Source organism: Natrix helvetica, assembly GCF_964273705.1.
Source record: "Natrix helvetica genome assembly, chromosome: 7".
NCBI lineage: Eukaryota > Metazoa > Chordata > Lepidosauria > Squamata > Natricidae > Natrix > Natrix helvetica.
Window position 1 is genome coordinate 66,675,765 of NC_138558.1, and position 63,314 is coordinate 66,739,078.

General features: G+C 42.7%; 1 protein-coding gene across 2 annotated transcripts; it reads left to right on the top strand.

Annotated features, from left to right (window-relative positions):
* Positions 1 to 6,268: 6,268 nt before the first annotated feature.
* On the top strand, positions 6,269 to 53,333 carry RBPJ (recombination signal binding protein for immunoglobulin kappa J region). Of its 2 annotated transcripts, none has more exons than XM_081958919.1 (11): positions 6,269 to 6,287; positions 28,675 to 28,713; positions 30,408 to 30,503; positions 37,960 to 38,125; positions 40,937 to 41,111; positions 42,400 to 42,537; positions 42,669 to 42,781; positions 44,501 to 44,641; positions 45,719 to 45,874; positions 47,520 to 47,623; positions 48,288 to 53,333. In XM_081958919.1, the coding sequence occupies exons 3-11, from the start codon at positions 30,415 to 30,417 to the stop codon at positions 48,601 to 48,603; spliced, it is 1,398 nt and encodes a 465-aa protein (XP_081815045.1). In that variant the 5' UTR covers positions 6,269 to 6,287; positions 28,675 to 28,713; positions 30,408 to 30,414; the 3' UTR covers positions 48,604 to 53,333. The 2 variants fall into 2 exon arrangements, with proteins under 2 accessions (XP_081815045.1, XP_081815044.1); XM_081958918.1 differs by lacking the exon at positions 6,269 to 6,287 and adding an exon at positions 6,413 to 6,580.
* The last annotated feature ends 9,981 nt before the right edge of the window (positions 53,334 to 63,314 follow it).

The window sequence follows — 63,314 nt, forward strand, 5'->3', positions numbered from 1 at the left end:
GCACAGGCCAACACTTTTCTGATTATATCAAGCTCTGATGGTGTATTTTCTTTTTTCCAATACCGTGCATAGGTTATGCGCACTGCAGTTAGTATATGTATAATTAGATAAAGTGTATCTTTCTTAAACCCCTCCGGTATTATGCCTAGGAGAAAAGTTTCTGGTTTAAACATAATTTGTTCTCCCACCATTTGTTCTAACCATGATTGAATCATTTTCCAATATTTTTTTGCCTCATTGCATGTCCACCACATATGATAGAAAGTGCCTGGTGTTTTTTTTACACTTCCAACAGTTTGGGGCCAGATTTTTGAACATTTTGGAAAGCCGTGCTGGGGGGAGATGCCATCTGTAGAACATCTTATAAAGATTTTCTTTATATGCCGTAGCCAATGTTAGTTTCTGATTAAGTATGCAAAGTTTTTCCCACTTAGCCAATTCCACATTGTAACCGAAATTTTTCGCCCAGGTGACCATGGTTTCTTTGACATGTTCCTCCTCTAGTTTATATTCCAACAAGAATCTGTACAGCACTTTGATCAGTCTGTTTTCTGTCTATATCAAAAGTTTATCTAATATTGTGTAGTCTTTGGTAATACCTTCGTTCTTCCTATCCTGTGCATACCTTGATTGTATCTGTAAGTAGGACCACCATTCTACTTGTACCCCTTGTGATGCCAATTCTAACCTGGTTTTGATCTCCCCCGTCTGTTCAATAACTATTTATATGTGACTATATTTTCCATGTTGATTAAATTTGGGTGTATGTATGCTTCCATCGTAGATAGCCAAATAGGTATTTTGGTATAGTGGTCATGTTTAATTTTGTTCAATATTAGTAACAGAGATTGTCTGATGTAATGTCTACTAAAATATTTGTGTGCAGATCCTTTTTCATACCAGAGGAAGGCATGCCAGCCTGCTTGGAGGTCATGGCCTTCCAATTTGAGTAATCTTTTATTTCTCAGCAGCAAAAATGCCAAATTGAAGAGAGGCGGCTCATTTTGCTAAGTTGGCTGATTTTTTTTTTTACCTTCCACTCTGCACTTTCCCTTCATTTTTAATTATTTTTCTGACTTTGTGTTGCTATTTTTAAAAATGTTGCTCTGCTTTCACTTTTATATTGTTTATTCATTCTGTTTTTCCTTTCTGCTCTCAGACGTTTGAACAGATTTGTTCATTCTGTTATTTTTGTCTTGATATTATTATTTTTATTATTATACTTTTATTCATTAAACATGAAATTCAGTCAACTGCATATTTAAAAATTTATTATATACTTCATTCGTTATACATGAAACTCAATCAACTGAACATTTAAAAATGCAGTTATTAATATAATAACAACAACAATAATATCGGACTAGGACGTTATGACTCCAAGATCCCTCTCAGTCACCACTAATTGTTCTGATATCCCAGCAAGTCAGGACTTACATAAATTATTATTATTATTATTGCATCAACAGAATTGTATCACAGCGGCCAGTTGTTTCGCTGGATTTGGCATTAATTACTAGTCGGGCCTGTTAGATCTGTAGTGAGGAGACTGAGGCAGCTGTCAGTTCAACAGATTTATTGTTTGAACAGGCTGACAGGAACGAACAGAACGCGAGCCGTCTGACAGCTATTTATACTTTCAGCTGTCAGACGGCGAACCAATAAGAACTTGTTAATTCTCCCGCCGGCTGGAGCGCGCGCCTGGACCAATCAGAGGGCTTCCTTGAACGCCCTCTGCTGGCCAGGCTCCACAGTATTCAACAGGGCCCCACCCAGTGGCCTAGGACATCGTAACGTATTTTCGTAATATACGTGCAGATCCAAGTAGTGCAGCTTTTTGCATTTGACTGATGGTGGTTTTGTTAAGTTTTAACTGTTTTAAATGTAATTCCAGTGCTTTTGGAATAGCACCCAGTGTGCCGATTACCACTGGAATTACCACTGCTGGTTTGTGCCATAATTGTTGGATTTCAATTTTTAAGTCCTGGTATTTCACGACTTTTTCATGTTCCTTCTCCTCAACCCTGCTATCACCTGGTATTGCAATGTCTATGATTGTAACCTTCTTTTTCTCAACCAGTGTGATGTCTGGTGTGTTATGCGCTAGTATTTTGTCTGTTTGTATACGAAAATCCCACAGGATCTTGACCATCTGATTTTCGGTGACTTTTTCAGGCTTATGTTCCCACCAGTTTGTTGTTGTTTTAATATTATAATTTTTGCACAAATTCCAGTGGATCATTTGTGCTACTGAATTGTGCCGCAATTTATAATCAGTCTGCGCGATTTTTTTTACAGCAGCTGAGTATGTGGTCAACAGTTTCATCAACTTCTTTGCAGAGTCTGCATTTGGCATCATCAGAGGATTTTTCGATTTTGGCCTTAATGGCATTTGTTCGGATAGCTTGTTCTTGCGCAGCCAGGATTAGTGACTCTGTTTCTTTCTTTAAGGTTCCTGTTGTTAACCATAACCAAGTTTTTTCACTGTCCACTTTATCTTTTATTTTTTCCAGAAATTGACCATGCAATGCTTTGTTCTGCCAACTCTCCATTCTTGATTTTATCACATCTTTTCTGTATTCTTGTTTCGTCTGTTGGGCCTTTAGTAGATTTTTGTTCTTTACTTCGATTAATAGATGTTCTTCACTTTCTTTTAAATAATCAGCCAGTGCATGTTTTTCTTCTTCAACTATTTGCTTCACTTGTAATAATCCTCTGCCACCTGATTTTCGGGGCAGGTATAGTCTATCAGTGTCACCGCGTGGATGTAAACTGTAGTGCATTGTCCTGGTTTTTCGGTCCACTAATGACAATGCACTACAGTTTACATCCACTAATGACAATGCACTACAGTTTACATCCACTAATGACAATGCACTACAGTTTACATCCATTATTATTATTATTATTATTATTATTATTATTATTATTATTATTATTATTATTATTATTATTATTATACGATTGTATCACAGCGGCCAGTTGATTCGCCGGATTTGGCATTGATTACTAGTCGGGCCCCACCCAGGGGCCTAGGACGTCGTAACGTATTTTCGTAATATACGTGCAGATCCAAGCAGTGCAGCTTTTTGCATTTGACTGATGGTGATTTTGTCAAGTTTTAACTGTTTTAAATGTAATTCCAGTGCTTTTGGAATAGCACCCAGTGTGCCGATTACCACTGGAATTACCACTGCTGGTTTGTGCCATAATCGTTGGATTTCAATTTTTAAGTCCTGGTATTTCGCGACTTTTTCATGTTCCTTCTCCTCAACCCTGCTATCACCTGGTATTGCGATGTCTATGATTGTAACCTTCTTTTTCTCAACCAGTGTGATGTCTGGTGTATTATGCGCCAGTATTTTATCCGTTTGTATGCAAAAATCCCACAGGATCTTGACCATCTGATTTTCGGTGACTTTTTCAGGCTTATGTTCCCACCAGTTTGTTGTTGTTTTAATATTATAATTTTTGCACAAATTCCAGTGGATCATTTGTGCCACTGAATTGTGCCGCAATTTATAATCAGTCGGCGCGATTTTTTTACAGCAGCTGAGTATGTGGTCAACAGTTTCATCAACTTCTTTGCAGAGTCTGCATTTGGCATCATCAGAGGATTTTTCGATTTTGGCCTTAATGGCATTTGTTCGGATAGCTTGTTCTTGCGCAGCCAGGATTAGTGACTCTGTTTCTTTCTTTAATGTACCTGTTGTTAACCATAACCAAGTTTTTTCACTGTCCACTTTATCTTTTATTTTTTCCAGAAATTGACCATGTAAGGCTTTGTTCTGCCAACTCTCCATTCTTGATTTTATCACATCTTTTCTGTATTCTTGTTTCGTCTGTTGGGCCTTCAGTAGATTTTTGTTCTTTACTTCGATTAATAGATCTTCTTGACTTTCTTTTAAATAATCAGCTAGTGCATGTTTTTCTTCTTCAACTATTTGCTTCACTTGTAATAATCCTCTGCCACCTGATTTTCGGGGCAGGTATAGTCTATCAGTGTCACCACGTGGATGTAAACTGTACTGCATTGTCATTAGTTTCCTGGTTTTTCGGTCCAAAATGTTCAAATCAGCTTGTGTCCAGTTAACTATACCAGCTGTGTATCTTATAACTGGTATTGCCTAGGTATTTATGGCCTTGATTGTATTTCCACCATTTAATTTAGATTTCAAAATTTTCCTAACTCTGTTGGTGTACTCTCTCCTGACAATATTTTTTACTTGTCCATGTTTGATGTTATCCAACTGCAAAATGCCTAAGTATTTGTAGGCTTCATTTTCGTTGCATTTAATTAGTTGGCCATTGGGCATTTCAATTCCCTCACATGTAGTGATTTTGCCCCTTTTTATGGATACAGTGGCACATTTTTCCATGCCAAACTGCATTGAAATATCGGTGCTGAATACTTGGACTGTGTTTGTCAGTGATTGGATTTCTATTTCTGACTTTCCATAGAGTTTCAAATCATCCATATATAATAAATGTGAAAGTTTTTCAGCTTCTTTGGCTGTTTGGTAGCCTAATTTCATTTTTTTTTAAGATTACTGATAGTGGGATCATCGCGATGATGAAGAGAAGAGGTGAAAGTGAATCACCCTGGAAAATTCCTCGCTTGATATTAACCATTCCATAGTTCTCATTCCCTACTGCCAACTCAGTTCTCCATTGTTTCATCGCCTTTTCAGTGAAGGATGTAATATTTTTACTAATGCCAGTTGTTTCTAAGCATTTTATGATCCAACTATGTGGCAATGAGTCGAATGCTTTTTTATAATCAATCCAGACCATATTCAAGTTCGTTTTTCTTTTCTTACAATTTTCTAATATCATTTTATCAATTAGGAGCTGATCTTTTGTGCCCCTACTCCTTCTTTTGTTGCCTTTTTGCTCTACTGGCAAGATGTTGTTTGTTTCCAAATAATCCATAATGTTATCTGCAATAATGCCTGTGAGTAATTTAAAGGTTGTTGGCAAGCATGTTATTGGTCTGTAGTTTTCAGGTATTGTTCCTTTAGTTGCATCTTTCTGAATCAAGTATGTTTTTCCAGTTGTCAACCATTCATCAATTTGACCATTTTGTAAAATTTCATTCAGTTGCCTGGCCAACATTGCATGTAAACTGGTCAGATATTTGAGCCAGAAACCATGTAATTGGTCATTTCCAGGTGATGTCCAATTCTTTACTTTTTTTACTCGATTTTTGACCATCTCAGTTGTTATTTCTAATACTTGCATTTGTTTGTTACCAATGCTTTCCTCAAAGTCATGTATCCACTTTGCTTCCTTATTGTAGTCCTTTGCATTTCCCCACAATTCTTTCCAGAATTCAGCTGTGGCCTGCTTTTCTGGTTTTTGACTTTTGGTGCCACCATTCACATTATTATTATTATTATTATTATTATTATTATTATTATTATTATTATTATTATTATTATTATTATTATTATTATTATTATTATTATTATTATTATTATTATTATTATTATTTATATGATTGTATCACAGCGGCCAGTTGATTCGTCGGATTTGGCATTGATTACTAGTCGGGCCCCACCCAGGGGCCTAGGACGTCGTAACGTATTTTCGTAATATATGTGCAGATCCAAGCAGTGCAGCTTTTTGCATTGAATTCGTGCTTTTGGAATAGCACCCAGTGTGCAGATTACCATTGGAATTACCACTGCTGGTTTGTGCCATAATAGTTGAATTTCAATTTTTAAGTCCTGGTATTTCGCGATTTTTTCATGTTCTTTCTCGTTGACCCTGCTATCACCTGGTATTATTATTATTGATCAGTAAAAAAAATTGATAGTTTATTCTTGTTTGTGGAAACTTTTCATTGTTGTTGTTTTTATTTTATATATTCTTCTCATTTTGATTGTCCTCAAGTGGTTATTCTTCTATTTTTATTTTTCAACGTCTTTATTTTTTATTTCAAATCACAGTCAGGAGCCTAACCCACCCCTCTCTCTCCGAAATGGTTCCGTCCCGCAGCGCTCCGGTTTTTTTCGGCACAAATTCCTCCAGAGCACATAGCGCAGGCCTTCCCCCCTTCCAATCGCGGGAGAATGGTTCGTCCCACTCCCCCCCCCTCCGTACCTCCCCCCCCCCTCTAACTACGCCGGGTCGGCGACCAGGGGAATCCCTTTGGCTCTCTCGCTCGGCTAGTGCTTTCGTCTCGCGAGACATGGGAGCCCAATTCCCACGCCTGTTGCGCCTCAGCTTGAAGGGGAAACAGAGGGAGAGAGAGAGAAAGAGAGACAGCCGGGGAGCAAAGCCCTGTAAGTAAAGGAGTGGGTGGGACCGAACGCTGCGTTCTCCTTGGTTTCCCCCCCCCTTTAGCCCCGCCCTTCTTTAAAAAAAATAATAAAGCTCGCGCGCGTGCGCATTGCCTCCCGGTCACTTTTTTGTGGAAGCGCGGGAGGGGAAAGGGAAGGATGCACCCGCTCGCGCGGCAGCTCGCGCACTCGTATGCCCTCACGCAGGCGCGCGCGCGGCAGGCCCCCTGGGCCGCCTCTCGCGAGAGTAGGAGTTTTGGCGAGAGTTTGTGGAAGATGGCGCCTGTTGTGACAGGGTAAGTACGGGGGGGGGGGGCGAGTGGTGGCTGCGCGGGACGGTCCCTCCGGAGTCGCCTCGCCCTTGCCCTCACGCGAGACCCCCGGGAGCTTTGAGTCTCCCGCCGGCCTCTCCTCGGCGTGGTACGCGCGAGGCCTTCCCTGTTTCGGGGACACCCCACCTTCCTCCTCTTTCCCCGTGTGGAGGTTTCTTCCCTCAGAGGACCGGCCGGGCGCGGAGGCCGCGTCTCGGGCTCGTGGAAGCTGAGGAGTTCGGGGGTGGCTCGTTTCCTCGGGCCCGCGGAGGTTTGGGGTGAGGAGGGCAGAGCTGCTCCTCGCGCGTCCGTGGGAACGTGTGAAGGCATAGACACGTGAAACCGCCTTTTTCTTGTATGTTTCTATGAGGGGTTCCTCCCTGGGCTTTAGAGGCAGCCTTTTCCTCCTGAAAAACGCCAACCCTGTGAGGGAGGCCGGCTTTCCAGAGAGACTAGGGGGGCGGCTGTCCCGCCCGTCCGTCCCCTCAGTGAGGCTTAGACTGGGAGCATCCCTTGCACCGTGTAAGGCTTTGGGGTCCTCGGTTTTTTTCGGAGTACCGCCTTGTGCCGCCTATTATTTATTATTATTATTTTTATTTCTATATTATTATTATATATACTCTATTCATTAAACATGAAACTCAGTCAAATGAACATTCAAAAATGCATCACCAATACCATTGACTGGTGCTAATGGTTGATACCCGTTGCTGCCAGCGTCCTAGGTATCAACCTCTTAAGATGTACGATGCTCCGAGTAGTGTGGTTTTTTTGCAGTTCTGCCGGTGTTATTGCAGGAAGCTGCAATTCGTTGATGTAGCTTATAAAATTCTTCTATTATTGTTGTTGTTGTTATTGTTATTGTTAATAATAATAATAATAATAATAATAATAATAATAATAATAATAATAATAATAATAAATTTGTTTTTGCACCCCTCAAAAAGTGTGGTTTGTTCTACACCGTTTCTTTTCCCCTTTGGGAGTTGGTTTGGCTTCTTCTCTGCTTGTGTCTCCTCATTTTTTGTGTTTGGACTGTTGGGGGTGCCTCAATTTCTCTGCTGCACTGGAAGTTTTTCAAGAAGAGACTAGACTGGCATCTGTCAGAAATGGTGTAGGCACTTGGGGGTGGGGTTGGACTAGATGACCTACAAGGTCCCTTCCCAACACTACTCTGTTCTGTTCTATAATGAGCATGCATACCATGGTAAACTTTATTAACCAATAATGACAGTTTAGGGAAGGTGTGACTCACTTCGGATGGTGTAGTGCAGTAGTTCAGGCCGGGGCAATTTGATTTTTTAATGGGGGCAATTAACCTTGTTTAAACCAAGTTAATGGCCTTTTAGGCTCTGCTTGAGTAAAGTTCACCTTTTGACTAAAATAAGAATTATATTGGGGGGGGGATCAGTATTTTAGAGATGCTTAGGTGGGGCATGGCCAAAAAAAGGTTGGGAACCACTGGTATAGGGTCTCCTGCTTGGGCGGGTGGAGCTAGACTAGATGACCTACAATGTTCCTTCTCAACTATTTTACTCTGTTTTGTTCTATAATGAGCATGTGGACCATGGTAAACTTTATTAACTTTATTATCACTAATGAAAGTTTAAGAGAAGCCTGACTCACTTCGGATGGTGTGAGTTTCTATAGGAAGACTGGATTTTTCTGAAGGGAGAGCTGTCATTTCAGCCCCATAATTATCTGGCTGTAATGGGTCACATCGGTTGCGTAACATGGTTAGTTTCCCCATCTTTCCTGCAGCAGGTTGGTAACCTGTTTAAGGGCTGAGCTGCTTCCCTGAAATTGGTTTTCAAACAAATTTGACAGATGTAGTAATAATGGTGGATTACTCCTCATGGACAGTTTGGGGTCACATACATGTTCCACTGTGAAATGTAGGGGTTCTCCTATATTAAGCAGAAATGGCTGTCTCCTCTTGTTTTATGTTTCTTCCCCAATTTGTTTTCTGAATACTATTGCTTCTGCAAATACCAGTAGTATACAATGTTTGGAGCCTTAAAATATATTGAGATGAGGGCTGGGGATTGGGCCTCTATTTTTGGTTTTCTATTTAGAAAACTTGTTATAAATAAAGGGTGGGTCAATCAGTATCTATCACCTGAAAGTACTTAAATTTCAGTGATGGAGAGCATGGTTTGCTGCTTATATAGTAGTTGTCTTCCTCACAAACCTTTTCGAAATATGTGGAGGTGTCTCTGTGATATAAATATTATTCTGTAAAAAATTAGTATGCTGTGGTTGCTTATTAGAACTGTCATCACTTGCTGATTCTGCGTTATCCACTTTAGTAATAATTACTTGCTCAGTTTTGTTACTTGTAACACTTTTGTTAAAAGGAATTCATATCTCTCTTATTTATGGTTTTCCATTGGTCTTGTACTTTTTTCCTCTTTAAAAAAAAGTCAGGATTTATTTTTTCTATTTTGAAATCATGTTCTTGGGTACCAAAAGTTAAGATAACCAAATAAAACGGACTTTGAAGTTATATCTCAACTTTTCTGGGATGTACATATAATAAAATAAACTATTTGCTGTTTTGTTAATTACTGATATCACAACTAATGGATAATTATCACAGTTTAAATAGATTATATGTGGAAGTTGGGAAAATCCCATATTTGTTGCCATAAATATGACAGTTAAATTAAACCTATTGCTGGCGAAGTATTGATTTAAAAAAAACCTTGTTTTTTATTCTAGTGCTTTCTAAGGTTCTTATGAAATGGTGTTTGGATGTTATTGCTGAACATTTGCAGGGATTGTGGAGAAAAGCTTAGCTTTGCAGAAAAGTAGTTTAGAATACTGCCTGATGGTAGGATAAAGCAACTCATAATGCTTTCCAAATTAAGCACATTAAGATAAATTTACAGAATTTGCCCAGTGCAAAAAGTTATCTTTGCAAATACATTTATATTAGATTAATAATTGTTCCTTTTCTTGTTTTTTCAGTTATGGGTTGGACTTCATTAGCTTTCAAAACACAATGCTTTTGGCATCTTTTAATTCTTTAAGTATATTTTTTATTTTGCAAATGAGATATTAGGATGCATATTGCCAATATGTCATAGAAAATCTACATATTGCCAATCTCATAGAGAATCTGTGTTTTTATTAAACAGTCAATTGAAAAAAACATTTAAAAATGAAAAATAGACTAGCAGTTAGAGCTTATGAAATATCAGCATTTGAGGAACGATGATAGCATGAACATTACAAATATTGTCAGTCTGATATTTAGGAAGGCAGATTAAGATAAAAATCATTTGATGACTTCTGATCTTTGAATGTTGCTACTTCTGAACATTTGCAGGGATCATAGTGAAAAGCTTAGAGTAGAGAATTTAGAAAACTTCCTCATAGTACATAAAGCAGCTCAGAGTGTTTCTGTGGCAATTTCCTACACTGATCTTTAAAATACTTGGAACATATCTTGAACATATCTTGAACCATGAAGCCTATCATGATATATTTATGTAATTTTTTTCTTATACGCTTTTCAAAATGGCAATCTTTTATAAGAGTACTTTATACCCTGTTTTCCCCAAAATAAGACCTCCCCAGATAATAAACCCAATTGGGCTTTTGAGCGCATGTGCTAAAATAAGCCCTCCCCCGAAAATAAGCCCTTGCTGAAAATATTGCAACACAACAGCAGCAGCTATGAAGTGACTACGCTCACCACCTCCTGCACCTCAAAAATAATAAGACCTCTCCAAAAATAAGGCCAAGCGGTTATTTTGGGGGTCAAAAGAAAATAAGACCCTGCCTTATTTTGGGGGGGAAACACGGTAATGAAAAATATCCTATATCACTACAATTTTTTGGCTTTCTGAAATCTTTCAGTTAAAAGTCTAAGAAATATATTCCTAAATAACTTACATAGCCACATCTCTTTCATAATTCCATAGCGCATGAACTATCATTGAAGGCACCCTTTAACTATTCAGAAATGGCAATGTTCTTAACAGATGGCCAACAAGTAGTCTGTCCCATTGTTTCTTATCCTTAGCCTCTTTAAGCTGTGTGGACTTCAACTCCCAGAATTTCTCAGCCTGGCTAACTGGAGAATTCTGGGAGTTGAAGTCCATGCAGTTTAAAGTGACCAAGATTGACAAATCCGTTTCTTAATAGCACAGACATTCTTTCATGTTTCCTGAATCCAAATAATTTAAGAGCATCTGGTTTTATTGCCAGTGATTTGAATTACTGTAGACCCAGACTGTACAATAGATATAAATGGATGTATTATGTCCATTTGCAAAACAAATCGGGCAGTTCGCTAAATAACTCGTGTGATTTGAAATGCCTATATTTGAGAGATTTTTTAAGGGAAGAAACACCAAACATCAGCTCATGCCTATGAAACTTAACCTTGCCACACACACCACATCACTTTCAGAAACTTCTATGTGATAAGAAACGAGTTGTTTTTCCTAATTATAAAGTTATGTTTTTATTTTAAAAAATAACCTCAGAATCTTCAGGATTCCGATTGAAAGCCATATCCTACAGGCTTATAACATTTCACGATTAGTTTAGTGACGTTGCAAAACTTGTAATAAGTTGTTGAATTTGCTGTGTATTGTGTGACAGCATTAAACACCTGCACCCATTTTATTAGATATTATCTTTCTATCTAACCTTTCTACAAAACAATTCAGAATCATGGCAGCCTTATGACGTGAGCCGAGTTTGCTCAGAGCCTTTAGCTGAACTGAGATTTCAATGTGAGGTTTCTCTCTATCTAGCATTCAAAGCGTTATGGTACAGTGACATGGGGGTGGAGCTGCAAGTGTTTACATCCTCTTTAGTGTTATTAGTAAGTTTCAAGGAAAACAAAAAGGATGCTTATTTTCTGCTACGTTCCCTTATGTTGAAATGCAAAGCTAACTATTAATTACTCTCTGCCAGTGCATTGTAATTTAACATTTGTAAACAAAAAGGTATGTGCCTGTCAGATTAAATCTGAAAAATATTTTTTCTTCTCCAGATAGAGATTCCTTGCACTTTTCTAAGAAACAATTGCAGCAGGTTTCATTAAATGTAACATTTTAAAAAACTGCACTCTTTATAACATTTTAGTCTCTTAAGAAGCCGTAGATGTAATTGCTTACATGAGCCTTATATCAGTTTCCCTCAGGTGAACAGCCAAGAAAGCTTTTTTAAAAATACATAGATAAGCTAATTTCTGTAGTTATTCTAGATACTACGTAAACACGGTTGTACAAGCAAAAGACAAATGTGTCTGAATTTTTTTTTTGCGATATTTTATTGCACGGGTAGGCAGCTTTGCTGTTTTCAAGGCCGTAGCAGCAAAGAAATGAGGTAATTTTGTTAACAACTGGGGTCTGTGTTTTTAAGAGAGGAGGTTGCACTTAAAAAAGAAAATCTAGGGTTTATCAGGCAGCATATTTTTCATTTCTAAAAAAAAAAAAAACACCAATTGACAAGAATTTATGCCATAACATGGCAAGTTAACATGAAGTGATGTTAGAGATGATTTTGTAAATTAATTCCTCCAAAGGGAATTTCATGAGAGTTGGAATTGCCTATGATTGTGTAGCCTTGTATTCTTAAATCAAAAACTTACCTTACTTTAGAGCCTTCACTTGCTCAAAAAATTGAGATTCATTCTTGTCTTGGGTATCAAGAATTGATTATCCTGATAACTGGATAATGTTAATAAGATCAATGTAGCTATGCACGATAAGTAGAAATTGTATTTGTTGCTATGTTAAAATATGTATGGAAATGACAAAGCCAGAAAGGTTGCTCTATGTCCAATGTTTTTAAAGTTTATTTAATTTTAAAAAAGAGAGTAGATATCCTGATTGTCACTGTGCATGTCTTTCTAGAAACTAGGTAAAGGTAAAGGTTCTCCTCGCATATATGTGCTAGTCATTCCCGACTCTAAGAGACGGTTTCAAAGCCGAAGAGCCAGCACTGTCCGAAGACGTCTCCATGGTCATGTGGCCGGCATGACTAAATGCCTAAGGCGCATGGAACACTGTTACTTTCCCACCAAAGGTGGTTTTCTACTTGCATTTTTACCTGGTTTCAAACTGCTAGGTTGACAGAAGCTGAGACAAGTACCAGGAGCTCACTCTGTTACGCAGCGCTAGGAATTCGAACTTCCGACCTTTCTGATCGACAAGCTCAGCGTCTTAGCCACTGAGCCACCGCATCCTTTACTAGAAACTACTAGCATTCAAGCTGAGCTTTCTTACAAATATTTTAAGTCACCCTCATTATTTGTAGTATTTGCATGCCAGTAACAATTGTATGTGAATCACATTGGTTACTCATTGACATTTTGATGGGATAAACCAAAGATCTAAATAAAAGTATTAGCAATGGTTAGCAAATTGATTATATTTAAAATTTGGCATTACAAATAGACTTACTCAGAAGGACTGGAATGAACTTTTTGGGGGTAAAATGTTCTCCAAAGCAAGCATTCAGCTTAAAGAAAAAAATACTCAATGCTATTTTTGTAATGTTCTTTAAACTTGTAATGGTGTGATATGGCTTCACTTTAAAGATCATTGCAGATTAATCTTGGACGAAAACCTTTAGTAACCCTTAAATATGTTTTCTTCCATGAATTTTCAGTATATTGTTGATACTGAATGCTGCAAAGACCTTCAAGAACTTTTTTTGTCAATGGCTTTCTTAAAAGGATAGGATAACTTCCTAGATCAAGGGTCTTCAACCTTGGCAACTTTAAGCCTGATGGACTTCAACTCCCAGAATTCCCCAGCTAGCAAAGCTGGGTGGGGAATTCTGGGGGTTGAAGTCTGCCAGGCTTAAAGTTGTCAAGGTTGGAGACCCCTGTCCTAGATAATCTCACTGAAGAAAGCAGGATGAAAAGAACAAGGAAATTTATTTAAGACTTATTTTGATTTTTGATGAGTATGGGCTTTGATACTTCAGTGACATTTTGTCAGGGAAATGTTGCGCTTTGTATTATATTGGACACTTTGACAGGAGTGTAGTATTCCCTAAATGTGATTTCTTTATTTACAATTCAGGGCTCCCCACTCCGGTTCCAATAATAACCCTGTGAAGTAAGTGGGGCTAAGAAAGTGAAAGTGATCAAAAACCAGCTCTATCACTTTGTCAATTTTACTATAATGTTTCAGTGGGCGCATTGATTTGTGGATATTTTAGTGCTGCCATGTTTCCCTGAAAATACGACCTACATAGAAAGTAAGTCCTAGCTTGATTTTTATATGTGCACCCAAATATCACTACCCCCCAAAATAAGCCCTAATTACCCTGTTTCCCTGAAAATAAGACCTCCCCGGATAAAAAGCCCAATTGGGCTTTTGAGCGCATGTGCTAAAATAAGCACTCCCTGAAAATATTGCAACAGAGCAGCAGCCATGAGGTGACCACGCTTGCCACCTCCTGCACCTCAAAAATAATAAGACCTCCCTGAAAATAAGACCAAGTGCTTATTTTTGGTGTTAAAAGAAAATAAGATCCTGACTTATTTTCAGGGAAACATGGTAAGACCCCGCCCACTCCATGGTGCATGGGTAAAAATTAAACTATGGTGGGGTAGAGTTGCCCTATTACTTATGTTCGGATAGTTGCACCCAGGCCTTGCAAACCTTGGCCCATTTCTTCTGCAGCGATAAAGGCTTTCCTGAAGGCCTCTGCAGCTGATAACAGAGCTCGGGATCGAACAGGGGCTCTGTTATCAGGTACAGCGGCCTTCAATAAAGCCTTGCTGGCTGCAGAAGAAATGGGTCGAGGTATGCAAGGCCTGGCTGCAACTATCTGAAGCCGAAGAAGTTCCTGAAGGCCTCTTGACAGCGAAAAGGAGGCTGGGTAACGCACACGTGAGGTGAATCAGTGGATGACCCCCCCTCAAAAATAAGACCTGGTGCCATTTTTGGTGGCAAAAAAGTATAAGACAGGGTCTTATTTTCAGGGAAACATGGATAGATAGTTCAAGAGGTTAGAGGGAATAGAATAGAATGGAATAATAGAATAGAATTTCTTTATTGGCCAAGTGTGATTGGACACACAAAGAATTTGTCTCTGGTGCATATGCTCTAAGTGTACATAGAATACATTCATCAAGAATCATAAGATACAACACTTAGTGATAGTCATAGGTTACTAATAAGCAATAATAATCCAAAACAAGAAATATATTATCTTCAAAGTTTGAAAATATATAGTTGTTTCTGTGTATCATTCATTACGCGTGATAAAGCCTTATTCTAGTAGCTCTCATTAAATCATTAAAAATCTCTCTGATTGGCTACCAGGATTTAAGCGGTGGAGACGTCTTGAAGACCTGGTCTGAATCTCTGAAGCTAAGCAGGGTCCATTATGATTAGGACTTGAATGGTTTTTATTCCCAGGCTGAAAAGCTAGACTGACAAGTGGGGAAAAAATATCTTAGAAGAAGGCAACTAAAAATCAATGCTGAGAAAAGAAAGTTAAGTAAATGCAAAGTATAGTTCAATATTTAAGATATTATTTATATTGGACAGTCAGTTTGTTCTAATGGTTAATGCTAGAAACCAAGAGATGATGAGTTCTAGTCCTGCCAGAGGCATAAAAGTCGGCTGGGGGACTTTGGTCGAGTCTCCCAGCCCAATGCACCTCACAGGATTGTTGTGAGAAAAATAGAACGAAGTACTATTAGGTATGATTGCCACCTTGAGTTATTTACCTTTCCCCGAAAATAAGACAGGTCTTATTTTCTTTTCACCCCCGAAATAAGTGCTTGGCCTTATTTTCGGGGTGGTCTTATTATTTTTGAGGTGCAGGAAGCAGAGAGTGTGGTCACCTCATGGCTGCTGCTGCATTGCAATATTTTCGAGGAGGGCTTATTTTGGAGGAGGGCTTATTTTAGCGCATGCACTCAAAAGCCTGATTGGGCTTATTATCCAGAGAGGTCTTATTTTCAGGGAAACAGGGTATTAAGAAAATAAATGGTACTATAAGGTTATTTATTTACCATATTTTTTGGAGTATAAGTCACACCTTTTTACCTCAAAAAAGAGACTGAAAATCTGGGTGCATCTTATACATCGAATACAGCATTTTTTGCCTCCTGAAGCCGTTTTGCAAAAAACGGGCTGTTTTTTGGAGGTTTGCAGAGTGCAAAAACTTTTTTTTTCTCTTTCGGAAAGCTCTTTAAAGTGATTAATGAGAATTGATCATGTGCTGTTCAAGCAGAAACAAAGTCTTACGTGCTGCAGATTGTCAGCAATTTCCTTCTCCAGCCCATGGATAAATACACCTGGAAAATCTACCTACCTACCTACCTACCTACCTTCTCTCTCCCTCTCTCTCTCTCCCCCCTCCCTCCCTACCTGTTGTGACCCAGTTGCAGTTGGAGCTGCAACCAGACTCCGACGACGAGGGGTCTGATGAGTCAGCTCTGGAAGATGTGGGGGACCCTGGACAGGGTTCCGACTCCGAGCAGGGATCAGAGACGCTGGTTGGCCACCAGGAGGCGCCTGAGACATGGAGCAGTGGTGAAAGCCAAAGGGAGTGTGCTCCTGACGTCATGCCTTGGAGCAGTGGGGAGGAGACAAGGGAGTTGGTTTTGGATGCTCGGCAATGGAGGGCTGATAGACGTAGAACATCGAACCAGATTTCTCCCAAGCATTACAGATGCGCTCGATGGATCCGCCAGTGGTGGCCTTGGCTGCCCCAGCATCGCTGGTACCCAAAGATGTGGCAGGCAACCTGAAGGCAGAGGACAGGAAGGCAGAGATGATCCTCAGGAAGACCTTCCAGTCGTCGGCATGGGCCATTAAGGCGGCGGCCTCCGCCTCATTTTTCAACCGTATGACCATCCTTTGGATGGAGCAGATCCAGGCGCGTATTCCACCAGAGGACATCCGCCTACACCAGGACATCAACAAGTGAGTGGCGATTACTCAGTTCTCAGCTGATGCTACCTTAAACGCCATGAAGTTTGCTTCCAGGGCTATGGCATCATCTGTCGCGTCCTTCGCAGATACAGAAGATAATTGGACCCAGGTGGTTGTAATTAGGCTCCTCTCAAGATTGTATAAAAGGAATAACTTTCCGGAGGCTGGTTGCAGAGTTCAACTTATCTACCAATGCTGGACAGGCGTTCATGTGCCTGTGTCTTATCTTGGAAGTCTGGATTGCTGCCAAGGTCTAGTCAGTGTGTTAATTTACTGTGACTAAATAGAGAGGGGTCAAAACACCTACCTACTGTATTTCTCTCTATATCTCTCTTCCCCCTCTATCTACCTATGTACCTACCTAGTCTCTCTCTCTATTTCTCTTTCTCTCCCTACCTATCTACTGTGTTTCTCTCTCTCTATTTCTCTATTTCTCTCTATCCCTCTACCTACCTACCTACACACTCTCTCTCCCTACCTACCTATTGTATTTCTCTATGTCTCTATTTCTCTATCTATCCCTTTACCTACCTACCTAACTGACTAACTAACTACTCTCTTTCTCTACCTACCTACTTTTTTAAAAAAATTGCCTCATCAAAAACCTTGTATATTGTAATGATTAGTATATTAGTAGAAACTCAGGACAGCATATCTAACACCTTTTCTCCCACTATAATCTTTGTGGTGAAGGGTTACACTGGGGGAGAATGATTGCCCAAAGTAACTCTCAAATTCCCAGGGCTGAAAGAAGTTTCACCTTTCTTTATGTATTAAAGTGGATATTTGGAGTCTGTTGAATTTGTGAATATGATGAAACATTAGGTCGGCATCTGTTTTTAAGTTTCCTAATATTGTACTCTACTTCATACAATGTTATATTTATGTACAAAAAGTCCTATAATAGGAACAGTCATATTTCTTCTCATAAGTACATTATAACACTCGGGTAGAATCCATTTCAATGTACAGGTAGTCCTCACCTTAGGACCACAGTTGAGCCCAAAATTTCTGGTAGTTAAGCAAGACGTTTGTTAAGTGAATTTTGCCCCATTTTACGACTTTTCTCTCCACCGTTATTAAGTGAATCATGCAGTTAAGTTAGTAACATGTTTGTTAAGTGAATCTGACTTCCCTCTTGACTTTGCTTGTCAGATGGTCACAAAAGGTGGATCGCATGACACTGGGACACTGCCCCGTCATAAATATGAACCAGTTGTCAAGTATCCGAATGTGACCATGGGGATGCCGCAATGGTCATAAGTGTAAAAAACGGTCATAAGTCACTTTTTTCAGTGCTGATGTAACTTTGATCACTAAAGGACAGGTGACTTGTTCTGTATCTTGTAGGTTTTAAATTTCTGTAAACTGTTTTAGGATGGTGAGGTAGCAATGTAACAAATAACCCTTAAAGTTGAAAAACGATACGTAATTTCCGACTATTGGACTGCAGATTAAATAATTGCACGTTGGTAATATGCCAGTAAAAGGGACACGGTGGCTCAGTGGCTAAGACGCTGAGTTTGTTAATCAGAAAGGTAGGCAGGTTGGCGCGTCGAATCCCTAGCACTGTGTAACGGAGTGAGCTCCCATTACTTGTCCCAGCTTCTGTCAAGCTAGCACTTCGAAAACATGTAAAAAATGCAAGTAGAAAAATAGAGACCACCTTTGGTGGGAAGGTAACAGCGTTCCATGCACCTTCGGCATTTAGTCATGCTGGCTACATGACCACAGAGACGTCTTCGGACTGCACTGGCTCTTTGGCTTTGAAACGGAGATGAGCACTGTCCTTTAGAGTCGGGAACGACTAGCACATATGTGCAAGGGGAACCCTTTACCTTTAATGAATCACATATCATTTTGAAGAACTTGTTGCTAGATATATGCAACAGGAAGCTCTCAAAAGCAACCAGCCTACTGGAAGATACCACCAAAACGCACATTCAAAATCATTGGGAAAATAATATTTTTATCATTCCTATCCTGAGTGCACTGTACAACTAGTTGACGGTAGTGAGATTTTCTGCAGTTAAGAACATATTTGCATTTCTGTTTTATATATCGAAAGAGTTGGCTTTGTTGGCATGCTCTTTTCCTTTGGTGTGTAAGCTCCCCCGTGTGGCAATACACTGCATTTTGCCTTGTGTGCTGAAGATGTTACCTACCGTAGTCCAGCAACAAAACCCATGTCTGCAAACAGCCAAACTCAGCCCCAAGAACTCCGTGCTGCATTTTTCCTGGTTTTCCTAGTCTCAGACAACATTCCATGGGATGATCTCATTTGATACCTTTGCCAGAGACATTATTCATCTGTCCAGTACGTATTTTTGAGTTGTTTTGAGAATGGGAGTGAGAGACCTGTGTGGATGGGGGAAATAAACGAAGGCAGAAATTTGTGTGTGAAATGCTCGATGGGATTTATATGGTCTGAGCCTTGGGGAATGTATCTTTTGTTTTATGTTTCCAAGCTAATGACTTTGTAATTCAGTTTTTAAAGGTAAGCTTTCTACAATAAGTAAGTTAATATTTTGCACATCAGTCATCTTGGGGGAATGCTATCTTTGAGTCAGTTGTAGAGATTATGGTTACTATACAGCAGGGGTGGGATTCTACCGGTTCGGACCAGTTCAGGCAAACTGGTTCGCCCCAGCAATCAGATGGGCCCTCCCGCCCACCAGCGTTATATTCCTACCTTTTTCTTCTCAGTTGATTTGTGTGGCAGAGAAGACTGCCGTGTGAATCAGCTGCATTACTCTTCCGAAGAAAACCAGAAGTGAAGATTTCTTCAAATTTTGCACGTGTGTGCAAATCGCATGATCACCAAGCTGGTTGTTAATTGAGAGGATCCCACCACTGTTGTACAGCAATATGAAGAGGAACTGTGTTGCACAGTGCAATTTCTAGTTCATGTTTTGCATTCAACCATGCTGGCTATTATGATATCATTATTACACTTGATCTTAGCTAAGTCTTTGATAAGTGATTGTGTTTAATATTATTCAAAGCATGCAAAATACGATCAAACCAGGCTAATTGTTCCATTGAAGTTTTCAAAAGAAATCTGTTTTAGTAAGAACTAAAAAGATGAATGTGAATATGCATACTGCAGTACTATGGAGAGAAAAAAAATGGCATCTTTACAAGGCCAGATCCTGAAGATGAAACTCAAATAGTTTGTCCATCTCATGAGAAGGAAGGACTCACTGGAGAAGAGCCTAATGTTGGTAAAGATGGAGGGCAAAAGAAGAAGGGGATGACAGAGAATGAGGTGGCTGGATGGAGTTATCAAAGCAGTAGGCGTGAGCTTAAATGGACTCCAGAAGATTGTAGAGGACAGGAAGGCCTGGAAGAACATTGTCCATGGGATCGCGATGGATCGGACACAACTTCACAACTAACAACATCTTTCGACTTACAGATTTTTAAGCTACAAAAATGAGGGGAGACAATTTGAAAGAATGTCAGTAAGAATTTAATCTAAAGTATTACAACTGAAGCAGTTTCCCCAATTCCTGTAACCCAGTTTTGCTTAGGGAGACCAAGAAAAGACCAAGGCAAGACCTTTATTGCCACTTTTTTTCTGTTGAACACACTGACATGTGTTTGAGGATGGTAGAGGACAGGAAGGCCTGGAGGAACATTGTCCATGGAGTCACGATGGGTCAGACATGACTTTGCAACTAATAACAACAAATCTTAGCGTTTCTTAACCTTGGCCACTTTAAGAGGTCTCGACTTCAACTCTCAAAATTCCCCAGCCACCCATTCCCCAGGATAGTTGAGAAACAGTGGTCTATTCAATAGCCTAGCATAGCTGAGAAAGTATAGTCTTGGATTCTAACTGATTTACAGGCAATTCTTCTTTTTCAGCCTCTGTTTTTGTCAAAGCAAAGGTGTAGATGGGTTGAATCAGTGATTGATTTTGTGTGGCTTATGTTGGGTCTTGCTAGTTGTTTTTAAACCATGCTAATGGCAAGTTCTTGAAGGTGTTCCAAATCAATGAAAAATAATAAAAATAAAAATAAAAAAGAAGTATGGCTGTACAGGTATTTCTTTGAATTGGAAATACTATTTTTATTTCCTAACTAGTGGTCAAGGGAAAAATATCCCCTGGCCACTTAACTATAATAGAAGCGTATACTTTTTATTTCATAAATTGGGAGAGGATGATGAAGAGGATGAATGTGAAATATTACCAGTGACAGGGAAAAGGAGAAGAAAGATTTTGTCTGGAGTCTTTTTCTGGAAGAGCAGTTCAGTCTGTACAAAGGAGAATAAAGAAGTAGCCCAGAGAAAAGAACATGTAGGAGAGCATCTAGCTCAGAGGTCAGCAACCCATGGCTCTGGAGCTGCACGTGGCTCTTTTATCCCTCTGCTGCGGCTCCCTGTCACCGGTCAGCTCCACAATTGATAGGGCTTTTGGTTAGGATAGGTAGAGGAAAAAGGACGCCGCGCTAGAGGAGACTCTATGGTGGGGAACCGGACTTCCAGGCAGCAGAGAAAAAAGGATACTGTGCTAGGAGGAGACTCTATGTTGGGGAAACCGGACTTTTGGTTGGCTCCAAAATTAAATGGGGGATTTCCAGTTAGAACCTTTCTGGCTCTTTGAGAGCTTAAGGTTGCCAACCCCTGATCTAGCTGAAATTGTTTGAGTCTTGATGACCGACCCAAAATATTAAAAGAGCTTGCAAATTAAATCCAGAGCTGTTTTCTTCATTTAGGATTTTTGGAATATGGGTCAAACTCCATATGTTGTATGTTTTCAGACTTCTGTCTTAAACAGTGCAGAAAAGTGGCTTTAGAAACTTGCAGATTTTACATCAATATATTGGACATTTTAAACAGTCTGAGTGTTTTTGAAAATGAACTGATTTGTTAAGTAATTAATAGATATTCAGATGTGAGCTATAGATCACATTTAACTGTAGATTTGCTTACTTTGAAGTTCCCTAGACCAGTGGTGGGCAACCTTTTTTTTCAACTGAGCCAAATCTCGCCAAAACCACGATTGAAATTTATTTTGAGAGCCACATTTTTAAAACCGAAAATACATAGGATGGTACACTGTTTTTAGTTTCAATAAACTCTGGCATTTGAAGCACGCAAGTCTTAAAGCTGTCAAGTTACAAGATCCTTGCACCCCTAACCCTTTAGAAAAAAAGAACCCCAGGGGTCTTCAAACCTGACAGCTTTAAGACTTGTGGACTTCAACTCCCAGAATTCCTCCTCCAGTCATATTGGCTCAGGAACTCTGGCATTGAAGTGTGCAAGTCTTAAAGCTGTCAAGTTGCAAGACCCTTGCACCCCTAACCCTTTAGAAAAAACCCCCCAGGGGTCTTCAAACCTGACAGCTTGAAGACTTATGGACTTCAACTCCCAGAATTCTGAGAATTGAAGTCCACCAGTCTTAAAACAGCCAACTTTGCAGACCCCTGTGTTAGCCCAAAGCCTGGTGCTGGACCTTGCTCCCCCATTGGTGGAGCCCCAAGAAGCGAGGAGGGAGAAAAAGAGACGGAGGCCAAGGAGCTTCCCCCCCCCCCAGCAAAAATCTAACCGGGGAGCCGGGCAGTAGCAAATTAGCCAATAATGCCGGGAAAGCGAGGTCTGACCGGGTGGGCAGCGAAACTCCAGGGCTCTCTGTTCTAATTCCCCGTGAAAACTGTTGCCTCTGAAGCGTTTGCTCTACTGTTTGAACCTTTAAGCGCCCCTTTCCCTTTTTTCTTTTCGACCCACAATGATTAGGGAGGATCCTGAAGTCGGGCGGGGACGAGAAGCGAGGAGGCAGAAAAAGAAACGGAGGCCAAGGAGCTTCCCCCCCGCCCCCTCCCAGCAAAAATCTAACCGGGGAGCCGGGCGGGCAGTAGCAAATTAGCCGATCACGCCGCGTGGGCAGTAGCAAATTAACCAATCACGCGGCGTGATCGGCTAATTTGCTACTGCCCGCCCGGCTCCCCGGTTAGATTTTTGCTGGGAGGGGGCAGGGGGAAAGCTCCTTAGCCTCCGTTTCTTTTTCTGCCTCCTCGCTTCTCGTCCCCGCCCGACTTCAGGATCCTCCCTAATCATTGTGGGTCGAAAAGAAAAAAGGGAAAGGGGCACTTGTTTTGAAGTGCCCGAGAGGAGGGAGGGGAGCGGGCGCCCAGCACACAGAAGAGCCGCATTAAAATGTGTAAAGAGCCGCATGTGGCTCGCGGGCCGCGGCTTGCCGACCACTGCCCTAGACCACCAGCTAGCGGTCACCAGCTGGTGGTCTGTGGACCAGTGGTGGTACACAGAAAAATTATTTGCATTTTTTATATTGCACTAAATCAGGGGTCCTCAAACTACATCCCTTGGGCCGGATACATGCAATGAACATTTGTGTTGCTGCAGAGAGTCTCCCCCTTCAGGGTCTTTTTGTGCAGGTTGGAGGGGCGCAGAAATTCCGACTTGGGGTTTGCTTCAGCCTCCTGGTACAGGGTTTGGGCGAAGGCTGGAGGGAAGAGTCGCTGGTGGCGAAGAGCTGGAAGGGACTTTGGAGGTCTTCTAGTCCAACCCGCTGCCTAGGCAGGAAACCCTATGCCTTTCCAGACAAATGGCTATCCAACATCTTCTTAAAGACTTCCAGTGTTGGGGCATTCACAACTTCTGGAGGCAAGCTGTTCCACTGATTAATTGTTCTGTCAGGAAATTTCTCCTCAGTTCTTAGTTGCTTCCCTCCTTGATTAGTTTCCACCCATTGCTTCTTGTTCTACCCTCAGGTGCCTTGGAGAATAATTTGACTCTCTCTTCTTTGTGGCAGCCCCTGAGATATTGGAACACTGCTATCATGTCTCCCCTAGTCCTTCTTTTCATTAAACTAGACATACCCAGTTCCTGCAACTGTTCTTCATATGTTTTAGTCTCCACTCCCCTAATCCTCTTTGTTGCTCTTCTCTGCACTCTTTCTAGAGTCTCCACATCTTTTCTACATCGTGGTGACCAAAACTGAATGGGCTACTTTTAATAGCATAACACTGGAAATTATTGGACTTTGGGTGGGGGAGAGGAGAGACTGAAAGCTTTTTTTAAAAAATCAGCTAAAGTTAGTAATATTGTATGAGTGTTCTGAAGCCATTGTTGTAAAGGGAACCTTGAACTTCTTAAGTTGTTTGTAGTAAAAAGGGGGGAAATCCTTTCCTTTAAAAGTTCTGTGAAGGGCAGTTTTGCCTGTCCTTGAACTTAAATGGAATGATTGAGTTGACATGATCTGTTGTGGCCCAGCAGAGCTGGCAGGAGATACGGACAGTGAGGAGGTTGGGGAGGAACATAGGCCACTCCTGGAGTCTGGGGAAGGCTCTGATGAGGGCTCTGTGTCAGAGGCAGAGAGGGGGCCAGAGCCGTCTGACAGCTATCAGGTGCCTTCAGAGTCAGACATCAGTGAAGCAGACAAACAGCTGGAGCCTGTTCCCAGTGTGCACATGCACAGAGTTGCCAGACGAAGGGAACAGCTAAAGAACGGGGGTCGACTTGGGAGTAAGGCCACAGGTGGATGATGAATGGCCTTTCCCAGAGGAAATAAAAGAGGAGCGAAAGGGGAGTGGAGTTTGCAGGAGACAATTAGTTCACTTAATTGGTTCATGCCTCTCTGAGACTCCTTGCCAAGTTTGCAGATATTGGCCTGGCAGCTCTCCAAGCCAGATAAAGTCTGTGACTGTAAATCCTCCCTCGAAAGACATTGTTGGATGTGAAAGAGAAGAATTCACAGCAAATTAATAAAGGGTTTTTTTGAAAAATTGAAGGAATTTTTGCTACATTTATATCAGATGTATGCTCATAGAAAAATGATGCAAGGACATCTTTCCTTTAATTGCTAAACATCCTAAAGACTTCAGGGCAGAATGTATTAGATTCATATGTTTTTCCCCACCTACAAGAATAATGTTAATGTGATGTCTTTTCATCTGAAAATGAGTTACTGATCTCAGACCACTAAGTTTCCTTGTGATTTAAGAGAAACTGAAACCTGATCTTCCCACTACAATGTTAAGTATTCTGTCTGCTGTCCTTCAGTGGTTTTATGTCCAGGAGTAACTTCCATTAAAGACAGAGGCCAACTTAGACATGATTGTCACATGCTCTTTGAGCAGGAATCTTTTTTTTTCTACATTGCTCAAAGCCCCACTTTAAGGAAGGTTAGCAGTTTTTAAATTTGAAAAAGAAAGAAAGAGAAAGAGAAAAGAGAGAGAAAGAGAAAGAAGGAAAGAAAGAAAAGGGGAGGAAGAGAGGAAAAAGAAAGGAATGAAGAAAGAAAGAAGGAAAGAAAGAAAAGGGGAGGGAGAAAGGAAAAAGGAAAGGAATGGAGAAAGAAAGAAGAAAGAAAGAAAGAAAGAAAGAAAGAAAGAAAGAAAGAAAGAAAAAGAAAGGGGGAGGGAGAGGGAAAAAAAGGAATGAAGAAAGAGAAAGAAAGAGAGAAAGAGAAAGAAAGAAAAGGAGGGAGAGAAGAAAAAGAAAGGAAGAAAGAAGAAAGAAAGAAAGAAAGAAAGAAAGAAAGAAAGAAAGAAAGAAGGGGGGAAAGGAAAGGAGAAAGGAAACCCATGTAAATGGAATGGATATTCTGCAGTGATTCACTTAACAGTTGTGGCAAAAAAGTTTGCAAAATGTGGCAAAACTCACTTAACAAATGTCTCACTTGCTAACAGAAATTTTGGGCTCAACTGTGGTCATAAATCAAGGACTACCTATACACATTTGAATTGTTAAATAGTACCATTTTGCTCTGCTGCATACCCAGATGCCTCAATTTATACCTGGCTGGGCATCCAAGATGCCTCTCTGAAATATAGCAACCTAAAAGTCACTTGCATTCTGTCCTACCATAGAATGAAGAGGATAAACAATTCCTTTGGTTTCTCTAGGTAACCAGACTTTTTTTTTTTAACTGGCTGGCTGGTACATTAAAAGTAATAGAATTGTGAAATCTCTGCTGGTTTTTAGATATCTACTATTCTTTGGACGCAGTGTCTAAGACGCTGAGCTTTTCAGTCAGAAAGGTTGGCAGTTTAACAATTTGAATCCCTAGCGCCACGTAACGGAGTGAGCTCCTGTTACTTGTCCCAGCTTCTGCCAACCTAGCAGTTCGAAAGCATGTAAAAATGCAAGTAGAAAAATAGGAACCACCTTTGGTGGGAAGGTAACAACATTCCGTGTGCCTTTGGCATTTAGTCATGCTGGCCACATGACCACGGAGACGTCTCCTTAAAGACCACCTTAAGCACTTGCTCTTTGGCTTTGAAACAGAGATGAGCACTGTCCCCTAGAGTCGGGAACGACTAGCACATATACATGAGGGGAACCTTTACCTTAAACCTAGATGCTAAGTAGAGCTAATCTTAATCCTGATTAATTTTTAAATGAGATAATGCCTGACACATTCCAGATTGTTACTTAGAATGCTAAGCCGGAGGGGTGGGAGACAATTTCTATAAGACTAGACACTGAATAAATGAAGTCACCAGATGAACTTGCACCAAAGTGTTTTTACCTTTTAATCTTCAATTAGGATTAGTAATAGTTATGTGCTACTTTCTCAGAAGTTGATTTTGTGGGGAGATTGATTTTCTTCTTTAATCATCTGTCATTTATGCATGATAAATGGATTGTGTTTCCTTGCAAGCTATCTTTAGCAATAGCATCTACGTAATATCCTACTCTTCATAGCCATAATAATGTATTTCAGACGTCGGCAGAAGGTTGTATTTTATGCCGAGCTCTAATGTGCTTTGGCTGAACTTTTGGTGTGAAACTACCTGATATGGTTTGAGTTCTAACAGGGATGGGCAGCTGGCAACCCCCATTTCTTTTAATCTGTACCCATTTTAAAAATGATAATTAAGTCCAATTGTGATTTAATTAAGTTAATTTTTTTAAAAAAAGATTATTTTAATCCCCCTTTTTTTTCATAAAGGTTTCTTTCTCCCTAGTGGTGGAGGCAGCATCCAGGCTGGGTCAATGACAAGAAGTGGCCCCCCTCTGAGCCCGCAGTGCGAAAGCGAGGCAATAAGAGGTTGTTCTCAAAGTTATGGCCACCCTTGCCTCAATACCAGCCTACGTGCCCTGACAGGGCTTAGAGGCTTCGACCACCAATGCCTGGTCCCTGCAAGGACCTTAGTGCTGTAGGGGCGCTGATGTTAACGTTTTTCTCCCTGAAACCAGCCAAGTACTCACAATCCACAATTTACAGATTAATCACAATTTGTTTAAAACAACCGGAGATAAGCGATGATGCAGCCGTCCTAATCAAGGGATTGAGTCAAAAGCTGGGTCTGCCTAGCAAAAGGGGCATGGCTTAACAACTTTACCAGACTCAGTCCTCAAGATGAGTGGATGAAGGTTAACCCAGCCTGGATGCTGCCTCCACCCTAGGAGAAGAGGCGTCTCAGGTAAGTACCAACACCCTTTTTCATAATCCTTCCTCCTCCTGTTTTTCCCACAACAACAACCCTGTGAGGTGGGTTGGACTGGCCCAACCCAAAGTCACCCAACTGGTTTTTCATGCCTAAAATGAGACTATAACTTACACTCTCTAGTTTCTAGGCCAACACATTCACCTCTATACCATAGGTAAAGGTAAAAGTTCCCCTGCACATGCGTCTTAGCCGTACCCAACTCTAGGGGGCGGTGCTCATCTCTGTTTCAAAGCCAAAGAGCCAGCGCTCTCCGAAGATGTCTCTGTGGTCATGTGGCCGGCATGACTCAATGGCAAAAGCGAACAGAGCGCTGTTACCTTCCCACCAGAGTGGTGCCTATTTTTCTATTTGCATGTTTTACACGCTTTCAAATTGCTAGGTTGGCAGAAGCTGGGACAAGTAATGGGAGCTCACTCCGTTACACGGCACTAGGGATTCGAACTGCTGAACTGCTGACCTTCTGATCGACAAGCTCACTGTCTTAGCCACTGAGCCATCGCGTCCCTCTATACCAGTGATGGCTCACATGCTTACGCAACTCCCACCCTCCTCCTGCTTTTGGCGCGCAATGGACCCGTTTTTCGCCCTCCCCAGGCTCCCCAGGCTTTCTAGGAGCCTGGGGAGGGCGAAAACTGCCTCCCCCCACCCCCCAGGCACTCTGGAGGCTTCAGGAGGCTTCCCTGAAACCTCCGGAGGGCAAAAAATGGGCAAAAATGAAGGCTGAAGTCAGTTGGCCAGCCTGTGCATGCGCACTGGAGCTGACAGGGTAACGTCTTGCATTCCCTAACAAATGGCTCCGCATGCCATAGGTTCACCATCACTGCTCTATACCATAGGAGTTTTTTATTATGGTTGCTCACACAATCATCCAGATGTTTAGATTTGGCATTTAGTCGAGTTCTTCCTATAGATCTGGGATAGGCAGATGATGGTGCTTAATAATATTAAATGTTGTAGGATGGAAGCTATGCGGGTGGAGAAGGAGTATGTGTGTGTGTGTGTTGGGGGCTGTTTAATGTCAACCATAGCTCTGTGGCTTCCAAGGGAGGAAGCAGCACATACCAAGGGAGCGCCCAAAAGATGTTACTACACAGTCCTGAACTGGATGAGGAAATGTGGGAAAGATTCAGGATAGCCTCACACTAGGATCTCCCAGGGTATATCTATTAAGTTAGTTGTTATAGTTATAGTCTGTCAAGATTCTGTCTGTGAGGTGTAAGCAAATAAAGAACTCGACTTGATTGGATCTCATTGTGTCGTCTTTGGGCTTCGGCTGGACATAAGCCATTCCAAGTAAAGCTGACTTTTGTAATTGAGGATTTGTTCAATGGTAACTGGTGTTTGAATGGTGCTCAAGATCAGGGGTCTCCAACCTTGGCAACTTTACTGGCTGAGGAACTCTGGGAGTTGAAGTCCACAAGTCTTAAAGTCGCCAGGGTTGGAGACCCTTGATCTAGATACTTTGTGATATTTTGTCCCCCAAGGGTGCCTATTCTTATTGCTATTATCTTTGCTTTTATTATTATCAGGTAAATTGGTCACTGAGAAAGAACAGTTTTTGAAAAATATTTTAGCTTCTATCCTCCTGGCTTGGTCTTAGGCAAAACAGGTCAGGAATGGAGAAAAGAGAGAGTCCACAGTCAAGTTGGCATACGCTGGCACCATTTTGCTTGTATCTCATGACCATTTTGTAATTCATGACTTGTTTTTTTTTTCTTTTTTCCTACAGGAAATTTGGTGAGCGACCTCCACCTAAGCGGCTCACCAGGTAAGGTTCAGGCCTTGTGTTCAGACCTAGAGTGGGCCTCTTCCCCAGTGTTGTGTGTTATAATATCCGCTGCCTCTCTGGAAACGCAAGAGGGATCATTGAAGCCCTCATTGCTATGACAGCAGGCAATCTGTTCTGTTGGCTTTTAAACTCAGTTCTGTCGTTCTCCCTACAGGAGTAGGCAGCTTCACCTGCACCCTCAGAAAGCTGCTAATATTACTCCTTACTTTGATCCTTTATGGAAAACGTGGAGACCAGGATCGTCATATGTGTTACTACAAAGATTATAGGTTAACAGAGTTGGAAGGGACCTGGTAGGTCATCTAGTCCAACCCTCTGCCCAAGCAGGAGACCCTATACCCTATTTCAGTCCAGTCTCTTCTTGAAAGCTTCCAGTGATGAAGCTCCCCACAACTTCTGAAGACAACTTCTGTTCCATCATTGATTGTTCTCACTGTCAGAAAATTTCTCCTTATTTCTAGGTTGAATCTCTCCTTGATCAGTTTCCATCCATTATTCTTCATCTAGCCTTAAGGTGCTTTGGAAAATAGCTTCACCCCGTCCTCTTTGGCAGCCCCTCAAATATTGGAAAACTGCTATCATGTCTCCCCTGGTCCTTCTCTTCACTAGACTAGCCATGCCCAGTTCCTGTAACCGTTTTTCATATGTTTTAGTCTCCAGTCCCCTAATCATCCTGGTTGCTCTTTTCTGTATTTTTCTAGAGTTTCAACATCTTTTTAATAGTGTGGTGACCAAAACTGGATGCAGTACTCTAGGTGTGGTCTTACTAAGGCTTTATAGAGGAGTATTAGTATCTCACTTAATCTTGCTATTATCCCTCTGTTAATGCAATTTAGGATTGCATTGGCTTTTTTGGCTGCTGCCACACACACTGTTGGCTCATATTTAATGGTTGTTCACTAAGACTCCAAGATCCCTCTCACAGTTACTGTTATTAAGAAGTCTGGTTTCACCATGTCTATATGGGCAATTTTGTTTTTTCTTGCCTAAGTGTAAGACTTTACTTTTCTCTACATTGAATTGTGGGGCACCCCTTAATATTACATCTCTCAACTGTAGCCAGTCCATTGACACTGGTGGGAATCAACCTGATCGCTACAGGTAGTCCTTGACTTGTTGACAACTGTAATTGAGCCCAAAATTATGGTCATAAGGGGCTGGGTGGGGTGGAATGACAAGGTGGCCGTGAGAATTTGGAGCAAAGAGAGCCCCAATAGCTTTGTCAGGACTGATGAGAGAGATACAGCTGCACCAGTGGTGGGTTGCAGGCTGTATGCTCCAATACGGCCGTACCAGTGCCTGCTGGGAGCAATGGGTACCATTCTGGTACACTGCTGCTCCAGAGGGCCCACCCGCCCTCCTTACCTGTATTTGTGCTCTTTGGGGCTTCCGTGCACGGAGCGTACGGCACCTGTGCGACGATCCGCTGAGCAGCTGGCGCGTCGAGGTGTCGCGTAGCGTCACAGGAGGTAAGGATGCATGCGCGCTCTGCTCGCGTTCATGTGGACGCCGGCCCCCGTTGCACTGTACCGTTCACACCGGGTTCTGGAACCCACCACTGAGCTGTACGTAGTTCAGACACATGGCAATGTCAGCCTTTTGGGGTGCTTTAAAAGATACCTGTATAAATTGTTTTTTTATGAACTTGATGGCCTTTATTTTTCCATTCTTAGGGAAGCTATGAGGAACTATTTAAAGGAGCGCGGTGATCAAACAGTCCTAATACTTCATGCAAAAGTGGCTCAGAAATCCTATGGAAACGAAAAAAGGTAACGACGGGTATCTTGAATTATGCACTGGGCTATTTTGCAATTGAAAATTAAAATTAAAAAAAGTTATGAAGGGAGCAGCTTTCAACAATCCTTTTCTATTTGGATGTCATAGATTGTAACTCCTAGAATTCCTGGCTCGGAAGCCTGCAGGGCAAGTTTTATATAAGAAGGTAATGAGATTATAAGGCACGCGATGGCTCAGTGGTTAAGACACTGAGCTTGTCAATCAGAAAGGTTGGCAGTTCGGTGGTTTGAATCCCTAGAGCTGCATAATATGGAGTGAGCTCCCGTTACTTGTCCCAGCTTCTGCCAATCTAGCAGTTCGAAAGCATGTAAAAATGCAAGTAGAAAAATAGGAACCACCTTTGGTGGGAACGTAACAGCGTTCTGTGTGCCTTTGGCATTTAGTCAGCCACATGACCACAGAGACATCTTCGGATAGCGCTGGCTCTTCGGCTTTGAAATGGAGATGAGCACCGCCCCCTAGAGTCAGGAATGACTAGCACATACGTGCAAGGGGAACCTTTACCTTTAATGAGATTAGAAAGAATTGTGTAAAATTTCTGGATTTTGTGTTGTAAAAATTTAAAATACACTACACGATTTTAAGGTTCTTTTTCATTTCTACAGTATTAGTTGACAAACTAGCTTAAAAAAATCCTGAAAAGTAACTGTTCAGGAACCTTAAGATTTTGCAATGCAAAGATTGCTCTGAATTATTTTAAATCGTTTTTGTTACATTCACCCCTTGGGTGGAACACCATCTAATGACCATTTAATATAAGTTCTTAACAAGCATACATTTTTATCAGCCAAATAAATTACAACAAAGTAGATTTTTAAAAAACAGTGGCTGTACTGTATATGCATCAGAATTTCATTATTTAATGTACGCCAGTGTGTTCAACAGAAAAAAGTGACAATAAAGGTCTTGCCTGGGTCTTTTCTTGGTTTCTCTAAGCAAAACTGGGTTACAGGAATTGGGGAAACTGCTTCAGTTGTAATACTTTAGATTAAATTCTTACTGACATTCTTTCAAATTGTTTCCCCTCATTTTTGTAGCTTAAAAATCTATAAGTTGAAAGATGTTGTTAGTTGTGAAGTCGTGTCTGACCCATTACAACCCTATGGACAACGTTCCTCCAGGCCTTCCTGTCCTCTACCATCCTCTGGAGTCAATTTAAGCTCACGCCGACTGCTTCGGTGACTCCATCCAGCCACCTCATTCTCTGTCGTCCCCTTCTTCTTTTGCCCTCCATCTTTCCCAGCATTAGGCTCTTCTCCAGTGAGTCCTTCCTTCTCATGAGGTGGCCAAAATATTTGAGTTTCCTCTTCAGGATTTGGCCTTCTAAAGGGCAGTCAGGGTTGATCTCCTCTAGGATTGACCGGTTGGTTCGCCTTGCAGTCCAAAGGACTCACAGGAGTCTTCTCCAGCACCAGAGTTTGAAGGCCTCCATTCTTTGGCGCTCAGCCTTCCATATGGTCCATCTTTCACAGCCATCCATTGCCACTGGGAAAACCACAGCCTTGACTATATGCACTTTTGTTGGCAGGCTGATGTCTCTGCTTTTTAGTCTGCTGTCTAGAGTTGAAAGATATAATAATCATCTAATTTTTCAAAATGCAGTGCAAACATTCTCAGGAATATACATGTTCTAAAAACAACTATTAGATATGAGCCATGATTAAATATTTTAATTTTTAAAAGAACACATGTCTACCCTCAAAGGCCTAGTTGGTAAATATTCATGTGGAGTTAAAGGCACTACCTTCCCACTAATTCCAAATCTACCACAAGAGAAATCTTTTCATTTATTAGAAAAGCCAGAAGAAATAACAAACAAAACTTCTGGTTTCTACATAGGTCTGTTTCTTGCCCTTCGGAGCCTTCAGGAGGCAAAAAACGGTCCTACGAGCAAACTGGAAGTCAGTTCCCAAACTTGCGGTTTGCCCATAGGGTTGGTCTTTTGCACTCTGGAGGCTTCAAGGAAGCCTCCAGACGGCGAAAAATGGCCGCAAAAGAAGGCTGAAGTCAGCTGGCCAGTATGCGCATGTGCCCTGGCCAGTTGACAGTGCAACACCTCCCTTCCCCTTAAAAATAGCTCTATGTGCCACTTGTGGCAAGCGTGCCATAGGCTTGCCATCACGGTTCTATACAATTGAATTGAAAACCCCCTGATATTGCATTCATATTGCCCTATACCGTACAATTCAATATAGTTACTGCCCTGGGATAGAAGCTGTTTTTCAGCCTATTTGTCCTTGTTTTTATTATCTTGTACTGTCTGTCAGATGGTAATAGTTCCCCCCCCAAAAAAAGGGTGCCCAGGATGAGTTGGATCTTTAAGAATTATTCTTTCCTTTTGGTGCGTTTTCCTTCTAAAATGGCATTTTGTGCTGGATACCAATGATCTCGCTCTGAAAGGGCATGCACATTTTCCGGTAGATTCGAGGGAGGGGTAACCACGTGGGTATTATCACAGCCTGATTGGTCCATAGACTGAGAGAAAGCTGATAAAGGCTCCTGCCTTCCCCTTTACTTCCCAGTTTCCTCTCAGTCTTTCGGTCCTAGTGCTGAGTAAATTCCAAATTAGGCTGCGGCCCAGAGACAGTTCTGCTGTCCAAGCGGCTGGGGGAGGGCCCCGTGGGGCAGCCTCGCCTCCCCCCCCCGTGGGCCATTGGATTCGAACTGGTCCCCGGGGTGCGGGGGTGTCGGATTCAACTTACCGCAGCCGGGAAACCGCCGCTGGCCGTTCTGGCGCTGTTAAAAGTGCACGAAGAGCCCCGTTAGCCGCCTGCTGCTGCTGGAGCAGCAAAAATTCGATTCCGCGCCGTCCCAGCTCCCTTAAAGGGACGCGCGCGTGTTTTGAGGCATGCGGAGTCTCGTTAATGCAGAGGAGCCTCCGCAGTAAAAGTTGTGTGTGGAGCGGCGTTTTAAAAAGCCGCATATTTCCTGAAAGCATCAAAAGGCTTATCTCGGCTGCTATCACTAGAGGCATAGCTCAGAGGGATAGGGCTTCTCACTCTAGCAGATCCCTCGGGCGCCACCTTTCTAGAGCTTCTTCTCCATCAGTGGTGAGTGAAACCTCTACCCGAGGGGAGGAAAATTATAATGATTTGGGGTTTTCGGAGGATGAGGATGCAGCTCCTCCGGAGGAGCCCTCCTCTTCGGCCTTGCTTCCCCCAGTTATGTTTAAGCCTCTGCTTAGTAAGGCTCGTAAGACCACCAAGATTGGTACTGGTGACCCCATGGTTCCACCGCCCAGGGATCCTGACATGGCTATGTTCTCTAACACAGCCACCAATAAGGCAGAGATCCCTGCGCCACCTTTGTTTCTGGAGGCGGTCCAAAATCAGTGGGCGCGCCCTTCTAATTTTTCCAATCCAGGCAGCAATGACCGTCGTTTCTATAACATGGAGCAAGCCTTTGCCAAGGTCTTGCAGCTTCCCACGGTGGACACCCCAGTTGCAGCTTTGGTCTCCTCTTCTCCCATGGTTTCTGGAGATGCAGCAGATAAGATGAAACCAGAGGACAAGAGGGCGGAGCTTACTCTTAGAAAAAACTTTAATGCTTCGGCCTGGGCTGTTAAGGCGGCGGCGGCCGCCTCCTACTTTAACCGGGCCACGGTAATGTGGTTGCACAAGCTGCAGGAACGCACTCCTATTCAGGATGAGCGTCTCCATCAGGACATCACTAAAATCTTAGCGGCCTCTCAATTTTCAGCCGATGCCACTCTGGATGCGATGAAATTCGCCTCTAGTGCCCTGGCCACTTCAGTCACCTCCCGCCGCCTGTTGTGGCTTCGCAACTGGCAGATTGACAATAAAGCCAAGTGGAGTCTGGCGGGGGCCCCCTTCGCGGGCACCAATCTCTTTGGAGAGGCCCTAGATCCTATTCTGATAGAGAATAAAGATAAGAAGAAGGTCCTTCCCTCCAATGCCAAGAAGGCAGAGTCCAGACCCACTCCTTACCGTAGAACTCCTTACAGGGCTCAGGAACAGGATCAGCAGCAAAGGTTCTCTTCCTTTAGATCAGATAGGCAGTTCTCCCGCCCTTATTACCATGACCGCTTCAGGTTCCAGGGTCAGAACAGGCGGCCCTTTCGTGGGGGGGGGGGGGGGGGGCGGCCGCCCCTTCCGCAGAGGGAAATGACTCGAATCTGGGTCTTCCCATAGGCGGCCGTCTGGCAAACTATGCGGATCAGTGGGACGAAGTTACCACAGACGCCTGGGTCAGGGCCACCGTCCGGTTCGGCCTAAGACTGGAGTTTCTTTCCACCCCTCCGAACTTGTTCAGAACCTTCAACCCCTCTCGCGACCCGGAAAGGCGTCGACTCATGGATCTCGCAGTGGCATATCTCCTCGAGATTCAGGCGGTCGAACCCATTCCAACCGCAGAGCGCGGGTTAGGACACTATTCAAACTTATTCGTGGTTCCGAAGAGTTCGGGGGGCTGGAGGGCGATTCTAGATCTCAAGCGTCTCAATCAGTACCTCCTTTACAGACGCTTCAAAATGTCTTCCCTCAGGTCCATTCTCCAAGGGGTCAGGCGGGGGGACTACATGGCCTCGATCGACCTGACCGAGGCCTATCTTCACATCCCCATCCTCCCAGCCCACCGGAAATACCTGCGGTTCTCCCACGGGGACCGCCATTTTCAATACCGGGCTCTACCCTTCGGGCTGGCCTCAGCGCCACGCACCTTCACGAAGGTCTTGGCATTGGCGGCTCACCTGCGCTCAAAGCCGGTGAGGCTCCAATGCTACCTGGACGATGTCTTGGTACAGGCACAATCCTTGTCCCAGGCCACCCTCGACCTCCAGTTCACCATCAGGTGCCTTCAGTCCCTAGGGTTTTCCATAAACTTCCCCAAGAGTCATCTCACCCTGTCCACACGCATCTTACACTTGGGGACGGTGATAGATTCAGGGACAGGGATGGTTCAGCTTTCCCCAGAGTGCGCGGAAGTCGGTCAGTTTCCATCCTGACCTTGTCTCAGCTACTTGGCAAGATGGTCTCCTGCATCGGCGTGGTTCCGTGGGCCCGGCTCCATCTGCGGCCATTGCAGTGGGTCTTGATCCCTTACCAGAGGAAGAGGATGAGCAACTCCCTGAGGTCTCTGCAGCTTCCTGCATCGGTCCGAGCGTCTCTCCAGTGGTGGCTGTCTCCTGCCCTAGATCGAGGCAACACGTTTTGGGAACCGGACAGGGTGAAGGTGACGACAGACGCCAGCCTGTTCGGCTGGGGATCGCTGGTGAGGACCAGGATGGCGCAGGGCCGCTGGTCCGTATCGGATCTCCGACACAACATCAATTGGTTGGAGCTGAAGGCAGCACGTCTGGCCCTACAACACCTCAAGGAGACTGTGCGGGGTCGTCACGTGTTACTTCTGACAGACAACATTGCCACGAAGGCCCACATCAACCGTCAGGGGGGCACGCACTCCCGGGCTCTCTGGCTAGAGGCGCTGAGACTGGGGGAGTGGGCGGAGACGCATCTAGAGTCGCTGGTGTCCGAACACATCTCCGGAGTCTCCAATCATCAGGCGGATTGGCCGAGTCGTGCGACACTTGACAACGGCGAATGGAGTCTCCATCCACAGCTGTTCCGGAAGATTTGCCACAGATTCGGCGACCCGCTGGTGGACCTGTTCGCCACGCCACGCAACGCACAGCTCCCGAGATTCTTCTCCCGTTTCCAGTGCCGGTTAGCAGAAGGGACGGATGCGCTCCAGAGCCGCTGGCCTCAGGGCCTTCTTTATGCCTTCCCTCCCATTCCCCTTATCCCAGGGACCATCAGGAAGGTAGTGTTAGAGAAGGCTCAGGTCATCCTCCTGGCTCCCTACTGGCCCGGGAGACCATGGTTCGCAGACCTGGTGCTCCTCTCGGTGTCCCAACCATGGAGGATTCCTCGGGAGGAGGTTGTCTTGTGCCAGGGGGTCTTGATACATCCGGAGCCCCAGTGGCTCCACCTGACCGCCTGGCACTTGAGCGGCTGCTCCTGAGGGAGGCCCACCTGTCCGCCAATGTCATCGAGACCTTGGAGGCGGCTAGGCGTCCCTCCACCACCAGGATTTATAATTCCACCTGGTCTGCCTTCGTTAGGTGGTGCAGACCGTCAGGCCTAGATCCCACCAGGGCCTCTGTGGCTAATCTCCTAGACTTCTTGCAGAAGGGTCTGGAGGGCGGCCTAGCGCCCAATACTCGGCGCAGGCAGGTGGCCGCCCTAGCCACGGTTTTGAAGGGGGAGGGGTCCTTTTCACTTTCACACTCCCTGCTTATCAAAAGGTTTCTTAAGGGGGCTTCTAATATTCGCCCCCCTCCCGTTCACAGATTTCCCACTTGGGATCTCCCCCTGGTCCTCAGAGCCCTTACAGGTTCTCCTTTTGAACCTATCAGGTCGGTGCACATGCGACTGCTGACACTCAAGGTGGCGTTTCTGGTGGCCATCACGTCGGCTAGACGCATTTCAGAGTTAGGCGCCCTGTCTTCCAGGGACGACCTTTGTATCTTTCACCTGGATAGGGTGGTTCTCCGCCTTGATCCTTCCTTTCTCCCGAAGGTGAATTCCCCGTTTCATAGGGCTCAGGAAGTTGTTCTCCCTAATTTTTGCCCAGCTCCTTCCCACGAAAGGGAACGCCTCTGGCACCGTTTGGATGTTCGCCGGGCCTTACGAGTCTACCTCCGGAGGACGGAGGAGGTTCGTAGGTCTGAGGCCCTGTTTGTTTCTTTTCAGCTGGGGTCCCTTGGGGCTAGGGTTTCCTCGGCTACCATAGGGAGATGGATTCGCCAGGCCATTGAGGTGGCCTACCAGGCTTCGGATAGGGTTCCCCCATCGGGTATCACTGCCCATTCGACTCAGAGTGCAGCCACCTCGGCAGCATGGGCAACCAGGGCTCCCTTTGAGGACATTTGCAGGGCTGCCACTTGGGCTTCCCCAACTCCGTTCATTCGCCATTACCGTTTGGACTCCTTTGCCTCCGCGGAGGCGTCCTTTGGTCGTAGGGTCCTACAGAGGGTGGTGGCTGACCCTCCCCCGGGGCCCTAGTTTTCCCTCCCTGGGACGTAGCTTGGGTATGTCCCACATGGCTACCCCTCCCTCGAATCCACCGGAAAACGGACGTTGGTCTTACCTGAACGTCCATTTTCGGAGGATTAGAGTGAGGGGTAACTTCCCGCCCTAGGTAGTTAGCTGGGGCCGGGGGAGGGCAGGGAGGCTCCTGGGTCTTCTTGTGCTTCCTTTCTGCAGGTGCTGTAAAACCTTCGTCTTCGAGGAAACTGGGAAGTAAAGGGGAAGGCAGGAGCCTTTATCAGCTTTCTCTCAGTCTATGGACCAATCAGGCTGTGATAATACCCACGTGGTTACCCCTCCCTCTAATCCTCCGAAAATGGACGTTCAGGTAAGACCAACGTCCGTTCCAGGTGAACCTAACATTCTGCTCTTTTGTCTTCAGATTTTTTTGCCCTCCTCCGTGCGTCTATCTTATGGGTAGTGGATGGAAGAAAAAAAAAGAACAAATGGAGCGAGATGGCTGTTCCGAGCAAGAGTCTCAACCATGCGCCTTTATTGGGATTGGAAATAGTGACCAAGAGATGCAGCAGTTAAACTTGGAAGGAAAGGTGTGTTGAATGTAGTGTATAGTTTGCGAACCGGTTTACCTATATATCATGGTCAGTGTGAGTAATAAATCGGTTCAAAGCGCCAGTGTATTAAATTTGCACCTTCTCTGTTCATTCGTAGCCACTGAGTATCTTTTGGCTTTTATCCTGCTTTTATGCAAAAAATTAATAATTAGATGGTCTCATACCCTGTTTTTCCGAAAATAAGACCTCCCCAAATCATAAGCCCAATTGGGCTTTTGAGCACATGCACTAAAATAAGCCCTCCCCCTAAAATAAGCCCTCCCTGAAAATATTGCAACACAGCAGCTGTGATGAGGTGATCACGCTTGCTGGCTCCTGCACCTCAAAAATAATAAAGACCTCCCCGAAAATAAGGCCAAGCCTTATTTCGGAGGTCAAAAGAAAATAAGACCCTGTCTTTATTTTCAGGGAAACACGTTAGATTTTTTTTGAAACCCTGTTTTCATACTTCTTTAGTGACTGCAATTGTACCGGCATCTCAATCTTTAAGCAGAGTGGTTGCTGAGTGAAAAATCGCACGGACACAACTGCCCTTATGATTTTACTTCAGCTTTCCTTTGCTTTGCAGCATCAGGAGATAGCAATAATACTTAGGCTTTACATCTCTCTGTAAACAGTTTACAGAGTCAGCATATCCCCCCGCCCCCCCAAACAATCTGAGTCCTCATTTTACCCACCTCAGAAAGATGGAAGGCTGAGGAGTCAACCTTCTTTGAGTGAAGAATCAAACTGCTGGCGGTTGAATGCAGAGTTTGCCTGCAATGTTACATTCTAACCACTGCCCTACCACAGCTCAGGATATCGGCCCAAACATCTGGGTGAGCCCAAATGGTGGGGATGGTTTTAAAGCTCGACTCACAAGAAAACCGGGTAAAAGGACAAATCTTATTAAGTTTTTTATTGATTTTTCAATTTAAAAAATATAAACAGTCCCATCTTTCCATAAGCAGTGTGTCGTCTGGGTACAAATATTTATGTGCAACATTCTTCCATAAATTATAATACATTGAACAGTTAAATATTGTAAAGCTCTTCATTTCCTTCTTAACAAATCTTCTAATAAAAATACAATACAATAAGATTAAACATAGTTATTATCATAATACTCATACTAAAAATTGTCATTTTATTCTTATCTCTATCTTAATATATTTTCTATTCTTCTTCTTACCTTCTTTTATTTCCAATTTCCTTTTTTATTCTCTAACCATTGATAAAACATTTCCCATATCATATAAATTACTTTACTTTACTTTTATTTAGACTTTTATACCGCCCCCTCTCCCCAAAGGGACTGATAATCATCAGTTTGTTCTTTCTCCTTAATTGCCAATGTTAGTCTATTCATTTCTGCACATTCTAATGTGTACACATTAGCACACAACAAACATCAAATGAATGAAGTAGTGCCAGATGTTTTCCTGGCAGGATGCCTGTGAACTACTTAGGGGCAAACAATCATGAAACTGATTAGGGTCTTGTCAGTGTCAGGCAAAGTTTATCAGCTGGAGGGCTCTAATCAGCTAATTAAGGTTACAGAGCTGAGTTTGTTAACTTGAAGTTGGCACTTTGTGCTGTGGAGAAAAGCAGCTTGGAAAGTGATAGCTTGATTTGGCAATTTGAGATAAATAGATTAAAACAGGATCGGGTGTATTAACTGATTGTAGGTGAATATGTGCCAGAGAGAGAGACATTGCCAAGGTTGTAAATATGGACATTGGGTACAGTTTATTTTTTCACCACCATTGAGCTGCAAATAGTCATTGGCTGAGGGTAGTCAGTAAACGAGGATTATCTGTACCTATATGCTGAACTTCCTTTGTTGAACAAAAATACATACGTCATGGTGATGCTGATAAATGTGCAAACATTCTGGCTAATAAAAGAAAACACTACTTTCCTTGCTTTTACTCACTGAAAGGGAGTTAGATTACTAAATATCCTGTTTGAAATCATCTTCTGACATTGCTGGCTTTGTTTCTCTCAGCAAAATGAAATTGCCTGTTTATCAGAGAAAATGGAAAGATAAAAATAGTTTCATGGCGAGAGACTGTTCCTTCTTTTGCAGAGATTATTAAACATTACATGATAGAGAGAATTCTTGATCTAATATGACTTCATGATTTCACCACTGACAATAACGAATTGGTCTAGTAACTTCATAGGGATGCTATTTTATTTATTTTTATTTAATCCCCACCTTTATTGTCTTTATAAATAACTCAGGGTGTTGAGCATCCCTAATATTCCTTCCTTCCTCCTGTTCCCCTGACCTCTCTGAGGTGAGGGATTGAGAGTGAATGATTAGCCCAAAGTCATCTAGCTGATTTTCATACCTAAAGCAGGACAAGAACGCAGAGTCTCCTGTTACCATTTCATAATAAGGCAGCGCTATTGTTTTATCCTAGTTTATAATGAACAAATGATTTATACCGCACTGAGAATATTTGCTTTTGTTTCACGCAGAGTGAATTGTATAAAGATGCCTAAAGAATGTAATGAATTATATCAACATCACTGTATTAATACAACATAACAAGATTTATGAGACAGAGTGGTGCAGTGGCCTAGAGGTGGAGCTCTCCTCTCCTTCCTGCACCTCAAAAATAATAAGACCTCCCCGAGAATAAGGCCAGTGCTTATTTTGAAGGTCAAAAGAAAATAAGATCCTCTCTTACGTTTGGGAAAACACAGTACTAAAAACTTCAGATTGGTATATCTATGCATAATTACCTTTAACGGTACTTCATTGGAAAATACTAAACTACTGTCCCTTTTTATCCACAGAACTATTGCACAGCTAAAACTTTGTACATATCAGACTCTGACAAGCGAAAGCACTTCATGTTATCCGTAAAAATGTTCTATGGCAATAGCGACGATATCGGTGTTTTCCTTAGTAAACGGATCAAAGTCATCTCCAAGCCTTCAAAAAAGAAACAATCGCTAAAAAATGCAGACTGTAAGTATTGGCAGGCAAGCTTCATTGACTGTGCTCCATGTTTCTCATATGTGCTGTGAATTTGTGAGTTTTCCATTCATCTCTTAAGACTGTGGCCTTTGGTAGAGCAATCCCATTATCAAATAACTTCCAGGCATTACAACAAAGAAAGTTTTTGATTTCAGCTTCCAACAATCTCAGTAATTGGACAGACGAGGGAGAAACAATTATGTGTGTTGTATTTTGGAGATTACCGTACTTTTCGGAGCTTAAGATGCACTCCCCTCCCCCCCCCCTAAAAGTGGGTGAAAATTGTGGTGTGTCTTAAACACTGAATCTTGCTGAAGGCCAGCTGGCCTTCATCCTTCGCGTGTCGAATTTTTGGCCGGTTCTAGGTGGTGGCGAATGGGCTGTGCCGAATGAGTTGCGGCAGTGGTGAACAGGCCACGGCGAATGGACCAGGTGAATACCAGATAGATGCTGGGAAGCAAAGGCAGATTTTTTTTCTTGCTTTCCTCCCCCAAAAAGGTAGGTGTGTCTTATAGTCCGGAGTGTCTTATACTCCGAAAAATACGGTACCTGATCAAAGAGGTAACAATATTTTAAAACAGGGTTGTCCAACTTTATCAACTTTTTAAGACTTGTGAACTTCAACTCTGAGAATTCCCCAGCCAGTGCAGGGAATTCTTGAAGTTGAAATCCCACAGGGGACTTCTGGAAGAATTCTGGGAATTGAAGTGTAGGTTTTATAGTTGTGAAGATTGGAAACTTCTGTTCTAAAGAATGCTTGAGCCGCAGTGCCACAATGGTTAGAATGCAGTATTGTAGGCTACTTCTGCTGGCTGCCTGCAATTCGGCAGATCGAATCTCACCAGGTTCAAGGTTGACTCAGCCTTCCATCCTTCCGAGGTTGGTAAAATGAGGACCCAGATTGTTGGGGGCAAGAGGCTGACTCTGTAAACCGCTTAGAGAGGCTGTAACAGCAGTGTGAAATAGTATATAAGGCTGAGTGCTACTGCTACTCAAGACTCATGTAAAACAGGCTCTAAAGATAAACAGCTAAAAGGATTCCATTCTAGACTAGTTTATTCTATTTTTATATTTTTATTTATTGACTGACTAGGATGGGAGATTCCCTTTTATAAAAGCAAACCAAAGAAAAGATGCATATTCTCAGCTGGGTGTAAATAGCTGGAAGAAACTTGCATTTTCAGATTAGTAGAAGTACTAATTTCACTGCCAGCACATCTTTCCTGTCTAAGGCTAAAGCTGGTATATTAAAGGCTCTGTTTTTGTTTTTCTCCTGCAGTATGCATCGCATCAGGGACAAAAGTGGCACTGTTTAATAGACTTCGGTCCCAAACAGTTAGCACCAGATATTTGCACGTAGAAGGAGGGAACTTTCATGCCAGCTCACAACAATGGGGAGCATTTTACATTCATCTCTGTGAGTAAAAATGAAGCCCCTCTGTGTTTTTGTGTAATCTTTCCTGAGTTTGGGAAACAAGTAGCATTATGCTTTCTTTTGGAACGGATTCAAGTTCGCCTGGCATGCTGATATATCTCTTTCCTTTGCAGTGGATGATGATGAATCCGAAGGAGAGGAATTCACAGTCCGAGATGGCTATATCCATTATGGCCAGACGGTCAAACTCGTTTGTTCGGTTACTGGCATGGCGCTCCCAAGATTGGTACATTTTTCATTTTCAGTGTATATGCTCCTGAATTATTATTTTTTTAAAAATATTTTGTTAAAATGTAGAGGTTTTGGAATAGTGTTTGAAGGATAATACTGTGCTATCCACTCTTGCAACATTATCCCTCTTGAGATTAGTTTGGCCCACAAACCACATTCTGCTGGTTTTTCATTAAGCTTTGAAAACCTGGTTCCGTCCCAAAACCTAGATTCCAATTGAGAGACAGAGTCCCTTTCATGTCTGCGTTTTTATGATTCTCCAGCCACGTGTGTATTTTATTGTATTTCATTTTTTATTGTACACATCATATTTTTATTTATTTTTGTTGTTAGAAACTGCATGGCTGGGTTAGCTCCCGTCACTTGCCTCAGCTTCTACCCACCTTGCAGTTTAAAGCGTGTTCTGTGTGAGTAGATAAATAGGTATCAATTCGGTGGGGATACAAGTTGGTGCTCTGTGCAGGCAGTCAGGTTCCTGCCGGTTCTGAACCTTCCCAGTTGTAACGCCCATTTGAGAGGCGGCTCCGAGGGAAAGAAGGGGAGCCTCGGATGCTGCTGCAAAAAGAACCACTTGTCTTTCTTTCTGGTGCGAATCCAGCTTGCCCTCCTATTGGGTATCTTGGGAAGCACATAAGCATGTACCTATCAGAGTTGGCAAACAGGCAGCAAAACTACTATTCTGCAATAGCTTTGTAATGCCTGTCTAATATAACATCACCTATACATTAATAATAATAACAATTATTATTATTATATATACTTTATTCATTAAACATTAATCTCAGCCAACTGAACATTCAAAAATGCATTCAAAACTTATTCAAATTTTAAAAAATCAAAAAAACATTCAAAAATTATCATTATTGTTATAGTAGTTGTATAACTATAATAACAATCCAAACTGCCGACTTTGCAATGACAAAGTTGAAGCTGTTTCACATTTAATATGTGAGTACGGCAAAATTGTGCAAATTGATTACAAAGCTAGACATGACAGAGTTGCTAAATTAATCCACTGGTCATTATGTAAAAAATACAACTTACCTGTATCTAAAAAGCCATGGGAACATAAAGTGGAAAAAGTTGTCGAAAATGAGAAGGGGGACTTTCATTTGGAACACAACACTCCAGATATCACAGTTGTCGAAAACCGAAGCGTACAATTCATTGATATTGCTGTAGCAGGAGATGACAGAGTTGAAGAAAAAGAACTGGAAAAAATCACGAAATATTGTGATCTGGCCATTGAAACTATGCAATTATTGATTAAACATGTGACAGTGATACCCATTGTCATTGGGGCACTTGGCACCATGTCCAAGAATTTTACAAGATACATCAACAAATTGCAGCTTCCTGCAATAACACCTACGGAACTGCAAAAAAACTGCGCTTCTCGGAACATCTTATATTTTAGGAAGGTACTTGGTTGATACCTAGGATGCTGGCAGCAACCTGTATCGACCATCAGCGCCAGTCAGTGATATTTGTGATACATTTTTAAATGTTCAGTTGACTGAGTTTCATGTTTAATGAATAAAAGAGATAATAATAATAATAAATAAATAACCACACTTCCTTAGCAACAGTTTTGAAATCCATTGCCAACTGATAATACATGAGGAAACAGCCATCCAAAATGATACATTCATGATATTGGTGTTGTTGTTGTTTTTAAAAAACTTTCAAAATATTGAACTGTATTTATTGACAGATAATACGGAAAGTGGACAAACAAACCGCTTTGCTAGATGCAGATGATCCAGTATCCCAGCTCCATAAGTGTGCGTTCTACCTTAAAGATACTGAACGAATGTACTTGTGCCTTTCCCAAGAGCGAATTATCCAATTTCAAGTAAGTTGTTTCACATACCACTATAGTATATGTTATTTTGTGATATTTTTAGACAGTGGGCATGTCTAAAAATTAGGGCCATGAGGACTATAGCACCTACTCCAACCTTTTGATAACTACTCCTCTTAAAATGGCATGGCATGGCAATAGGGTTTATATTAGTAAGACTGTAGTACCGAATGGCAAATAGATGGGGAAGAATCAGAGGTAGTAACAGATTTTATTTTCCTGGGCTCCAAGATCACCGCAGATGGGGACTACAGCCAAGAAATTAAAAGACACTTGCTCCTGGGGAGGAAAGCTATGGCAAATCTAGAGAGCATACTAAAAAGCAGAGACATCACCCTGCCAACAAAAGTGCATATAATCAGGCTATGGTTTTCCCAGTTGCAATGAAAGTTGGAGCATAAGAGGCCTTTGAACTCTGATGCTGGAAAAGACTCCTGCGAGTTCCTTGGACTGCAAGGCGATCCAACCGGTCAGTCCTAGAGGAGATCAACCCTGACTGCTCTTTAGAAGGCCAGATCCTGAAGAGGAAACTCAAATGCTTTGGCCACCTCATGAGAAGGAAGGACTCCCTGGAGAAGAGCCTCATGCTGGGAAAGACTGAGGGCAAAAGAAGAAGGGGACGACAGAGAATGAGGTGGCTGGATGGAGTCACCGAAGCAGTCGGCATGAGCTTTAATGGACTCCAGAGGATGGTAGAGGACAGGAAGGCCTGGAGGAACGTCGTCCATGGGGTTGCAATGGGTCGGTCATGATTTGGCAACTAACAACATAGTACTGCATATTTTACTTGCAGATGCACCTTAATGTGAGAGAGGACCACTCCTCCTTGTGCCTGCCATATAATTTAGCATTGCAGTTGAAACGGCAAGTTGGGCAAAGGGTGGTCTTGGAAAGGAAGTTGCAGGGTTTTGATAGGAAGAGAACCAAGAGCAATTGTTCAGAAAAAGGCAAGTCTGAAGAGAACATATAGAGCTATGGTCTGCATTTTGGACCTGATGTCTTATTGAAAGCCTCTGTTGTTGCATTATTTATGCGCTCTCAAGTGTCTGGCAATTTTTCCTTTTAAAGGCCACTCCTTGCCCCAAAGAACCAAATAAAGAGATGATTAATGATGGAGCTTCGTGGACAATCATCAGCACAGATAAAGCAGAATATACATTTTATGAGGGCATGGGACCCGTCCATGCTCCTGTAACACCTGTGCCTGTTGTAGAAAGTCTTCAGGTAAGCCAGATTTTTCTTTGTAGCTATTCCTGCTTGATCATGGTGATTAGAGATTGCAGAGAATTAGCCATTTATTTGGTTGGTTGGTTGTCACCCGAATTTTGAAAATATTTGTTGAAACTTACATCTTTATGAATTCAGAACTATACGCAGAACCAAATCTATGGCATGGTGTTTGTATTTATTAAACATAATTTTCTCTCTCTCTTGCAAAATTTTATTTGGGTATTGCAGTCGTTCCAGTTAAAGAAAGAAATAGTCTTATTTCTTGTTTCAAAGATGAGAGGGATCTGGAAGTGAAGGGTGGATGGAAAAGAGATGCTGGCTAGGAAACAATCAAATAAGAGAGGGCATAGCCTTCAGTTAAATAATGGGCAGAGAAAGGGACTCAGAAAGGAAATCTCAACTACTCAAGCTGTGAAAAAGATAGCAGGAGATTTGTGCTATCAGACTTAACAACATTCTATTAATGTAAAAGTAAAAAGGTAAGGGAGTCCCGTGGATTTTACTCTGCTAGTTGTTGCTGACTCTCAGGGCTGGCGCTCCTCTCCGTTTCCAGGCTATTGAGCAAGCGCTGTCTGAAGAGATTTCCACAGTCATGTGGCCAGCATGATGTCGTAAAGTGCTGTTGCTCGCGTTTGCCTGCTTTCAAACTGCTGGGTTTGCAGAGCTGAGGCGAGGACGGGAGCTCACCTGTCATGTGGTGCTCAGGTCTCGAACCTAGACTGCCACCTTTCCAGCTGACAAGCCCAGCGTCTTAACTGCTGAGCCATTGTTTCACCCTCTATTAATGTAGCTTTACAAAAAAAAAAGTACAGCTAGCTCATTTGGTTGTGTTTCCTATCTGGTTGTTGTGGCCTGCCACTGGCCAGTGGAGCTGACAGAAGATTCGGACAGTGAGGAGGTTGGGGAGGAACATGGGCCAGTCCTGGAGTCTGGGGAAGCCTCTGATGAGGGCTCTGTTTCGGAGGCAGAGAGGGGGCCAGAGCCGTATGCCAGTTATCAGCTGCCTTCAGAGTCAGACATTGGGGAGGCAGACGAACAAGTGGAGCCTGTTCCCAGTGTGCGCATGCGCAGAGTTGCCGGACGAAGGGAACAACTAAAGAACAGGGGTCGACTTGGGAGTAAGGCCACAGGTGGATGATGAATGGCCCCTCCCAGAGGAAATAAAAGAGGAGCGAAAGGGGAGTGGAGTTTGCAGGAGACAATTAGTTCGCTTAATTGGTTCATGACTCTCAGAGACTCCTTGCCAAGTTTTGCAGATATCGGCCTGTCAGCTCTCCAAGCCAGATAAGGGCTGTGACTGTAAATCCTCCCTTGAAAGACTTTGCTTGATGTGAATGAGCAGAATTCACAGTCAATTAATAAAAGGTTTTTTTGTCAGGACAAGGAGTTTGCCTCAGGCTCTTGGGAGGCCTCAGTCAGGACACTGGTCTACCGAGGATGGCCGATAGAAGCTGATAGCCTTTTAAAATATTAAACTGGTAATAAGGATGAAAATTTCCCTTCTGAAGATTCAGCTGTCTCCTTCCCCTCCAAAAAAAAGCTCCATTAATTGAAATAAGGCTTCTCTGGAATCACTGTATTTTTGTGCTTGTCTCACATGATAAACATAGTTCATTATCTTTCCTTTTATTTTCACAAGCTCAATGGTGGTGGAGATGTAGCAATGCTGGAACTAACCGGGCAGAACTTCACTCCAAATTTGCGTGTCTGGTTTGGGGATGTGGAAGCTGAAACGATGTACAGGTGTCGTATAACCTTTGCAATGTTGATGTAACTCCTGGATGCTTGCTCGGGACTCTGTAAAGGGAAGACATCCATCAATCATTCATTCACTTACCTAACTAAAATAATAAAATTACATGAATTTGCACACAAGTAATCCTCAACCTAAGACCACAGTTGTGCCTGGAATTATGGTAGTAAGTCATGTTGGTGAGCAGGTTTTTGCATTCCAATTTTATAGCTTTTCATTTTTTCCCCCAGCACTCATTAAGCAAATGCCACAGCGGTTACATTTATATTTAACTATTCGCACAGAGCGACTCAAGGTGGCTTACAGGAATATGAAAACATCAAGCATACATACATACGGCTTCTACCGTACTGCTGTAAAATGGCTTCTACTGTACAGCGCTGTGGAATTGCCATGGTAACAGCTTCACAGTACTCCACAAGGGGGGCTCCCTCGGGTAAGGGGGAAAATCCAACATTAGAAATTACATTTGGTCCGGACATTTTCCTCCTATAAACAAATGCCCACGCAATGCCAGGTTATCGGCTACTAAAAAATAAAACTAATGGAAGAAAATCAAATAACGAATAAAATAATATAATACGAATTTGAAATGTCACGGCAGATGGTTTTTCCTGGGGGGGAAGTTAACGCCTTCTTCCACTTCTTTCCTAGATGTGCTGAGAGCATGCTGTGTGTCGTCCCGGATATCTCTGCCTTCCGGGAAGGATGGCGGTGGGTCCGTCAGCCCGTCCAGGTTCCCGTCACGTTAGTGCGCAACGACGGCATCATTTACTCCACCAGCCTTACCTTCACCTACACCCCAGAGCCCGGCCCCCGACCGCACTGCAGTGCCGCCGGGGCCATCCTCCGCGCCAACTCGAGCCTCCTGGCCGCCAGTGAATCGAACACAAACAGTGAGGGGGGTTACACAAACGTCAGCACAAACCCCAGCAGCGTCACGTCATCCACGGCCACCGTGGTTTCCTAACCCACCGCTCTTTGTGCGAGAACTTCTTTTAAATTTTTTTTAAAAAAAACCACACAACTTTTCAAGTGCTTCAAAGAATGAAACCGAACAACTTTTGTGGTTTCCCCGAGGGGAAAGGAGAAAGAAAAGAAAAAAAAGAAAAAAAAATAATACAACCCCCCCCCCCTTTGTCGCTGTATGAACTTTTATCACCTACAAGTGCTGATCTCAATTCGAAGCCACAATAAAAATGAAATGTGTTGGGGGGGGGGGGGGCAGCAACCCTCTTTATGGAAAAAAAATATATCTATTTTTAGTTGTTATTTTAAAAATGGACACGCGACTGCAGTTAAAGAAAAGTGGCTGAGATTCAAATTGAACTAGTAAAACATGGACAAAACATGGTTTTTATGGACCAAGGAACACTTTAGTAGAGAAAAAGGTACATTTTCACCATGCCTTTTTGTATCACAACATATAGTACGTTTTTGTTACCAAATAGTTTATATATTATTATTATTATTATTTTTCCTCCTCTGAGCATTTGCTCTGAAGTATATTTGGGTTCCAAGCCGGACCATGCTTGTATAATCTAATTACCATATTCTTCCATATATTTGCACGGTCTGTGGCTGGAACCGTCGCATTTTTTAAAGAAAACTGAAGTCTTGTGACTTTTTATGAACTGAATTCTGAATTTATTTTTTTTTCCAGCAAGTAGAACCTTGTAAAGGCCAGCATATTTTTTTTAAGAGTTATATGAAGTTTGTGCAAAAAGCTTTAAAAGAAATGCCTCTGCCTTGCCTGCAATACATACCTGCAACGTATGTTGACCCCGGAGCTCCTCCCCCCCCCCCCCATCGTTGTGCATCGTTCTTATTTTGTGTTTGTTGTTCTCTCTCTCTCTCTCTCTCTCTTTTAAAGTATTTATAATGTTGATTCCCGAGGTTTTTAACATTAGAAATGTGGCCTCTTGTGCAGTTATTCGAACTGCCCTTGTGTTTAATGTACGTGAGTGTTTTTAAAAGGATTTTGTTCTTTCCCTTTCCGCCATCAATACATGCCTCAGAAAAAACAAATGTTTTCAGGATTTTGTCAGGGTCGCTTTATTTTTTTATTATTTTTTTTGTTACCCCTGTACATAATTTGCTATTAATTGTAAGTTATGTGTGTGTGTATGTGTGCATGTGCATAATTTGATTTTTTTTTAAGAAAAAAGAAAAAACTAGTCTGCTCCCAATAACATTATCCGGCTGCCTGTTTTCTGTCATAGGCAGACGTCAGCATTCACTTCAAACATGGGTCACAAATGGCTGGGTACTCCCCTTTATTTTATATTGGAAATTGTGAGAAATTACTCTTGCTCTCCTCCCATGTTACATCATTTTAATGAACTAATGTCCATGTATTACCCCCCCTCCCCTTCCTGCCATGTAAAGAGATTGTCCCCGACCTTCCAGTAATTTCTGATTGCAAAAGCACTGATGTTGGCTATTCTTCCTTTTTTCCTCCCCAGTTACATATAGCAACATTCAAATCGTTCTCAGTTGCATGTTAAATCAGCACCAAATTAGACCACCGTTTTCTTCTACAATCATTAAGGTTTAAACAGCAGAGAGGCGTCCTATGAATAGGCCCCTTACGACTATCGTATTTAAAACCTGTGCATTAATGGGAGAGTCAGTCAATTTCCAACATTGGTGTAATTGCTTGTATCATTTTGGAATCCCCCTATGGATAAGATTCCTTGATATTCAAAAATTTTCCAGTGACTGAAGCCGTTTGTAAGAAATATCTGAAGAATTCCAAAACGTGCATCAAGGAGCCCATGACTTTTAGCTTCCGTTGAGTGGAATCTCCTGAAACCTATGTGTTTTAGAAATCTAGTGACTTGGGTTCGATGGATAAGTAGATGATCCTGAAGGTCACATGCTGAGCCTAGTTACGTAGATCTTATATCACATATTTGCGGATTCTCAAACGACATAACCGGGTGGTGGTGGTGTTGAAATTCATTAATTGGGTCTTGACTTGCACTTAGATGCATCCGTTTTGGTACTTGATTAGGAATTTGCCACATGCTGTCTTTATCCTTCCCTCCTTTGGATAATTAAATAAATTATAATTTTATTTGCAAGCAAAGAATTAGGATCATCGGAGTTTAATCCCATTTTTCCCCCTGTCATAAACGGTGGATATCCTTTATTCATTATACATCTTCATTGTTCTATAAACGGAAGACTTAGTACAGTAACCGATGTTAAATTTAAAAATAAAGTCTTGTCTGCAAATGCAAAGAACATGAACAATTTCCACACACAATTCGATTTTTCTCCCATTTAAAGGCTGTTTAGTTGAAGACTGCAGCTGCTAAGCACAGTTGATCGATTCAGTGCCACTATCAAAAAATTAGTCTTTTATTTCCAACTCAGACTTCCCTGCTTGCTATTTTTTTTTCCATTCCAATTAATACTTTCTAAATAACATGCTGGTTAATTTTTGGTTCCTAATAATAATCAATCTCCACCTTGCCTCATCTCGTTCTCTGCAATGACCAAAGGCAGGGATTTATTGTGGCCTTATCACTTGCTTGAACCTCCTCCCAGGAGCCGGCATATTTTTCCTGTTTCATTGTTCCCTGTTGTGATGATGTACACAGGAAAACCTTGTGTAGTGCATGTTTAGAGTTCTACAGAGTATAATGCTGCACATTTTGTGGAATAGGCTACCAAACCTTTAGCCAACTGTTTTGAGGATCCAAAAACTGATGGCATCCTAGGTTTTCCTTAGCCTTAGAGAACTTAATTGTCTCATACAGAATTGCTGTAAGCCTTTCAGCCTTCACAGACTGACGTTTTGGCAAACTTTTAGACTTCTTTACCATAGTTCATCATTAACTGTTTTCCAAATGGTTTGCCAGCTGATTTGTTTAGTTCTGTTCAGGCCTTGTTGAGCAGAATACATTCGGTATTTTGCATTTTTAAGGACTCTGGTAGAAGACAAACAAACTTAACATTCTCTCTCTTTTTAATCTACCTGTAACAACTATGAGAGCATTGTTGAGAAGGGGGGGGCGGGGAGGATTAGTATATTTTTCACAGCATCTTTTAACCTTAGCTTTTACAGATTTATTGGAGGAATAATTGTCTCTGTAGGTGTTGTAGATTTGGGAAGACTCCGGAGCCTTCTTGCCCTGAAAAGAATTCATGTGGCCTAGTTTTTACTTTCTGAGTCAGTCTTCTCTCTTATCAGCTGCATTTTTTTACGTCATCGGCGTATTTGTTCAGTTCTTAGAACAGCAACCTCAAAGAAGCTCATGTTACATTTGTTTCCCACTGCTTGTTTGTACAAGAATAAAACTTGCCATCATCCTCTGTTCTCTTAATGAGTCAGCTGGCTAACCTGCTAGCGATCGCGGAATAAAGATGGAACTAGCTCGGAACTGGCAGTCCATTTTACAGCACCCGTTCAGTCCTGGTAGCTACTAGGTGGGGAGAATACATTTGTGGATATTATTAAATCCATCAGGCTCACGATGAAACTACATGTCTGATGAAGCCCCCCCCTTTTTTTTCCTTTTCTCCCCATCCCCTTTTTAAAGAGGTCCTGCCTAGTCTTGTGACCCATGAATCAATCCTAATTGCAATCCAGATGCTTCCATTGTTAACGGAGCGGAGAATTAATTTGAATTGTTTGAAACAAGTTTTTCTTGATAACCTAAAAAAACCAAGTGAGTGCTTTGTTCTGCCTGGGAACAGCTATGTAGCGAACATCTCAGCTGCATTTTAAGAAAGGTCTATCTTTTTTCAGTCGATAGCCTCTTTCTTGTCAAGGTTTCAAAATAAGCTGGCTAATAAGCGTCCTTTTCATACAATGCAGTCCAATTTGGACCAAAGAGCATTAAGGTGGCTTTCACTGCAGAATGAAATAACCCATTTTCACTGATCAATCTTGTTGTTTAACTTCCACTTTTGGAAAGCTGTGTAGATGATGAAATATCAGAATTGTGTACTACTTTGCGTGGTTCTTTACCTTTTCTTATGTAAACACTGTAATTGTAGGATTGAGTGGAAGCTCTGTGTCCAAAATAAGTTTCCAGGTTTGGTTTGTTTTCTTCTCCTCCCCCTCCTCCTCCTCCTCCCCTCTCCTCTCCTCTACATGTTTTTCTTCCATTCCATTGAAGCTGCAATAGGCACAACTGCTTCAATGTGCTGTTTGGGCCCTCCAACATGTGTCCAGTAATAATTCATGCATGGCTCTGGGTCTAGAGGAGAAAAGAGGAAGAGAGAAACATTTATAGCCCTCTCTTTTGAGTGCTAACTTGGAAGCATTCACATGCAGCGTGGAGGGATGTATTCACAGTAGTTATATTACGACTCCACATAATGTCTTGGCCAAGCAGGGATACGTAGCTATCGGTAATCCCTGCAAAACTTTACATTCAGTTGTCTGCTGTCAGATTTGGTGGGCATACAGCTACTCTGTAGAGCTCTAGGCACAGAGAAGGAGAGAGAAGTTTTTCCTTACGGATAGTAATGGTTGTCCGTGTGTGTGCTTGCATAAGTAAATAGGCTGCAGTATAAATGACAGTTGGCCTCTCTAAACTCCGTAGGATTTACTTCCAAGCAACCTTAACGTAACGGGGACAGTTAGGAAATCGCCCATAACCATTTGCTATGGTTCACAGGCTTCTAGTTATTACATATTTCTGGGTTCGTCTTTGTTACTTGGTCATTCAGTCCTCTTTTTTTTTTTAAAAAAAAAACATCTTTTATTTTGCAAATGATGCACCTGTAAAGTTTCCTAGCAATAAGAAGACCAAAGAAGTCTTCGCCATCATTTTTTATACAAAAAACAACAAAAAACCCCAATCTGCTCAATGACCTTTTTTGTCAATAAATAAATTTAAAAAAACCTGCAACCCGACAGCAGTTTGCAAGAATAAATTAAAAAAATGAAACGTCAATAAGAGGTGTGTTGTCAAGTGTACAGTGTGTAAATTAACACATTGAATACTTGCTTGTTTTTAAAGAAAGGGGGGGGAAGATTCACTGAAGTTTGTTAAGAATGAATTAAATGTTATGTTACTCTTCCTGTGACTTAATTCGTCATCCCTCCCCCATCCAAAAAAAAGTGGTTTTGAAATGATCGGAAATTTGCTGAAATGTTGATGTTATTTCTCCGTATCAGGAGTCAGTTGCATTTTCCTAACAGGGAACAAGCCAATCCAGGTGCAAAGCAGAAGAAAGACAAATCCATGCCAGAACTCAAGAAAATGTGGACTTTGGTAAACTGGATCTGAAAACTACTCCTGCTTGTAAAATAAATTTTAAAAAATGCAGACTTTAGACAAAGTTGTTTTTAATTCCTATATTGTAAATATGGACTAGTTCACTTTTTAAATATTATTTATTAAATAAGAAAAAAAGATTTGCTTTTAATCTCATTTAAATCCAGTGCAGTTAGCCTTGTATGAAACGGGGGGAGGGGGAGTTTGAATTGGCAACCTAGTTCAGGTATTTATTTATTTTTAAAAAGAAAATCCTGGCAGTTTTTAGAGAATGAATACGATGGTCATTTAATTTGGGGAAACCTACCTGAGATGACTCGGTGGTGGCTCAGTGGCTAAGATGCTGAGCTTATTGATCAGAAAGGTTGGCAGTTCGGTGTTTCAAATCCGTAGCGTCGCATAACAGAGTGAGCTCCCGTTACTTGTCCCAGCTTCTGCCAACCTAGCAGTTCAAAAGCACGTAAAAATGCAAGTAGAAAAATAGGAACCACCTTTGGTGGGAAGGTAACAGCGTTCCATGCACCTTCGGCATTTAGTCATGCCGGCCACATGACCACGGAATTGTCATTAGACAGCGCTGGTTCTTTGGCCTTGAAACAGAGATGAGCAGCGCCCCCTAGAGTCGGGAACGACTAGCATATGTGCGAGGGAAACCTTTACATGAGATTTTAGGAGACCTGATAATCTTAAAGGACTTCTGTGAATGGAAAGATTCTGCATTTCAGTAAATGATCCAACCTAACCACCAGTGGTTGTAAAGATATGCAGGTAGTCCTCAGCATATAACCATTCGTTCAAAGTTAGAATGGCACTGGGGGAAAACCCACGCCTTATAATCGGCTTTTACACAACCATGTTGGCATCCCCATGGTCATGTGATCAGAATTTGGGCAGTTGACAACTGGCATGTACTTAGGACAATCCTGGGACCATGTGGTCACCGTTGTAATCTTTTTTCCAGGCGGCTTCCAACAAGCAAAGTCAACAGGGGAAGCCAGGCTGACTTCACAGTGACATGATGCACGGCAATTTGCAGTGGCTCACTTAACCGTGGCAAAAGAGGGCGTAAAATGAGGCACGACTTGATTGCTTCACTTAGCAATGGGAATTTTGGGCTCAATTGCTGTAAGTTGAGGACTGTCTGTAATTAAAGCTCATATCTTTGTGCAAAAACGTATTGATATGAATTGCTTGTACAGAATAGCAATAGCACTTAGACTTATATGCCGCTTCATGGTGCTTTACGGCCCCCTCTAAGTGGTTTACAGAGTCAGCCTCTTGCCCCCAAGAATCTGGGTCCTCATTTTACCCACCCCGGAAGGATGGAAGACTGAGTCAACTTTTGAGCCTGGTGAGATTTGATCTGCCAAATTGCAGTCAGATGGCAGTCAGCAGAAGTAGCCTGCAGTACTGCACTCTAACCACAGCACCACTGCAGTTCCCTAAAATGTCATTATCTTGAGATAAACTTTATTTTATTTTGACTTCTTTGCATCTCACCTTCATTATTTTTACAAAACACTCAAGATGGCGAAGATACACAATATTCCCTCCTATTTTCCCCACCACAACAATCCTGTGAGGTGAGTTGGGCTGAGAGAGAGTGACTGGCCCAAAGTCACCCAGCTGGCTTTCATGCCTAGGGCTGGGCTAGAACTCCCAGTCTCCCGGTGATTGACCCAAAGTCACCCAGCTGGCTTTCGTGCCTAGGGCTGGGCTAGAACTCCCAGTCTACCGGTGATTGACCCAAAGTCACCCAGCTGGCTTTCGTGCCTAGGGCTGGGCTAGAACTCCCAGTCTCCCGGTGATTGACCCAAAGTCACCCAGCTGGCTTTCGTGCCTAGGGCTGGGCTAGAACTCCCAGTCTCCCGGTGATTGACCCAAAGTCACCCCTTTCGTGCATTCTAACCACTGTGCCACTGGGTTGGCTCAGAACTGGCAATATTGTAAAGAGTCTGTCCCTTTCCTCCCATTTCATTGTTCTACTTGGCTTCCTTATTTTATAAGTTACTGCTTTGATTTGCTTGATCTCTTACCTGGATTCCTTTCACTCATTTCTATACTAACGTGTTTATTCTTGGTACACATTTTTATTATAGTAGGTCTACATTTTTACTTTCTGGATTAGGCATGGAATTCCCCGGAAAGGAAAGTTGTTCGCAAATAGTTCTTAGTATTTTTCTGGACTTGTCCATGTCGTTTTTCAAATCACAGTAGAAGTGAATTACCATGGCTTTGGATATTTTTAATATTTTTTCACTTTATTATATATCCCAAAGATTTCCTTGTGGTCTTCCATCCGGGTACTAATTATGTCCACATCTGCTTCACTTTATGAGATTGGAAATAATGCCTTCATGCTCCTTTGTCTAAAAAGAACCTTTTGTTGTTACTCAGCATCTTAGAAAAGAGTTAGAAGGGACCGTAGAGGTCTTCTAGTCGAACCCCCTGTTCGAGTTGGAGACTCTATACCATATCAGACAACTGGCTATCCAGTCTCTTCTTAAAAACCTCCAGTGCTGGAGCACCCAAAACCTCTGGAGGCAAGTCTTTTAAGCGTTCTCAATGTCATGGGTGCGTGGCGTAGTTGGCTTCCTGCACCACGGTGGGTGGGGCATTTTAGCCCTTCCCCAAGCTCCTGAGGCTCTCCTTGAGCCTCCGGGAGGGCGAAAATGGCCCATTTTCGGACTTCCAGTACTTCCAGTAGGCCTGTTTTTCGCCCGCCCAGAGCCTCTGCGTGGGTCCTGCACTTACCTGGCATCCAAAATGGGCTGTGTGGAGACTCCTGGGAGGAGAGTGACAGGGTGGGTGGGGTCAGCCAGTCCTTGCAACTATCGGTTTGGCAAACCAGATTAAAATTAATATCTGGTTCGCCCGAACCGATCCGAACCAGCTGAATTCCACCCCTGGTTCTACAATACATTCATTAGCTTTGCCCTTAGTGTATAGGTGATGAGAATCAATCCACTACGAGAAAGAAAATCTGGATGTTAGCTAAGAAATATATTTACAAAAAATTGAGAAGAGGATCCAAGGTGATGTTGGGAAAATGTGTCATTTGACTGAGCTCTCTGCCAGCTTTTATTTATAACTAGTGCCCAGGTATTTATTTATTGGGAGGAAATGTCCGGACCAAACGTAATTTCTAATGTTGGATTTTCCCCCCTTAATCAGAGGGAGCCCCCTTGTGGAGTACTGTGAAGCTGTCACCATGGCAATTCCACTGTGCTGTACAGTAGAATCCATTTTAAGGCACAACAGGCTGTATCGTAATGGAACACACACACCCCCGAGGGGTGTTAGGGGTGTCTTTCCCCCACAGTATTTGTTTCCAGAGAGTAAGTCATCTGTGTACCAAGTTTGGTTGAAATTGCTTAAGGCATTCCAGGCATTATGCTGGAACACACACACACTCTCTCTCATATTTATAGATGTTCTGCTGAACTTCAGAAAAGATAGAAAACTGTTTAATCAGGTCTCCCCATCACTGAAGGTGGGGACGACAATGACCTTTGAGAAGTAACTGAGGTTGCTTAAGCACACTTCAAAATTAACTAAGATTGGATTCTGATTCTTAGGAGTATGTTGGGAATCGATTTACAAGCACATAACTGGTCCTATTTTAATACACTAGCTAGAAGCATCAGGCTAACGCAGGAGTCGGCAACCTTAAATACTCAAACGAGCCACAAAGGTCCTAATTGGAAGCCCCCCATTCAATTCTGGAGCCAACCGAAAGTCCAGTTCCCCCACCATAGAGTGTTCTAGCATGGCATCCTTTTTCCTCTACCTGTCCTAACCGAAGGCCCTACCAGTTGTGGAGCTGACCGGCAACAGGGAGCCGTAGCAGAGGAATGAAAGAGCCACATGCGGCTCCAGAGCCGTTGGTTGCTGACCCCTGGGCTAACATAAGGCTATTTTCTATGTGGCCCCCGGCATATAGAAGGATCTGATAAAAGCGCTCATCCACCTCTTAGCCACAAGGTGGCGGTGTGTATTTCCTTAATTATGGTTTAGCACATTGCGGGAGTTCATACATTGCATGCTCTGAGCATGGTTTTGCTCAGAGAATGTTTCAAAAGATCAAATAACGGTTAATCTTTGATTTACGGCCACAATGGAGCCCCAAATTTCTGTTGCTAGGTGAGGCAGATGCTATGTGAATTTTGCCCCATGCACATCACTGCAGATGTGAAGTTAGTAAAATGGTCGTTCGGTGAATTTGGATTGCTCCGTGGACTTTGCCTGTTGCATAAGGGTCACGTGACCCTGGGACATCATAAATATGAGTCAATTGCCAATATATGTAGGTTGTGCTAAGGCATGATGTGCTTATCAAACCAAGTTAATTTCGAATATTCTTGCTGAATTTGTTTCTAACGTTAGCTTGTGGCTCAATGGCTGAGATTGTGGATCAGAAAGGTCAGCAATTCGGTGGTTTGAATCCCTAGCGCCAGGTAATGGAGTGAGCCCCCATTACTTGTCCCAGCTCCTGCCAGCCTAGCAGTTCGTAAGCATGTAAAAATGCAAGTAGAAAAACAGGAACCACCTTTGGTGGGAAGGTTACAGCGTTCCGTGTGCCTTCGGTGTTTAGTCATGCCGGCCACATGACCACGGAGACGTCTTTGGACACCACTGGCTCTTCGGCTTTGAAACGGAGATGAGCACCACCCCCTAGAGTTGGGAGCAACTAGCACCTATGTGCGTGGAGAACCTTTACCTCGACATAAAAAGTTTTTGAAGCCCAACATGTCAGTTATAACAAAATAATTGTGAGTACAATATTAAGCCAATCTTTTAAAAACTTTTTGCCACATCAATAAACTTTCTTACTGAAAGCTTGCAAGATTTAGAAAGAATTCCAAAATCTTAACTCCCTTGTCTAATCTTACCTAAGGTTTCAGGCACACAATTACATACGAGTATATTGATTGTGATTAAGGTAAAGGTAAAGGTCCCCCTTGCACATATGTGCTAGTCGTTCCCGACTCTGCAGTGCTCATCTCCATTTCAAAGCCGGAGAGCCAGCGCTGTCCAATGACGTCTTCGTGGTCATGTGGCCGGCATGACTAAACGCCGAAGGCACATGGAACGCTGTTATCTTCCCACCAAATTGGTCCCTATTTTTTCTACTTGCATTTTTCATGTGCTTTCGAACTGCTAGGTTGGCAGAAGCTAGTAACGGGAGCTCACTCCATTACACAGAGCTAGGGATTTGAACCGCTGAACTGCTGACCTTTCTGATCGACAAGCTCAGCGTTTTAGCCACTGAGTGTCCCTTTATTGATTGTAATTAGTTACAATCAAACAACAAATGGTTGATCCTTAGACCCTTGGTCAACTTTACCCAGGTACCCTTGCACTTCCTAAATGCTAATATTTCCATGCCTTTTGCTTGCTTTTACCTTTTCTTGCAAAACAGACACTTAAACATTAGATTTTAAACTTAGGTGTATTTCTAAGTGTGCAAATCATTAACAAAGGTCAGACATGGTGAAAATTCAGCATTTATGTTGCACATGTAAATAATTTCAGTGCATTTTTTCCAGTACTACCGGTGTTTTTATATTACTGAGTTAATAGTAGCTGGGGAGAAAAAGCTACTTTCCTCCCATCAGTTGTTCAATTCTACCAATAAGGATATAAAACCAGATGGTTAATGGACAAGGGAATAATTTCATTTATTCATTCAGAGACGACGAGTGGTTTGGGCTGTTCCAATTTACTAATTGGATTTACACCACCACTCAAATTGTGGTGGTGTAAATCGAAGCATGGTTATAAAAGCTCTGTTGCCTGGTCTGTCCTGGAGGCCAGAATGGACAATGGTTAAACATTTTCAAGCTATGGTGAGTTCCCAAGCTTGTTGGGAACCCAGGTACTTTCATCGTGAGTGCTTAGTCCAGGGGTCAGCAACCCGCAGCTCTATGTGGCTCTTTCATCCCTCTGCTGTGGCTCCCTGCCCCTGGTCTGTTCCACAATTGATAGGGCTTTCGGTTAGATAGGTAGAGGAAAAAGGATGTCGCGCTAGGAGGAGACTCTATGGTGGGGGAGCCAGACTTCCTGTCGGCTCCAGAATTGAACGGGGGGCTTCCAGTTAGGACCTTTGTGGCTCTTTGTTTAAGGTTGCCGATCCTGGTTTAGTTGGATAGGGGAGCCTTGATTTGGATACTTCCAGATGGAAAAGGTAGACAAATGTACTGGAAGGGGTTGATAAGAAAGTACATGAATGCCCAATGAAAGACCATGAAATCTGAACTAGTCTAACAGTCAGAGATTGCACTGAATCTTTATATCCTTTCAATAATCTAGTGAAGAGAAGGACCAGGGGAGACATGATAGCAGTCTTCCAATATTTGAGGGGCTGCCACAGAGAGGAAGGGGGTCAAGCTATTTTCCAAAGCACCTGAAGGCCAGACAAGGAATAATGGATGGAAACTGAACAAGGAGAGATTCAACCTAGAAATAAGGAGGAATTTTCTGACAGTGAGAACAATCAACCCATGGAACAGAAGTTGCCTTCGGAAGTTGCGGGAGCTTTCCAGAAGAGACTGGACTGCCATCTCTCAGAAATGGTGGAGGGGGTCGGACTGGATGACCTACAAGGCCCCTTCCAACTCTGTTAACCTGTATCTAAGAATTCTCTGGAACTTTAAGAATTGTTTATGGCCTAACCGCGTTTGCAAGAAATGAGACCAAAAGCAGAAATCGGTTTCATCATTGCACTGCTTGGGAACAGGTGTGTCCATCCAAAAATTAAAGCAATGCATTTATTGATTTGACAACCCTCTTTCTACTTTCAAAGGACTTTTTAGCCGCTACCGAGAGATTAAAGCAAGCCCAGGTGGAAAGATCTCACATTCACTGAGAACAAAACTGAAATGCAGCCACCCCAGTGCCAGATGCCAAGGACAACTAAAAACAAACATTATGAATTCTTGGCTTAGAATGAAAGACTGGAGCGAAAGACAGCACGCCTTTATCTGAAGAGGCAAGTCCAATGTTCTTTTTGAGACAGGGTTGGTTTTTGGAGGCGGTTGAGGGGGTGATTTCAGGTTGCATAAAAAGTCCACTTAATCTAGATTCGTGTATTTTTTGAGTTTAGGTTGTTATGTTTCTTCAAAGAGATAAGGTAAAGGTAAAGCTGGGGTGAAATCCAGCAGGTTCTCGCAGGTTCTGGAGAACTGGTGGCAGAAATTTTGAGTAGTTCGGAGAACCGGCAAATGCCACCTCTGGCTGGCCCCAGTGTGGGAGGGGAATGGGGATTGTGCAGTATCCTTCCCCTGCCACACCCACCAAGCCACGTCCTCAGAACCGGTAGTAAAAATTTTAAATTTCACCACTGAGGTAAAGATTCCCCTCGCACATATATGCCAGTCGTTCCTGACTCTAAGGGGCGGTGCTCATCTCTGCTTCAAAGCCGAAGTGGTCCTGTGGCCAGCATGACTAAACACCGAAGGTGCATGAAACACTGTTGCCTTCCCACCAAAGGTGGTCCCTATTTTTCTTCTTGCATTCGAACTGCTAGGTTGGCAGAAGATGGGACAAGTAACAGGAGCTCGCTCTGCTACGCGGCACCAGGGGTTCGAACCACAGAACTGCTGGTCTTCTGACCGAAAAGCTCCGTGTCTTAGCCACTAAACCACTGCTATCCCTATCAAAGAGATAGAAAGGAGTTATTTCACAACCTTTACAAGCACAGGTAACTGATTAGATTGTAGGATGAAAGCAGGCAAGTATTTTGCATCAGAGGCAGAGAGAGGGTAAGGATCATCTGACAGTTATTAGCTGCCTTCGGAGTGGGGCAGAAGAACAGCTGGAGCCTGTTCCCAGTGTGCACATGTGCAGAGCTGCCAGGAGAAGGGAACAGCTAAGGAACAAGGGCCGACTCAGAAGTAAAGGCACAGGTGGACTGTGAATGGCCCCTTCCATAGGAAATAAAGAGGAGCGAAAGGAAAGGGAAATTTTCAGGAGACAATTATTTCAATTCATTCGGGTGAAGATCTGTTCCTGACTTCTTGCCAAGTATTGTCTGCTACACGGTGGCATTTGGAAGATATCGGCCTGGCAGCTCTCCAAGCCTGATGAAGGTCTGCAGTTGTGAAATCTCATGAAAGACTGTTTGCTGGGACTTTGCTGGAGAGGAATTCCCTTTAACCTAAATAAAAGAGGTTTTATCAGGACGAGGAGTCTGCTTCATGATCTTGGGAGGCCGAGGTCAGGACAGTCGCCCCCTTATTCTTTGTTTTTCGGTGGGGGGAGCCCATCCCTGAAAGCCCAGAGGTTGTACTAGTTCGTCCTCTTCAGTTAACTAGGTTTCCTGGATAGCTATTATGTCAAATTTAGATAGGAAACTCCCTAATTCACTGTCAACCACTGTTTTCCAGGCAGCTATATTCCAAGTAACAATTTGTATAAGAGTCCCGTAAGCAGGGTATTCTGACTGGGTTGGATGAGCAGGGAATGAGGGTACCGAATGTCAGCTTGCTTTTGGATTGATATTAATTATGCTTGAGTGGTGTGGTGGCCTAGAGGTGGAGCTTTCACCTCACAAACAGGAGGCTGTTAGTTCAATCCTAGGTAGAGGCAAATATTTCTCTCTCTGGGCACAGTGAGAATATATCTGCTGAAAAAAACTCTGCACTGGCGTCAGGAAGGGCATCTGGCCAGTAAACATTCAGTTCCATTCAGTTGTCCAGACTCTACCCCGCAAGGGATTAAAAGAGGAGGAGGAAGAACAATATTAACTATGCTTCCCATGAAAACACAACTATTGTAATATCCCTCCCCGTAAGTTGTAGTTGTTATTGCTGGTCTGTATCTTGATTGTTAGTTATTGTAGCTACCCTTGACCAGTCTCCTGGTGATTGACCCAAAGTCAACTAGCTGGCTTTCGTGCCTAAGGCTGGACTAGAACTCCCAGTCTCCTGGTGCCGAAAGTCCCTATAGTAGATAGATGGTAGACAGACAGACAGACAGACAGACAGACAGACAGACAGATGAGATAGAAAGATATAAATAGATAGACAGACAGACCCTTGACCTGACTTTCACTCTCTTTGAAATCAAAGGAACTTCAGGCCTGATTAATACTTGAATGGGAAATTACTAGATAATCCCAAAGGTGCTTTTTCAAGAGACCACTGGACTTCCTTTGTTTTTCCTTGAAGATGTTTCACTTCCCATCCAAAGCTTGAGAAAACAGAAAAACTCACCCAAAGAAAATAACGGTAAGATGTGTCTGTTACATCACCAAGAGTTGAGATCAGCCTGAAGAAAACTTCACCTTGAATGATGTCAAGGGCAGGAGAAATGGAAGTTACGATTTTTAAGAAGATGCAATCCTACCTTTTAACCCTTTTTCTCATAGTCATGAAAAACATTAACAAGGATTTCTGCTTTGGTACCGAAGAGGCCATACTGCAAGGTAAAATATCTTTTT

What these genes read in the sequence shown, in the direction of transcription:
- RBPJ (XM_081958918.1), top strand. Translation starts at nt 6,444, where the DNA reads ATGCACCCGCTCGCGCGGCAGCTCGCGCACTCGTATGCCCTCACGCAG. An exon ending in CCACCTAAGCGGCTCACCAG is followed by an intron (nt 28,714 to 30,407) that starts GTAAGGTTCAGG and finishes TTCCATTCTTAG; the next exon opens with GGAAGCTATGAGGAACTATT. An exon ending in GCATGGCGCTCCCAAGATTG is followed by an intron (nt 42,782 to 44,500) that starts GTACATTTTTCA and finishes ATTTATTGACAG; the next exon opens with ATAATACGGAAAGTGGACAA.